The following is a 72,089-nucleotide window of genomic DNA, read 5'->3' as shown; positions in this document are numbered from 1 at the left end:
CTATTTTATCTACGCTTCGCACTACAAAAAAATGTCGAGACTATGTGTTTTGCTATGTTGCTCGATTCACTTTGTAGAGTTATCGACCCAAAAAAATGTCAGACTTCAATGGTTTATCGAAGCTCAGCTTCTCAATTAGGAGTTATCTCAAGAGAATCGTAGATGTATGAACATGGTTGGTTATATATAGTGGAATTCGTTAATTACATGTACATAATGATTTCATTAATTATAGAGTGTTTTCCATTACTACATAGTGGATTTTCGTAATTAAATTTGTTAACTATACAGTGGTTTTCGTTAATTACAGAGTAGTGTTTATTAATTACAGAGTGGTTTTCGTTAATTACAGAGTGGTTTTGGTTAATAACATAGTGATTTCGTTAATTACAGTGTGGGTTTCGTTGATCTATACGTTTTTAGTGAATTTTTGTAATAGAATTTGTTAATTACATAGTGATTTTTGTTAATTACAGAGTAATTTCATTAATTACAAAATGAATTTAATGTAGATTATGCTTATTTTATAGTGAAATTTTGTAATGAAATTTGTTAATTACATAGTGATTTTTGTTAATTACAGAGTGGTTTTCATTAATTACAGAATGAATTTAATGTAGATTATGTTTATTTTATAGTAATTTTTACTTTAATTTTGTGGTGGTTTTCGATATTTAGTGGTTTTCGATGAGTATGTAGTGGATTTTAATTTTTTTTAAATATGAACCAATTAAAAAAGTGAAATTAAAAAAAAACTAATTTTTGTTTTAAATTGATATAAAAAAATATTAAGAAAAAAGATAAAACTTAAACTGAAATGGCGTGATAGAGGAGATAATTGGGGATGGTGTGGGGGTGAAAATAGGGGGATTTGCATATTTACCAAAAAAATAATGAATTTTTCAAAATAATAAAATATGATAATTTTCAGTAATATTAAATAGAGACATTTTGGATAATTCCAATCAATTGGATTTATAATAAATATCAATTACAAAAAATGAATTTATTAAGAAGTCAAAATTCGATGAGGGGTGTTTGTCATATAGCCCCTTTAAATAAAGAGCTTACTAAACGGAATAAAAATATAATTTGTAACTGATAGAAATCCAATTAGGGCATCTCCAATGGAGTCTCTAAATTCCATTGGGCTGCATAATATAGAAGCAATAAAATCCAACACCAATAAGAAATTTTAAGGGGCTCTAAATTTTCAGATTTTTGCAAAATATGCAAACTTGGTTCTAAATTTAGGTATTGGTTTGGAGACTTTGATTTAATGAGACCCGACTTCAAACAAAACATAAATTCTTGAATTTAAATTTTGAATTTAATTTTTTTAACTAAAAATTAAAATTTGAATGATTTGCAAATATGACCGTTGGTTTTCAAAGGTAAGAAAAAATAATGAAAAAAACATAAATACCTCTAATTGTTCTTCATCTTCTTCATCACTTTTAAATCTTCAGATTGTGAGTATAGGAAGAATAGAATAGGAGAAAGAGAGAAATAATATTACGTAATAGAATAGAAACCCCCATTGTGTTATGGGTTGATTACATGAAATATATATTGAGAAATATTGCAAGGTAATAGAGTTTGACTAGGTAACTAAATCCTAACTAATCTAGGTAACTCAATCATACTAGAATCCTAATATTAGGAGAGTTCTATAATATAATATTCTCTAACACGCCCCCGCAGTCGAAACGTGACGAACGTGAAGACTGGACAATCACTTGCTAGCACGCTCCTGCAGTCGGAACGAATAAACTTCAAAACGAATAAACTTCAAACGTGAAGACTGGAAACTTCAAACGTGAAGACTGGATAGAAACCGCGAAACACATCGCTAGAGAATTCCTCTATTGAAATATCTGCCAAATTTAAAAAAAAATAATAATAATAATAACGGGTGAGAGAAAAATAAGAAAACTTTTTTTTTTTTTGTGTGTATGAATCGAGAGAGAGAGAGGGAGAAGATATGAGAGGGGTCGCCGGCCATGGAGAAGAAGAGAGGCAGCGGCTAGGTTTTAGACCATGGAGAAGAAGAAGAAGAAAAAGATAGAGAAGATACACCAACCACAGAGTGAGGGAGAAAATTCGGTTTGGTGGTCGTCGGCCATGTAGAAGAAGAGAAGCGGCGGCTAGGTTTTAGGCCATGAAGAAGAAGAAGAAGAAGAAGAAGAAGAAGAAGAAGAAGAAGAAGAAGAAGAAGAAGAAGAAGAAGAAGAAGAAGAAGAAGAAGAAGAAGAAGAAGAAGAAGAAGAAGAAGAAGAAGAAGAAGAAGAAGAAGAAGAAGAAGAAGAAGAAGAAGAAGAAGAAGAAGAAGAAGAAGAAGAAGAAGAAGAAGAAGAAGAAGAAGAAGAAGAAGAAGAAGAAGAAGAAGAAGAAGAAAGAGATAGAGAAGATGCACCACCGGGGGAGGGAGAAAATTGGGTGGTGTTCATAAAAAAAAATAGAAAAAGAAAAAAAAAATATTAGAGTACCACCACCGGGGGAGGGAGAAAATCGGGTGGTCACCGCCATGGAGAAGAAAGGCGGCTAGGTTAAAAAACCTGGTGCTCTGATACCATATAGGAAGAATAGAATAGGAGAAAGAGAGAAATAATATTACGTAATAGAATAGAAACCCCCATTGTGTTATGGGTTGATTACATGGAATATATATTGAGAAATATTGCAAGGTAATAGAGTTTGACTAGGTAACTAAATCCTAACTAATCTAGGTAACTCAATCATACTAGAATCCTAATATTAGGAGAGTTCTATAATATAATATTCTCTAACAGTGAGTTTTTTTTTTTTTTTTTCTTCAATATTTGTAGAAATTGGAAACTTGATTGGGTTTATGGCTCACAGAATGAATAAATTAGAAGTAGAGGGTTGGGTTTTACTTCAATTCTTGAAGAAATTAGGAGCACAAATTTTTTTCTTTCTCTTTGTTACGCTGCGTAAGAACATAGTGAAAAAATTGGGGGAAGAAGAGGCGAGGCGTTAGGTTTAGAAGAGAGAAAAGAAAAAAAAATAAAAAAAAAATAAACGCGTGGAGGTCAAAGGCGATGCATAATTAGTGGAGATTTACAAATCTTATAATTAATTAGTGGAGATTTACAAATCTCAAAAAAATATTTAATTAATCTTTTTTTTTTTGTTTTTTAGTAATTAGTTTATTTTGTTTTTAGGTTTAATAAATTTAATTCTTTTATATTTAGTTTAATGACTTACTATTAAATTATTTTTTAATAGTAATGGAAGATCATGAAGGAAGTTCAAGGGGCCGTAATTTTTCTTCTGAAGAGGATGCATCTTTGTGCCGAGCTTGTATAGCGATTAGTGAAGATCCACTTATTGGAAAAAAATCAATCAATAACTACAATGTGGAAGCGAGTACAAGAAAAATTTCACGAGTTGATTCCTGATGTAGGTGAAAAGAGAATAACAAAAAGTCTGAAATCCCACTGGACGAAAATCAATCAAAGTTGTACAAGATTTGCTGAATGATTTGCTCAAATAACTTTGAGGTCAAGAAGTGGAATAAGTGCCATTGACAATGTGAGTGTTAATTATGTTGTGTTTTTTTTATTTCTTATTTAATATTTAATATACTAAATGTTTGTTATTTTTGTTATTCACAGTTGGATGACGTAAGACTACTATACCTTAGTAGTGAGCGCAAAAAATTTAACTTGGATCATTGCTGGACAATTTTACAAGATGGCAAAAAATGGAGGGCTATCATCGGAGTTTAATTCTCCCAAAGTGCAAATATCACTTCAAGTCCGAACCTATATTCTAGTCCGAGTGATGGAGGGGATTCGGTGCCGGAGACCCAAAATTTACCTGAATCATTGTTGGGTGCTAAATACCAACACGCAAGTGTACGTATCGCAAACAAGTAGTAAAGTAGACTCGTGAGAGTCGGATGTCGATCCCACAGGGAATACGCAAATTATTTAATCCTAAGTACCAAATTCTAACAATTGTGATTTTTATCCAGCCTACGCAGGCTTGTCAATTTAATTAACTAAATAAATTAAACTAATTAAGAAAGCAAGTAATCACGAGAAAATATCAATATAAAACGGATCTAGGATTTTATCTTCCCCCTATGCGATAATTCTTCACCCAATTAATCTCCTATCATGCAAGTTACGATTCCCGATTATTAACCCAAGACACGAAATTACTCATAACCAGCTGTCGCTGTATTATAAGTCTATTATTCATAAAAGATTCACTATATGTCTATGCAAACCTAGTATAAATAAAGCATTAAATAACAAGTCTCGTAAACAGCTACCTAAGGTATTATCTATATGTCTACGATAATACATGCAATTAACACACTCATCCGGTGAAAACTACTCGAAGGCTCTTCTATCCCTGTTCTAATTATTAAAACAATCTGTCAATCAATTCTAACAATAACAAATAACAACATAAATTAGCTACGTTCATGCGCTAAATAAGATCAAGATAGAAGAAATAATCGAAGAATTAAACTTGCATAAAAGTAGAAAAATAGGTTCAAATTACCACACAGGGTTCCAATAAAATCCTAGAATAAAAACTTAGCTACTCATGTTCGTTACGAAAAGCATAATAAAAATACGAAAAATCATAAAAGCTAATAAAAGAGGAGAACTATGATGAAGAGTCGTCAAGTCTTCGTCTTCGTTCTTGTGCTCCTTGATTGCGTGTAGAAAGATGAAAAATAAAAACTAAAGATAAAAGATAATAAAAGATCTAATTGTGTGCTTTTGGCCTTTAAATAGGGTGCAAAAATATAATAGGGCGGGTTTCCTTGTGTAATTAAAATTCCTTCACTGCGCCACCTCGACCATCCGGACGGCCGTGTGAGATTTATGCCTGAAATCCGCACGGCCGCGCGGTCTTCAATTCTTCAGAAATCTGATTTTTTCACTTTTGCCCACTTTTTCTCCGAATTTGCAGTTTTCACCCCATAAGTTTCCAATTCTTCAATTTGCACCTAAAATACAATTAACAACCATTTTAAGCACCAATTATCATTAAAACACACCAAAAGCTCCAATTAAAAGGTACAATTAAGTGTATAAATATACACTTAACAATCATCAAACACCAACGTAAGGCTGGTGGGGCACAAAAAAACTAAAAAAACAAAATGATAAGGGCACTGTAAATGATAGCACGAGAGAAGCTGATTCAATGGCAAAAGTAATGAGGGATTACCAAGAAAAATTTGAGATTAAAACATATTTCAAAATTATGATGACGAGCAGGTACTCAGTTGAAACTCCGGAGAAGAAAGCATGGTTGATTGAACAATAAAATGCCATTATTGCAAAAAGGTCATCTCGTTCACTGAATTTTGACGATGATGTCTATCACCCTGAAATGCCTCCATCTGATTAAGTATGTTGATGTTCTTTTAATGGTTTAATTTTCTGATTATCGTTGATTATCTTAAATGTAGTTATTTTAATTGTTAATTTGAATTTTTAGTAATGTCTAATAAGTTATTAATATTAATGTTAATGTTGTAAATCGCCCTAATGGTATTGCTCTTTGGTTTGATGATGGTGGAAAATAAAGTATGACAACAATATAAAAGATAGAGAGAGAATGCAAAGACAAAAATCCGTAGAGAGATTAATAAGGGTGTAAATATAGGGGAGGGAGAATTCCATTATATAGGTGATCAAAAACCCTGTGGGAAAATAAATCCCGCAAAAAAGGAAAAAGAGTACAACAGGGCATCTAGGTATCTTCTGGATACTGAGTATCTACAGAGTACTCCCCCTCAAGTTAACTCCCCCTGATGTCTATAAGGGAGCGAGCTCAGATAATCTACGCAGGCCAATAGCCTTAACATGCTTTTCAAAAGTGACTTTAGGTAATGACTTAGTAAATAAATCAGCGCAATTATCCTGACTTCTGATCTCTGCTGGATCATTATTTGTTTGAGCTCTTGTTGTTACTGATTGAAGAAAAACTTTGGAGCTATATGCTTGGTGTTGTCACCTTTAATGAAGCCCGTCTTCATTTGCTCAATGCACGCTGCATTATCCTCGAATATGATCGTAGGATCTTCTGTGGTAGCCAATCCACAGGAATCTCGAATATGCCCATTCATGGCTCTAAGCCATGTACATTCACGCACTGCCTCGTGAAGTGCTAAAATCTCTGCATGTTTCGATGAGGTGGCAACTAAGGTCTGTTTTGTAGACCTCCAAGACACAGCTGTGTTCCCAATGGTAAACACATATCCAGTTTGGGAACGAGCTTTGTGTGGGTCTGACAGATACCCAGCGTCAGCATAACCCACAAGCTTTGCATCCTTTAATGATGCATAGGGATAGAACAAACCCATGTCTATTGAACCCTTAAGGTAACGAAATACGTCCTTTACACCATTCCAATGGCGGCGTGTTGGTGCTGAGCTAAACCTTGCTAGCAAATTTATCGCAAATGCGATATCAGGTCGAGTACATTGAGCTAAGTACAATAATGCGCCTATTGCACTTAGGTACGGCACTTCAGGTGCTAACACTTCTTCGTCCTCCTCCACAGGACGGAACGGATCCTTCGACCTATCCAATGATCGGACTACCATAGGCGTGCTCGATGGTTTCCCTTTATCCATATTAAAGCGTCTTAACATCTTCTGGATGTAGTTCGATTGATGGACCAAAATTCCATCAGCACGGTGTACTATCTCAAGTCCGAGACAAAAATTAGTCCTACAGAGATCTTTCATCTCAAACTCATGTTTTAGGAGTTGGGCTGTTTCACGGACTTCTTCACGAGTCCCAATCAAATTCATATCATCAACATAAACTGCTACAACAGCAAACCCAGAACATGTTTTGTTAATAAACACGCAAGGACAAATATCATTGTTCACGTATCCCCTTCCGAGCAAGTATTCACTTAGGCGATTATACCACATTCTTCCAGATTGTTTCAAGCCATAAAGTGATCGTCTCAACCTAACTGAGATCGTGTTCCGTGGTCTGGAACTAATTGCTTCGGGTAATCGAAGTCCTTCAGGAACTTTCATATATATACTTGTATCTAGATCCCCATATAGATAAGTTGTGACCACATCCATGAGCTGCATAGTCAATTCCTCGGATACAACCAAACTGACTAGATATCTGAATGTAATAACATCCATAACAGGAGAATATGTCTCCTCAAAGTCAATCCCAGGTCGCTGAGAAAATCCTTGTGCTACGAGACGAGCCTTATATCTCATAATCTCGTTTTTCTCATTTCTTTTCCTTATGAATACCCATTTATATCCCACGGGTATAACTCCAGGAGGTGTAGGAGCTACCGACCCAAACACTCCCCTTTTTACTAATGAGTTAAACTCAGCCTGGATTGCTTTTTCCCAATTCGGCCAATCATCCCTCTGTTTACATTCATCAATTGTTCGAGGCTCAATATCATCACTCGATACAATTTCAGTAGCTACTGTGTAAGCAAACACGTCATTGATGATTATTTCATCCCGATGCCAAACCTCATTCATGCATGAATAACTAACCGAGATTTCTCTATTCTCGGGAATGGATACTAATGTCGAGGCGTCCCCCGATTTCGTCTCCAAGACGGATCCATAGTCCGGAACTATTTCATGAGATGGATCGGGTGGGATCCCATTATTGCTATTGCTAACCTCATTCAACTGTTGGGTATTCATCCGCTTCCGGGGATGAGAATCCTTTGATCCAATTGGTCTCCCCCTCTTCTGGGCAGGGATATATGATTGGTTAGCAGGGACTGATGGCCTTCCCACTTTTTGTCCTTCTGGGACATCTATCCTTGCAGGCACGTTTGCAGCTGGTATATGAGATCTCGTCACTTTTTCTAAGTCAGAGAATGAGTCTGGCATATTATTGGCTACTTTCTGTAGATCTATGAGTCTACGTACTTCGAACTCTCTGAGTGAAGTGGGGGGATCATGATGAGACACAGTGGGGTCATTCCATACAACTTCACGCCGTTCTTTAGGAACGTTAGTGTGAACGTTCTTTCCTCCCCCTAACGGCGGGAAGACGGTCTCATCAAAGTGACAGTCCGCGAATCGAGCGGTAAAGAGATCGCCTGTCAAGGGTTCTAAATATCGTATTATAGATGGTGATATGTAACCAACATAAATGCCCAATCTACGTTGAGGTCCCATCTTGGTCCGTTGTGGCGGAACAATCGGCACATAAACTGCACACCCAAATGTGCGTAAATGAGAAACGTTTGGTGTACTTCCGGACACCAACTGTAACGCAGAATATGGTTGGGTTGCAGTGGGCCTCAATCGTAATAACATAGCTGCGTGCAATATTGCATAGCCCCAAGCAGAGATTGGAAGTTTGGTGCGCATTACCAAAGTTCGTGCAATCCTCTGTAAATTCTTAATAAATGCCTCTGCAAGGCCATTTTGGGTATGAGCATGCGCTACAGGATGTTCTATGTCAATACCTGAAGACATGCAATATTCGTCGAAAGACCGCGACGTAAACTCTGCAGCATTATCCAGTCGAATAGACTTAATGGGTTAATCTGGATAGTGTGCTCTCAATCTTATTATTTGAGAGAGGAGTTTAGCATAAGCAGCATTCCTCGTAGACAACAAATCGACCTGTGAGCACTTAGTTGAAGCATCAACCATCACCAAAAAATATTTAAAAGGTCCACATGGTGGTGAGATGGGGCCACATATATCTCCTTGGATTCGTTCCAAGAAACCAAGAGAATCTTAACTAGTTTGTGCATAAGCTAGCATAGGATCAAGTTTTCCAATAGAACAAGGTACACATATCTTATCATTGTGTACAAGATCCTTATTCGTTAACGGATGCCCAATAGATGTGTTAATAATTTGGCGCATCACACTTTGACCCGGATGTCCCAGTCGGTCATGCCATAGAAAATATTTGCTCGGATCACTAGACTTCGAGCAATCGACAAGGTGTGCTTCTGGCACTCGAATTTTGGTCTTATATAACCCTATCGAAAGTCCCTCTAATTTTTCCAAGGTACGCTTCTGGCCGTACACGTTAGAGGTGATGCACATATACTCGATCCCCTTTTCATCAGTTGTTTCAACATGATAACCATTGGCTCGAATATCTTTAAAACTCAGCAGCGTTCTACTGGAACGTGGAGAATAAAGAGCTTCTCTAATGGTCAGAATTGTGCCATGAGGTAACATAATATGGGCATTACCATAACCATCTATTATACTAGATGTGCCTGATATAGTAGTCAAAGAAGTCTTACTAGACATGAAACTAACAAAATATGACTTATCCCTAAGGATAGTGTGCGTTGTCGTACTATCTGCCAGACATTCATCCCCACATGCCATGTCTAGAAAGATAAATAAATCTAATCATATATTCTGCAATTGAAAATACTTTAATAAAATCCAAACAAGATAACTTTATCGAGTACCATATAAACTAATTAAAACATAGCCATATAAAATATAGTTCAGAAAATAAAGCACAAAAATAATCCAAATACGAAATTGTTTCATAAGCATGACCAAATAAACAACATAACCTAAAACTGATAAACTAGAAACATAAAAGAACATAATGTCTAAACTCATAAAATAACATTCTAATCATATTCCAAACTGGGTCATTGGGTCAGATGTGCCCAGATTTGGGAGTCGAGCAATGGGCTCCTCATTGAGAACGTCTATCTCAACCAGGTTGGTCTCCGGTGGTGCATTGTTATTTACACCACCAACCATAACGTTCCTCGCACGACAGGTGCGTGACCAATGCCCAGTTCCACCACACCTATGACATGTATCTCTATTCTGATTTTGATTCTGATTCGGGGCTCTATTCTGCTGCGCACCTCTAGGTCGAGCATTGTTACCTCCTCTTGGCATATTCCCCCTTTGCCCATACTGTGGGGGACCATTAGGTGGCCTATTATAAGGAACATGTCCGCCCCTATTACCCCGTCCTCTCACTCGACGATTGAACCCCCGACCTCTGCCTCCTCCACGGTTGTTTCTGTTGACCAAATTTGCTTCCGGCAAAGGTTGAGGATTTCGATTGACCAAATTTGCTTCTGGCAAAGGTCGAGTACCAACTGGTCGAGCCTGGTTGTTCTTCAAAAGAAGATCAAGGTTCTTCTCGGCAAGGAGCAGAACTGTGACCAACTCTGAAAACTGAGTATAGTTCTTGGCTCTGTACTGTTGAGACAGTATCATATGTGAGGCAGGGAATGTAGAGTACGTCTTCTCCAGAATCTCAGCATCAGTTAGTTTCTCTCCACAAAACTCCAGGGTGGATTTGATGCGACATACTTCAGAGTTATACTCGTTAACGGTTTTGAAGTCCATAAACCGTAAGTGAATCCATTTGTTTCTTGCTTCAGGCAAGAGGATTGTCTTTTGGTGATCAAATCGACTAGCCAGGGCATCCCATAGTATTTGGGGATCCTCAATCGATGAGTAGTCCAAACGGAGGACCTCATCTAGGTGCCTCCTAATCAGAATCATGGCTTCAGCCTTCTGGGGTTCGTTAAGCAGATTTTCTTTGACAATAGCCATCTTCAGTTTCTTACTAGTGAGATGGATCTTAACATCCATTGTCCAACTCACGTAGTTCTCACCAGATCCATTCAAAGGGGTGAAATCAAGTTTGCTCAAATGTTCCATCCTATCGTACATAGACAAAGAATACATGCGAATCAAATTATTGTGTATTACTTTTATGTCATGAAATTTGCATATGCCGTGATACAACCACATATAGCATATATGACTCGCATAGAATTCACATATATTTCAATCAGTTCATGATTATTAGACAAACCGATTGTTTCATGCACACAGAATATTCACATGGATGATTTTATTCACTGGTCATATAACATTAAATGTCCAAACATGTACGCAGAATATTCATAGTGAAATAATTCTACAAGAATATTACATATTACTCATCTTGACAAACAGATTAATTCATAAACTTCTTATCTTCATTCACCAACAAAGTACAACTCATATAACAATCTATTCATGAATCATACAGTACTCGAAACATCAACCGAGATTTTCAAACAAATATCAAATGACATCAAATAAATATGCTACACAACTTTTCATGCTAATTCGAATTTATCTAACATGCATTCATATAATAAAGAATTTCAAGGGGTTAAGGCTTACTTGAAAATTGATAAAATTCAGATACTATAGAGAAGATTATACGTTCTACGAAAGTAGATCACCGTTTTACAAACGAACCACGCTCACAATTTCTCCAAGTATTCTAGCCCCACGAACAATTGTTCTTCCACGATCACCGCGAGCAATTCGTGCTGATAACGTGTTGTAAATCGCCCTAATGGTATTGCTCTTTGGTTTGATGATGGTGGAAAATAAAGTATGACAACAATATAAAAGATAGAGAGAGAATGCAAAGACAAAAATCCGTAGAGAGATTAATAAGGGTGTAAATATGGGGGAGGGAGAATTCCATTATATAGGTGAAAAACCACCGGGAGTTACAAGAGAAGTTACAAAACAAGTTACTCTACCACTAATACATAATGGGAAGACATGGGTAGGTTAGTGATCTAGTGGGGAGTTGGGTGGTTATGTTAGGAAACCCCACAACCATATTATTTACAACAGTTAATATTTTTTATATATAATTTCAAATATTGAGTTTATAGACGATCAACTAAAACGAGGATTAATATGGTTGACCCAAATATCCTTTAAAATACAATGAACAAAACAGAAAAACAAGACAATGAATAACCATCTTACAACATGATTACAACGATAAAAATTAAACATTCAAATTTCCCTCTCGGTACTCGTTCCAGACATGCTCGACGAGATCATTTCGGAGCATAAAATAGCGAGTTGTATCTGTAAGTCCGACACGGTTGCTTAAATATTCTGCAATCGTTATCGGGTCTCGCTCAACAGGTTGCTGCTGCACGTGCTCGATATAATCGTCACCTTCTTGATTGCGGTTGTTTTCCACGATCATATTATGAAGAATTATACAATATTTCATAACTTCACCAATTTGTGCATTGTGCCATAATCGACAAGGTCCTGTAATAAATTCAAATCGACATTGGAGAATGCCAAAAGTTCTTTCAACATCCTTTCGATATGCCTCTTGCAACCTCGTAAATAATTGTTTATCGCGTCCTTGTGGATCGGGAATTGCTTGAACAATAGTTGACCAACATGGATATATACTATCTGCTAGATAATATCCTTACTTGTATACTCTACCATTTATAGTAAATTGAATATCTGTGGCTAGACCTTCAACGACATCATTGAATATATGTGAGCTATATAATACATTAAGATCATTACAGGCACCTGATGGACCAAAGTATGAATGCCGAATCCAAGTATCATATGATGCTACGGCTTCAAGTATTATTGTAGGGTTGCCATGGCGCTCAGAGTATGTACCAGCCCAAGCGGTGGGACAATTTTTCCATTCCCGATGCATACAGTCCACACTTCCTAGCATTCCAGGAAATCCCCGTTGCTCTGCTTTTCTAAATAGTCTAACCATGTCTGCATTGTTAGGTCATCGAAGATACTCCTCTCCATACACTGCATTGACAGCACGACAAAAATGCTTCAAAGTACCTGAAGATGTGCTCGCTGCTATTTTTAGATACTCGTCAATTGCATCTACAGAATATCTGTAAGCGAGTATACGAAGTGCAACTGTCATCTTAACATGGGGTGAGAAACCTTGATTTCCGGAGGCATTCGGCTTTTGCTTAAAGTAATCGTCAAAATTCACTATATCATTCATAATTCGTAAAAATAATTCACGCCTCATACAATTTCTAGTTCGAAAATATTCAGGAGGATATAAAGGACGATCTACAAAGTAATCATTCATAAGTCCCTCATGCCCAACTCTTCGATCCCTTTCTATGGAAGTCCGACGTGATGTTGTTCCTCCGTGTTGTGTTTTGCACTTTCCTTGTGAAACCAACATATGTGATTGGTATTCCACGTACATCGTCGTCATCATTGTGTGGCCTTGGTTGTCGTCGTCAGAGGAGGAATTATCACTTCCTTATTGTGCCATTTTATTTTTGAAACAGAAGCTGGATTGTATATAGAATGTGAGGTGATTGTGTATAGAATGTGTGGTGATTGTGTAAGGGGTGAGGAGTAACATTATATAAGAAAATGAATAGATAATAGAGAAGATTTGGATGACCAAGATTGAACATGAAAATTCAATCTAATGGATTATAGTTGGATAAGATAATGAAAATCTGAAGAAGATCATCAAGATGTGGACAAGATGATTAGATAAAAATTTAAAGGACGAGATCAATTGAAATCATATCCAATGGTTGTAGTTCAATATTTCAGATATTTTCAGATTTTTTCATGGAGGAGACTGTGAATAAGATAATTAGATAATAATTTAATGGACGAGATCAATTGAAAATCATATCCAATGGTTGTAGTTCAATATTTCAGATATTTTCAGATTTTTTCATGGAGGAGACTGTGAATAAGATAATTAGATAATAATTTAATGGGCGAGATCAATTGAAAATCATATCCAACGGTTGTAGTTCAATATTTCATATATTTTCAGAAATTTTCATTTTTAGGATCAAAATATGTATTAAAAATAATTAAGATTGTTCAAATAAAATTTAACTGTCTACAATCTCGTATATGAATAAAACTTGAGCCATAAACAAATTACTAAATAATCCGTAACATGATTTAGAGACTCAAACATTATAGAGCCCTCTCATTATAGAATTTTTTTTAGAGACTTTAAAATTTTACTGGGTTTCCATTTGAGTGTCCAAAACAGAATTTAGAGACCCAATTTGGAGAGGCACATTTCACTCAACTAAACTAGTCGCAAAGAGGAGAGTTATTATCTATAATTTAATATAATTGCTGAATTAGATATTAATATTCCCCAATGGCCAATCCCAATCCCCACCGTTGAGTACCCACCATCGCACTGGCCCACCAAACCAATCGTCGTCAGTCATCTTAAATGTGTGTCTCCTACCCCCATCCATCATCAACCACATTTCATTTTCAAATCAATTCTCACCAAATCGGATCTCCCTTCTTCCATCTGTTTCCCCACTCTCTCTCTCTCTCTCTCTCTCTCTCTCTCTCTCTCTCATCAGCTATCTCTCTCTCTCTCTCTCTCTCATCAGCTCTCTGTCGATCCCGAAGAATCGAGAATTGGAGGAAGAATGGCGATAACAGTGCCCAGCATATTGAAAGAGAGGAAATACCCATTCATACTTGCATTCTTCCTTCTACTAATCTTCGTCACTCTCATCCTCATCTCCACCTCACAACAGTCCCCATTAATTCCCATCACCACCACCAATCTCCCCTTTTCCACCACATATCCACCTCCCCCAACTACTGTCATTTCGTCGAACACTTCCTCTGCACCGATCACCAATAATACCAATGCCTCAAACAATACCGACGATTACGATGATAATAATCAGGTGGTGGATGTGGATTGGGAGCTGTGTACGGGTCCTGGTGTTGTTGATTACATACCATGTTTGGATAATTGGAAAGTGATCAAATCATTGCCCTCTCGAAAGCGGATGGAACACAGGGAGAGGCATTGCCCTGAACCAACTCCAAGGTGTTTGGTTCCTCTGCCTCAAGGTTATCAGCTTCCAGTTCCGTGGCCTAAGAGCCGGGATATGGTGAGACCATTCATTCTTTCTTGGTAAGCTTTATTTTCTTTTTTTTTTTTTTTTCATTATTATTCTTCCCCAAGTTTCATGGATCAAGAACCTCTTCAACTGTTGCACCTGATCTTCACACAATTTGTATCCTATTATGCTATGTGATGCCACATACATAAATGTATGTATCATTGACTATAACAATTTTGACTATCAATTTTTTTTTTTTTTTTTTTTTTTTTTTTTTTTTTATGTTTTCTGGATTCAATTATTCGATTTTGTTTATTTTCCGTCTACAATGATTGATTGTTATTTTCCTGAAAAACAACCTATAGTGGATTGATTCACGATCCAAATTCTTTGTCTTGAGCTTGATGGACTTTGCAACCGATTGATTATGTATACAATGTGTGGTTTAATGGTTTGAGAATACATTATGGTTACTTGTTGGGAGTTTGAATTTACGAGCTTGATTTTTCTTGGCAATGGTTGTGGTGTATTACATCTAGTGTTGCTTCTAAGGTATCACCATTTGCTACTTCATTAGTTGGCCGCTTTTGTTGTATAACATGTTTTGATTTCATTTATTCTCAGGTATGGTACAGTAACGTCCCTCATCCTAAGCTTGTCGAGTATAAGAAGGACCAGCGTTGGGTTGTGAAATCAGATGATTATTTTATTTTTCCTGGTGGAGGCACACAATTCAAGAATGGAGTCAATTTTTACATCGAGTCTATTGAAAAGGTTGATTTACTTTGAAAGTTTATTATCTTGTCTGTCCATGATTTTTATTCACTCCAACCGTGGAGATATTCAATCAGGTATTTAATGTTTTATTATTTACTCCAGACATTACCAGTGATTGAATGGGGGAAGAAAACGAGGGTCATTTTAGACGTTGGGTGTGGAGTTGCTAGCTTTGGTGGTGCTTTGCTGGACAGAAATGTAATTACGATGTCTTTTGCCCCAAAGGATGAACACGAAGCTCAAATTCAGTTTGCTCTTGAAAGGGGAATTCCAGCTACACTCTCAGTCATCGGTACACAAAGGCTCACTTTTCCCGATAACTCTTTTGATATGATTCACTGTGCTAGGTGCCGCGTTCACTGGGATGGAGATGGTACCTCTCTCTCTCTCTCTCTCTCTCTCTCTCTCTCTCTCTCTCTCTCTCTCTCTCTACATTAATCCTATTTTTTCCTACAAAAAAGATAATAATTTTGGGTAATAAATGAAAATTGCAGGTGGAAAGCCTTTGATGGAACTGAACAGAATTCTTAGGCCTGGAGGATATTTTATATGGTCAGCCACACCAGTTTATAAAGACGATGAAAAACATCAGAACGTCTGGAAATGTTAGTGAAAAAAACCCCCACTATATACTAGTGAAACGAATTATCAATTGATCCATATAATGTCAACACTTTTTCGATATTGCAGCTATGGTAGCTCTATCAGAATCAATTTGCTGGAGCATAGTGGCAAAGACTTACGCTAGCGATATGCATATTGGGCTAGTTGTTTTCCAAAAGCCCATCTCATCTTCCTGTTATCAGAATCGAAAAGAGAATAGTCCACCTCTTTGTGATCTGTCGAGTAGGCCCAATAATCATTCATGGTATTTACTATTTATTGTGTGAAAAAAATTCAATTTATGTTCATTATATTTAGTGTAGTTATTTGGATCGTAAACCCTTATCATTTTTCGCTCGCTCCTGCAAATAGGTATGTGCCTCTGGATAGTTGTCTTGTGCCAATTGTAGGTGACTCGAACAAATGGCCATCACTCTGGCCGGAAAGGCTAAGCGATAAACCACAAAGCCTCTCTTCCGAGCCAGATGCCGAAGAAACCTTCAAAGGGGACACCACACACTGGTCTGCACTAGTCTCTGAGGTTTATATTGGTGGTCTTGATATTAATTGGTCTAGTGTTCGGAACGTTATCGATATGAATGCAGGTTATGGAGGGTAAGTTACATAAAAAAGGCTTTTGTTTTCTTGAAAATTTCAGGAATTTATTTTGTAATATTTTTCATGGTGTTTGCAGGTTTGGTGCTGCACTGATTAATCTACCACTGTGGGTGATGAATGTCGTTCCCGTTCACGAACCAGATACTCTATCAGTCATTTTCGATAGAGGGCTGATTGGAACTTACCATGACTGGTGTGAATCTTTTAATACATATCCTCGAACATTTGATCTTCTGCATTCCAGTTTCCTCTTAGGAAACTTGACCAAGAGGTAGTAACCAACCACTCACTCATTTCATCCATATGTGCAGTTTCGTATAATCATAATAATATTTTCTTGAAATTGCACATAAATTACTTGAGCTGATTTGATTGAGCAATTATATTTTGTCAGATGCGATATAATTGAAGTAGCTGCAGAGATGGATCGGATAGCGAGACCAGGTGGATATCTGCTAGTTCAAGACAGCATGGAAATAATTGCAAAGATGAAGCCCATTTTGAAATCCCTTCACTGGTCCGTAAATGTACATCAAGATCAGTTTCTTGTTGGTAAGAAAGGATTTTGGCGGCCAGATAAGTAAACCCGAGCGTCAGAGAATCCGATGATCCCTTATATTATTTTACGATGTATAATCTTTGCCTTCTTCAATCTTCACGGAAAATGTTCGTCATCTTTCATTGTTTGCAAATAATATAGGTATTTTTGTGAACTGTTGCGTTTTGGGTTTCTCAGGTATATGTATTCTTTTACATGAACACAATTTGAATCAAACGAGAATCATTTTGATCATTTTTTAATTAAGTCAATGTGTCATGTACTTGTATGTCAATTGCCCTAAATTTAAATGTAATTTATAATGCTTCAACCCTTGCTTTGAAATTTTATTTAACAAGACATCATCTTTTGCGTTTTGGTTGGAAAAAAGTGAAGATTCTTTTACAATACATTCACATCTCTGTACACATGTACAAGTACAACTAACATAAATTATAGGGCTAAATAGCATCTTTAAAGTATAAGGTTGGTAATACTTATTTTCTTAAACTTAAAAATGTAATAGTTACCTTCCTCATTAATGAATTTAATGGTAAAACTTTGACTTTGAATGATGTAGCATTTTTTCTTCTCAAAATGTCATTCTAGCTATTATATTGATGCATCTATAATAATATCTTTTAAAAAATATTTCAAAAAATAAATTTTATAAAATACAATAATTATTAAAAAAAAATGATTTAAGTTTAACTCCACATTTTAATTACTATATTAGTCTCATATAAATAAAAATCTCAATTATTTAAAAAAAAAATATAAAATACGTTAAACATTTGCAAGAAAAAAAATTATTTTCAAGACTTAACGTCCAACTTTTTTTTATAATAATTATTGATTTTAAAATTTATTTCAGTTACTTAAATATAACTTTCAATAAAAAATATTTAAATATTTAGACGTTCAAATTATGATTTCTTTTTAACTTTTGAATACATTTTGTGTTTCTCAGAAGCAAAAAGTGAGATTATTATATTAGAGTCATATACTCATTAAAATAACTAGATAAACTATAAAATTATAATTAAAATTCGAATACTTGTTCACTTTTTTATTGAACATAAAGCAAAACAAAATTGAAACTAAAATTCAATTTTTTTCATTTGCAATACTTAAATAATAAAATTAAGTTTTTGAAAGGTTGCCGAATATTTTTTTATTACATATTCATTATTTATATAATGGCTAGAAGGACATTCTGGGAAGAAAAAAATCCATATCATTCAAAGTCAAAGTTTTACCATTAAATTCATTAATGAGGGGATAAGTGTTACATTTGTAACTTTAAGGGGTAAGTGTTACCAACCCTATACTTTAAGGGTGCAAACTGTATTTAGCCCTAAATTATATTTGAAAGATGTGTTGATGATTAAAGAAAGGGGCTTACTATTCGCAGTGTATTTTTCTCTAGTTACAGTGCGAAATAATTCATTTGTTAAGAAACCCTTTGACCTTTTTCCAAATCTTCTCAACCTCCAAATTTTAAAACTTTCCAAATCGTCAAATTTTTCCAATAGTATCAATTATAACACAAATAATTATTAATAAGGATGAAACCTATTGAAATAATTCAATGCCTCCGAATTCGTGTAATTTAAATATAACTTGTATAAAATCAAAAGTCTATAAACAAAATAGACAAAACTTGTATCGAGAAAGATTGTGCAGCAGAATATAAATAACACAAGTTTTAAGCAGAATATAAATAACTGAGTGACTGTTCTCTTTTTGGAGTTATTTTCCTTGTTCAGATCTTCAAGCATTTAAGTTTTCTTAATCCAGTCACTATATAATTCTTTGCAAAGAGACATCAGTTCCTCCTCATTGCATAATTCTTCTTCTCCCTCAAATAAATCATATGTTTTAGGAAGAGAGGTACAGTTAAAACATTTTAGATTAGTCAGGGAAGAGTCAAAAGATTCAGCATATTCAGGTGTTGTATATTTTTTCTGCAAACCATCGACGTTCAAGTGTCGATTCTTTTGATAAAAGTCAACATAATTTTTTTTTATGTAAAAATCGACACTGTGATGTCGATTTTTTGATCTTACGATTTTTTAAATAAATTCACGGTCTTTCTTGCAGACTACTGCACCTAGCACATGTAGTGGAGTTAATGGATGTACGGAATTAACTTTGGATTATGGACATGAATTTACCACCTATGACGAGTTTGCAACATGAGACAATTTAGTCACATGGATGCACGAAGTTGGTAGGCGACTAGGAATGATAACGGTAGTGAGGTCTTCAAACCTAGGGAACAATAGACATAGAAGGTCGTATGCACGTAGTACTTGAGTGCAATTGCATATAGTCGTTGCCGAAAATTAAAGGAATAAATACATATGGATGTACTGTTCACATGATTTATCTACACTTTAGGTATAATAAATAGAGCAAATTACGGCCACCCCTGAGATAAGATCAAATTACGAAAAATTCCTTTTGTTCGCATAATTACAATCACCCCTCAATTATGTATTTCACTTTTACTATATCAAATTTATCTAGGGGTGTTTATTCGGTCGGTAAATCGATAGAATCGAATCTAACGAAATTCGGTATATGCCGATTACCAAACCGTTAATTAGGTGTGATACAGTTTATTATTATTATTATTATATATATATATATATATATATATATATATATATATATATATATATATATATATATATATATATATATATATATATATATATATATGTAAAGTTATGTAGTATTTAAACTATAATTAATATAAAAAAATAAAATAAAAATCAATTGTTTTAAATATTTTTACTTTTGGTATCCACTTATTTATCGAACCGGACGCTAAATGGTATGAAATTTTAACGCACCGAAATTTCGGTACAATTTAATGAATAACCGGCCCCAAATTTACCAACTGGAGGGAATTTTTTCGTAAAAAATACATAGTTGAGGGGCTGCCTATAATTATGCAAATAAGAGGGGTTTTTTTCGTAATTTTATCTTACGTCAGGGTGGCCGTAATTTAGTCTAATAAATATGGGATAATTAGTGAAAACCCCCCAACTCATTTACTTATATTAAGATGGATATAACCTTCTTTTGATTATTAGTGAGAACCCCCCACCTTATATTAAATAATTTTTTTTTAATTAAAATTGTATTTTCACGTGACTAATATATCTAATTTGCCCTTCTATGTTATATTTAAAATAACAAAACCTATTTCACGTCCTCTCTATTTCCCCTATTCTCTTCTCTGTTTTCTCTCTACAGACGGCCACCTCCAACTTCTTCCATTTCTGCGCCACCGCCGCCACCACCTCCAACCCTCTTCGATCTTTGTGTCGCCGTCTACTCTCTTCTTCCAACGGCGTTGCTCCCTCCACCGCCGCGAAAACAAGGCGGTCTTCACGCCTGGAATTCTCTCGTCAAGGACTGCGTTAGGGTTTTCGCCTGGGAGAATGACGAGACTATGCAGCGGCGATAGTGTTCATATTGCGTCTGAGATTTCAATAGAGACCACCGCCAAAATTGTTTTATTGTTGTTGTTATTCTTCTTCTCTGATTTTTTTTTATTGGAACCCAATTCTCGAATCACATTTTTCTTACTTGGAGTTTTTGGTTGAATTCTTATATTGAAGGCTAATTTTGTGTTCAATCAGTAGTATAATGGATGTTGTTTTTTGTGAAATTGTGTTGGTGTTATTTACAGATATATAGTTGTTTTCGTACAGCAATATAGTTGTTTTTGTACAACAATATAGTTGTTTTTATTACTTTTTAGTTGATTTTGACAAATAGTTAATTTAACAAATAGTTGATTTTGATAAATGAAAGTTGTTGGAGATATATAGTTGTTTTAATCATAATTGTTTTAATAATAGTTGTTTTTAATAATAGTTGTTTTATGAAATATAGTTGTTTTAACTGAAGAAAAAAAAATATAGTAAAAAAATATTTTTAAAAGATATAACAAAAATTTAAAAAAAATATATTTTTTAAAAAATATTATTTGTTAGATAAGAAATAAATAAATAACGAAAATTAAAATTAAAATAAAAAATAAAAAGTGCATGAAAGTAGTGTATAATAGGTAGCGAATAAATGAAGGGTAAATTTGAGAAAAAAAAAGGATGGGTCTCTCACTAATAAAGAAAAAGGAGCTGGACCCATTCTCATTAAAATAATGCTAGATGGGGTTCTCACTAATAGACCCAATAAATATAATGTGTGCATATTATAATAAGGGGTTTTTGTGCATATGTTCCTAACCAAACATCTTTATTATTTTAGGTTTAGGGGTTATATATCTTTCATCAATAAACCCATCCCTTTAATATTTATTATAAATAAATGAAACATTCATGTATATGACAATATTACCCCCAACTCTTTCTACCCAATTCTTAATTGTAACCCCAATTTAATCAATTTTGTCCATAAAAATCCAATTTTGACCACAAAAATCCAATTTTGACTTTTTTTTTCAAATTTTTTTTTCAAAACTTTTCTTTTGCCACCGGATTCCAGCGTTGACTTTTCGATTTATTTATTTTTATTATTTTTTTTCCGGATTTTTTCGCCGGTTTCAAGCGTTGACTTTTTTTTTTTTTTATTCTTCCGGATTTTTTCGCCGGTTTCCGACGGTCTCTGGCGTTGATTTTTTTTAGTATTTTTTTAGTGTTTTTTTTTTTTTTTTTTTTTTTTTTTTTTTTTTTTTTACGTCCGCCGCTAAACGTTGACCGTAATTGTGCTGTCACTGACATTAAATTGACGTAATTATACTGTCAATGACAGTACATTAACGTAATTGTACTGCCGTAGACAATACATTTATGTAATTGTTCTGCCGTTGACAGTAGATTAACGTAATATTATTATTATTTTTTTATGTTATTTTTTTTTTAATTTTGTTTGATTTGTTAACAAGTCAACGTAATTATATTACTGTCGTTGATGGTAAAATAAATGTAAACACAATAATATTACTATCAACCACATCAATATTATTATTTTTTGGGTTTTTTGTTTTGTTTGAGTTATTCACGGAGTAACATAATAATATTATTGTTTATTATTGTAATATTACTTGTAAACACAATAATATTACTGTGATTGACGGTAATATTACTGTTGTTAGAGTAATATTGTTGTCTACCACATCAATATTATTATTTTGTTTGAGTTTTTTGTTTGTTTGAGTTATTCACGGAGTAACGTGATAATATTACTATCTATTATTGTAATATTACTGTGGTTGACGGTAATAATACTGTTGTTATAGTAATATTGCTGTCACTTACAGTAATATTAATTCTTTCGGCTTTTTATTATGTTTACATTTGTTGAACGATCAACATAGTAATATTACTCTATTACACAATAATAATGAGGTTTGTTGTATTAATATTACTGTGCTAGAGATTAATATAGCAATATTACTGTATTAAATTGTAGTGTAGTTAATTTTATTGTGTTTAACAGTAATATAGTTAATATTACTGTCAATCACAGCAATATTGATGTTTAAACGAATCAAAAAATGTTACAGAAAGAAAGAAAGAAAAAAAAAAGAAAATTCGAACAAGTCAACGCCAGAAACCGGTGGCGGAAAAAAAAAAAAAGTAACCGCCGGGAACCGCCGAAAAAAAAGTGAACGCCGGAGACCGGCGGTCAACGGCGGTGACAGACGAATTTGTCCATAAAAATGTATTTTGGGTAAAAATTGAATAATTTGTGAAATTTAGGGTCAAATTGAGGTTAAATTAAAGGGCAAATGGCAAATAGGCCCATGACAAGGGCACTTAATTAAAAGAGGGCATCCAACTTTTTTGTCTTTCAAATAAATCGAGTTCATTCAAACTTATTTGCAAATAAGGAAAATCCTTTTATATATACCAAAATCACCCGGCGTTGACTTTTTTTTTTTTGATTTTTTTTTTCTGGTAGGTCAACCGCCGGAGACCGCCGGTCTCCAGTGTTTTTTTTTTTTTTTTTTTTTTTAAATAATTTTTTTTTCTTAAAAAAATATTTTAATTAATATTACTGTCTTGGCTACTAAATTACTGTCTCCAAGAGTTATTTAACTGTCGGAAACAGTAATTTAACTGTTAATTGATTTTTTTTTCTTTAAAAATATTTTAATTAATATTATGTCTTGGCTGCTAAATTACTGTCTCCAGCAGTTATTTAACAGTCGGAGACAGTAATTTGACTGTTAATTGATTTTTTTTATTAAATATTTTAATTAATATTACTGTATTCGTTGCTAAATTACTGTCTCCAGCAGTTATTTAACTGTCGGAGATAGTAATTTAACTGTTAATTGACTTTTTTTTCTTTTCTTAAAAACAATATTTTTAATTAATATTACTGTCTTGGCTGCTAAATTACTGTCTCCAGCAGTTATTTAACTGTCGGAGACAGTAATTTAACTGTTAATTGACTTTTTTTTTGTGTTTTTTTTAAAATTTTTTTGTTAATTAATATTATTGTCTTTGCTGCTAAATTACTGTCTCCTATAGTAATTTAACTGTTTCATACAGTAATATTAATAATATTACTGTTCGGGAAAATAATATTCATAATATTATTGTCCCAAACAGTAATATTACTGTCTGAGACAGTAATTTAGTAGCCAAGATAGTAACATTAATTAAAATAATTTTTTCTAAGAAAAAAAAGTCAACGCCGGAGACCTGCGGTCAACGGTGGTTAACCGGCTGAAAAAAATTTCAGAAAAAAAAGTTTTCGAAAAAGAAAACAAAAAAAAAAGTCAACACCGGAATCTGGCTGGAAAAAAAAAATTCAGAAAAAAAATTATTTTCTGGAAAAAAAAATATTTTTTCAAAAAATTATTATTTTGGGGGTTAATGTGATATATTTGTTTAAATTCGGGGTCAATGTGTAATATTAAGGAAGTTAGTGCATAATGGATGGAATTGATAAGTATTATATTATGGAGGGTATTTTACTAAAGATATGGGGATTAGTTTATTTGAAAGACTGTTTTTTTGGGAACCAATGTGCATTTAAGTCCCTTGTGATGGGCCTTTTTGCCGTTCGCCCTAAATTAAATTAATGATGAAATTGAAGCACATAAGGGTATGACGGACTATTTTAGCCTTTTACAAAAATTTGGACCATTTGTGTACTTATTTGTAAATGAGTTTATTGTATGGATCTCTTTATAAATAAGTACCGATTGATGGGCTTATTTGTAAAGATTCCTTATAATAATATATTATAGTATACAATCAACATCCGGTCCTTATTCTAATAAAGTTTTTATGGAACTTAAGGAAATTCTTGGTAGAGCGAGTGTTGAAAAATCCAAGAAAAAGTCAAAATTTATAGAGAAAATTGAAGGAGCTGAGTAGTGTTGAAAAATGTCAAGGATGTATGATAGTTGGGAGAGGTTGGTTGCAGCTGTTCTCAACTTAGGCACCTTGCGCTCTGCGAAAGCTTCAGCAGCGATTTCAGTTCACGTTTCAGTTTTGAAGATGATACCTCCACTCCAACTACGTATCTCAATACTCTGATTTATATCGATCTTGGGTGTCTAATTAAGATTCTTATTATCTTAAAACTAACCATGTACCAATTATTTTTGGGTTTTCTGTATTTTGACTTCATTTTTTTTTCTTTCTATTGTTGGCACTTCCCATTTTATCTAATTCTCTTTTTATTCTGGTTTATACCTTCAATTTGAAAATTGTCTAAAGTTACCTTCAATTTTCGAGTGCAATTATGTAATTTTGTATTTTTAAACAAGTTTTATTAGCCATTCGGGGTGAATAAGATTTTAGCCAAAAATTAAATAAAATGATACATGCTGGAATCAAATTGTTGATTCCATCATAGGCAACATAAAATTTGCAATTTAGCCATTATGCTTTATGTCGTTGTCTTCTCGTGAATCAATCAATCAGTTTTTAATATGCTTTATAAATAGTTGGGATTAAATGAGTGGGTTGAGAAAGGCTTAATTAAGATTAGAAGATAATTTATTTATGATTACTTGTTTTAGTATCACATTCACATGCCAATATTACTCCTTGTAGTTGTAGGGATTCTTTGCTAAACATTTTTTATTTCAGGTGTCCTGAATTTCAAGAGATCAGAAGTCGAGTTTGCGTGTGAATATTTTACCAACGTGATAGGTTCTTCATCATTAGGCACTTTGTATAAGGGTACATTGTCAACCGGAGTTGAGATAGCAGTTGCAGCTATTGCATTTACTTCTGCTAATGATTGGTCAAATAGTCTCGAAGCCCTGTTTAGGGACGAGGTAACTTTTATAGAGACAATTAACGGTACGGTACTGCATACATACATAACTACATATTCATGAACTTCAATTAATTGAACACTTAATTGCCATTTTCAGATTGACACACTATCAAAAGTGAATCACAAGAATTTTATGAACCTAGTTGGATCGTGTGCGGAAGAGGAGCCTTTCACGAGGATGCTGGTTTTCGAATATGCTCCTTATGAAACTCTCTTTGAGCATCTACACTGTGAGTCTAATTAAACAAGTTCATCTATAGTAAAGTCCATAAATTTTGTGTCAATTTATTGTTTTGTTATTCCTGATTTATGAAAAAAAAATTAAAAATATTATTGGGTTCATATTGAATTGAAGTGTCAACATAAATACACTGGTAACATAAATACACTGGTGCATCGTCTAATTATTATGATCAGTGTTCTAAAATCGGCCGAGGCGGAGGCGGTCCCAAACCTTTACGATTTTAGTGTAAATGTTTGGAAAATCGGTTTTTTGCCTGTGAGGCGGTTTTAGGCGGTCTGAGGCGGTCAAACCTTTAAGGCAGGTCAAACTCGATGGCAAAAATCGGTCAAAAATCGTTTTTTTTTTCAATTCAAAATAAAAGTTGGAATTTTAATAAAAAAAAATGAGTTTATGTTTTATTTTATTTATGTTAACTGTTATTCTTAGAGAACTAATGATGTATGCCAGGAATATTCAAGAATAAATGTAAATTAAAAAAAATGTTTTTTTTATTTATATTTTATAAGAATATTTATATATTATGATCTTATTATTATTAAACTTTTATTATGTTATTAGGATATATACATGATGGTGATATAACTATGTTTAAATATTTTTTTATTTATGTTTTGAGTATTTATAAATAATATCTAGAAATAAATTATATTAAATTTTAAAAATCGATTTATTTCCGATTTATCACCGATTAATCACCACCGCGCCGATTAATCGTAAGTCCGTGCCTGACCGCGTCCAACCCGATTACCACTTTTTACAACCTTGATTATGATATATTAATGGATTATATTTTAGTAAGAGAAGCTGAACACTTGGACTGGGAAATGAGATTGAGAATAGCAATGGGCATAGCATACTGCCTAGAGCACATGCACCAATTGATCCCTCCATTATTCCATAGAAATCTGAATTCCTCAGCTGTGTATCTCTCCGAAGATTATGCTGCAAAGGTTTCAGACTTTGCATTCTTAGATGAGATTCATGAACCAAATATGCAATCTAATGTTTACAGCTTTGGGATCGTACTTCTCGAGATAATTACGGGTAGGCTCCCATACTCGGCGGGTAGTCTTTCGGTTGGAGATTGGGCCTCGGATTATCTTAGCAGAACACAACCGCTTAGAGAAATGGTTGACCCGACCCTTAAGACGTTTAGGGAAGATCAACTTCAACAGATTGGTGATGTGATAAGATTGTGTGCTAATTCAAAAGCGATGGAGAGGCCGAATATGGAAGGTGTTTGGGCCAAGTTGAGGGTGATAACGGGTATAGAGCCCCATGAAGCAATCCCGAGAGTGTTGCCACTTTGGTTGACAGAGCTTGAGACTCCATCTACTAGGGGCCAGGCCCAGCCCAAGGCCAAGGCGAGCAAGGCCGCTGCCGTCTTGGGCCTCCGAAAAAATCGAGTTTTTAGGGGCCTTCAATTTTGGTAAATGCAGCTATATTAAACTTGATTTTTCACATTTGACACTTCCCAATTGGAGCTTGATTTTTAGGAGCTCAAATTCATAAGTTCTTTTTGTATTTTTTATATTTTTTTCTTTAAATTTTGGGGGCGGCTCTTTGATAGAACATTTTTTCTCTAAATTTAATAGAACCAAAAGAAATAAAAGAAAATAACATTAATACCCTTAATGGAAAGGAAGATCAAACACAAAAAAAATAAAAAATAAAAAAACAAACATGCATGTATTTCATTTTCTTCAAGACCACACACAAAACCTCAAATTTCAAAACAATCAAAACTTCACAAAACTTACACAATTGATTAAAACACAACAAAATGGTAGTTCATATGGAAATAGAAACCATTGAAGTATATGACTACATATGACTATATAGTTTATTCTCTCTAATTGACCTGTTATTGCCCATCTTCTTCAACATCGACTTTTTTGGCTGCAACCGAAATTTACACCAAAAAACAGACTGAGATCAAGAGTAGATAGAAGAATAGGGAGAAATATACTTTAACCTCAGAATACGGCGGCGGTGGAGGACTCAAAACGATTGATCAAACCACAAACACACAAAAATCGAAACAAATAAAAAAGTACCCAAAAAATAAATATTCCTTTACTTTGGCCTCAGATCTCGCGGCGGCAGCAAAAACTCGACAACCACTCCTATCTATCGTCTTCCCTAACTTTGGACTCTAATCTCACGGCGACGACGACAGAGGACTCCACAAATTCCGAGGAGCGGCCGAAGGAGGAGCGGATCCAAGAACATAAATAAAAATAAAAATCATACATATCAACAAACGTTCATAAGAAAAGATCCAAACAAAAAAAAAAAAAAAAAGTTCACAAACAAGCACAAATGGATCCAATCAAAAAATGGATACATACATTTATAATCTATCTATAAAAGAAAAATATATCTCAAGGGCACTGAGGCGTTCTTTGTAGAACTATATCACAAAAAAATCAAGGAACAATAGCCATAAAACCTTGGAGCAAGATCCGATTAGATCGGCTATGGAGATTCAAGGCGGCGATTTGGCGGTCCGGCACGGTGAAGAGGCGCGACGACATAGATTGCGCAGGCGATGGGGAAGTGGCGGTGGGCGGCGAGAGAGAGAAGATAACGAGAGTTGAGAGAGAAGAGAAATCACGATCTGGTTTTAGTTCGTCGGGTTAGGGTATTAAAGACGACGACTATATGCAATCTCACAAATTACTTAGGAGAAGCCCAAATTTAATTTTCCACCAAATGAATTACTAAAAGACGATTATACCCTTTATAAAATACAAAATGCACAATAACAAAACTCCACAAATTCATTTGTGCAAGAGCACACCAACAAAACCCACTTTATCTTCTTCACAAACCCATTTCATACAAATTCTTAAAAAAAGTCTCTTCATCTTCTCAAAAAATCCTTAACACCCAAAACCCTCAGATCTTACTAAAACATGCAAAGTGTTGTAAAATGTCCTATTTATCTAGCTCTTTGGTTTATGTTTGTGGTAATACATAAGAATGTAAATAACAAGACAAAGAGAGCAATAGAGAATGCAAAGAACAATAATCCGTAGAGAGAAAATTTTGGGATACGTGGGGAGGGAGTGTTTCTCATTTATATAGGTGGTAGCCACCGGGAAGTTACAAAGGAGTTACATGTGGAAGTTACCTAGAAGTTACATCGCCACTAACACCATATATAGATATGGGAAGTTAATAAACTAGTGGGAAGTTGAAAACCATCAAGTGGTTATGTTAGGAAACCACACATTCCATACTATTTACAACACTCCCCCTTGGGTTCCTATCAAACCACTATTGTGCTTTTTGTGTTGCCTCGTTAAAACCTTCCGAGTCATAAAACCCATTGGGAAAAAAAAAACAATCTCGGTTAGGGAAAAGAGTACAACGCACAATCTTTTCAATCAACAAATGTTGCCTCATTAAAACCTTGTCGAGTAACTAAAACCCTGTGGGAAAAATAAACCTCGCACGAAGGAAAAAGAGTACAACAGGGCACTCGGGTATCTTCTGGATACTGAGTACCTACAGGGTACTCCCCCTCAAGTTAACTCTCCCTAATGTCTACAAGGGAGCGAGCTTGTATAATCTACGCAAGTCAGCATCCTTAACATACTTTTCCAAAGTGACTTTAGGCGAAAACTTAGTGAATAAGTCAGCGTAGTTATCATGTTTCATGATCTACTGAATCATTATTGTTTGAGCTCTTATTATTGTTGATTGAAGAAAACCTCATAACTATGTTCTTGGAGTTGTCACATTTAATGAAGCTCGTCTTCATTTGCTCAATGCAGTTAAATACAATCTCTTAGGATCTTTTGTGGTAGCCAATTCACAAAAATCTCGAACATGCTTAATCATGGCTTCAGGCCAAGTGCATTCACTCACTATCTTGTGAAACAAACATCATGCATGATTTGATCTAGTGACAACCGAGGTACATTTCATAGAACCCCAAGACATAGTTATTTTCCCAATACTTAACCATGGATTGGGAACGAGCCTTTTGTGGATATGACTTCTAGTCAATGCCAATATAAACCACAAGTTTCGCCTCATTCATTGATGCATATGGCGTGTCGGTAAGGTAAGATAAGTCTATCATATAAATTTACCGAAAAAGCTAAATCATATCGAGTACATGGAGTTAAGCATAATAATGCATATATTGCATTTACATATGGCACTTCTGGTGCTAACACTTCCTCGTCCTGCTCCATGAGACGGAATGAATCATTGGACATTTTCCACTTTCCAGCTCCCATAGGTGTTACTCGATAATTTCTCTGTATCCATAACATCTTCTCGATGTAATTTGATTGATGGACATAAATATAATTGACATGATAAATTTTAAGTTGGCAGAGACAACAAATTAGTCTCATTTAGATCTTTGATCTTGAACTCAAATTTTCAACAATTGAGTTTCTCTTACTTGATTTCTTCAGGAGTCCAAATCAAGTTCATGTCCTTAAACATAAATTGTAGTAATGGGAACAATCAAAATCAATTATTGTTCACATATTCTCTTCCGGAGCAATTACTCACTTAGGATATTATCATATTCTTCCGGAATATTTCAAGCCTCAATTTAAGTAAACGTCTCAACCCAACTAAGTTTATGTTCCGTGGTCTGGAACTAATTGTTTTGGGGAAACATAGTCCTTTAGGGACTTTCATATAAATATTTGTATCTAGATCCCCGTAAGATACTTTGTGACCACGAATTTAATAAGATTCACCATGAAAGAGTATACCTCTTTAAAATCAATCTCGGGTTGCTGAGGAAATCCTTGAACTATGAGATGAGTCTTCGAGCTCCCAATCTCATTTGCTCTTAGATCATTGTACAATGAGATGAGTCTTCTGGCTCCCAATCTCGTTCGAGCTATGAGATGAGTCTTCTGGCTCCCAATCTCGTTTAAGCTATGAGATGAATCTTCAGGTTCCCAATCTCATTTGAGCTATGAGATGAATCTTCTGGTTCCCAATCTCATTTCATTGATTGAGCTATGAGATGAGTCTCCCGGCTCCCAATCTCGTTTAAGCTATCAGAGAATACACATTTTTTTTTTCTCTTTAGTTATTCTTTGTTTTAATTATATTTATCTGAATAGATGAAGAAAAATATACATAAATGTTGATAAAGAAGATATGGATACATTCGATTTACATGATTATAGTCTTTTGTTAGTAATGATGTATTAGTTGAGTTGACGATGAACACGACACTTAGTCATGGTCATAAAATTAGATGTCACACGACACTTAGTCATGGTCATAAGATTAGATGTCAGTCTTTTTACGAAGATAGACAATATTGGACGTGTCTTCTAGTTCCCAATCTCATTTGAGCTATGAGATGAATCTTCTGGTTCACAATCTCATTTCATTCCTTGAGCTATGAGATGAGTCTCCTGGCTCCCAATCTCGTTTAAGCTATGAGATGAATCTTCTGGTTCCCAATCTCATTTGAGCCATGAGATGAATCTTCTGGCTCCCAATCTCGTTTGAGGTATGAGATGAGCTTTTTTGGCTCCCAATCTCTTTTCTTTTCTTTGTGAGTACTCACTTATATCCCATGGAACTACTGGTCTCTACACTCTTCATTTTATCAAGGAATCAAATTCAGCTTGGATTGATTTTTGTTTTCATTTCGGCCATCATCCATTTGTTTACGCTTATCAATTGATCGAGGTTTTATATCATCACTCGATAAAAAGTTCAGTAGCTACTGTGTAGAGAAGTTTATCATCGATGATCATATCATCCCAATACCACATCTCATTCATGCATGAATAACTAACCGAGTTTTGTCTATTCACGGGAATGGATATTAATGTCGAGGCGTCCCCCAACTTCGTCTACAGGACGAATCCATAGTCAGGAATTAGTTTATGAGATGGATCAGGTGGGATCCCATTTGTACTAGTGTTAACCGGATTCGATTGTTGGACATTCATCCACTTCCGGGGGTGAGAATCCTTTGGTCCCATTGCGCTCCCCCTTTCCTAGTAAGGGATGCAAGACTTGTTAGCATGGATTGATGGCCTACCCGTCATTGTCCTTCTAGGACATCTATCCCTGCAGGCTTATTTAAGATCTCGTCACTTTTTCAAACCATAGAATGAGTCTGGCATTATTCGCCATACACGACTTCACGCTGTTCTTCAGGAACATTAGTGTTGACATTCTTTGCAGATTTAGTAGTCGTCCCACACGACTTCACACCGTTCTTCAGGAACGTTAGTGTGGATCATCTATTAATCTATATATCAATTCTCTGAAGTAGGGGATCTTGATGAGACATAGTGGGGTCGTCTCACACGACTTCACGCCGTTCTTCAGGAACGTTGGTGTGGACGTTATTTCCTCCCCCTAACGGCGGGAAGACAATCTCATCAAAGTGACAGTCCGCAATTTGAGCGGGTAAGTGATCGCCTGTCTAAGGTTCTTAATTTAAGTTATAGATGGTGATACTTATTTCACATATATCTTCTTGGATTACCTCCAAGAAAGGAATTGAATCATCATAGAAAAAAAATGAGCTACTACAATGGGCATAATTGTGCCATGAGATACATAATGTGGACATTACCATAACCATCTATCAAAACTACATGTCCCTCATTTAGTTATCAAAGAGGTCTTGCTACAAATAGACATGAAATTAATAAAGTACGACTTAACTCTCAAGATAGTATGTGTTGTCGCACTATCTGCCATACATTTATCCCCACATGTCATGTCTAGAGAGTTATATAAATCTAATCACATATATTAAGTACTTCAGGTACTAAGTAAATTCATCAAGCAAACACCACGGAATAACATAACAATTAACTTAGAACACATAGTGACATAAATATATGATCCAGAGCATGAACTAAACATAATCAAAATACGAATATGGTTCATAACATGAGCATATGAAGTAAGATGGTTGAAATTCAATAAAATAATAAACCCGAGTAATAAAATAAACATAATGCATGAAATCAACAATTCAATCATATCCCAACAAGGGTTATTTGGTCAGATGTGCCCAAGTATGGAGGCTGAGTGACGGGCTATACATAGAAAATATTTGCCTCTACCAACTCAGTCTATGCTGGTGCATTATTATTTGCATCTCCAGCCCCAACGTTCCTCGCACTTCAGATGCGCGACTGTTGGGTGCTAAATACCCACACGCAAGTGCACGTATCGCAAACAAGTAGTAAAGTAGACTCGTGAGAGTCGGATGTCAATCCCACAGGGAATACGCAAATTATTTAATCCTAAGTACCAAATCCTAACAATTGTGATTTTTATCCAGCCTACGCAAGTTTGTCAAATTAATTAACTAAATAAATTAAACTAATTAAGAAAGCAATTAAACACGAGAAAATATCAATATAAAACGGATCTAGGATTTTATCTTCCCCCTATGCGATAATTCTTCACCCAATTAATCTCCTATCATGCAAGTTACGATTCTCGATTATTAACCCAAGACACGAAATTACTCATAACCAGTTGTCGCTGCGTTATAAGCCTATTATTCATAAAAGATTCACTATATGTCTATGCAAACCTAGTATAAATAAAGCATTAAATAACAAGTCTCGTAAACGGCTACCTAAGGTATTATCTATATGTCTACGATAATACATGCAATTAACACACTCATCCGGTGAAAACTACTCGAAGGCTCTTCTATCCCTGTTCTAATTATTAAAACGATCTGTCAATCAATTCTAACAATAACAAATAGCAACATAAATTAGCTACGTTCATGCGCTAAATAAGATCAAGATAGAAGAAATAATCGAAGAATTAAACTTGCATAAAAGTAGAAAAATAGGTTCAAATTACCACATAGGGTTCCAATAAAATCCTAGATTAAAAGCTTAGCTACTCGTAATTCTTATGATAAAAATAAAAGAAATAAGAAAAACTATGCTTGAGTCTTCGTTGATCTTCGTTCTTCGTATTTTGTGGTGTAAAATTTCGTGCTTATGGTGTAGAGACATGTTGCTTTTATAGGCTTTTCTTGATAAGGAAGTAGTAGAAATCTAATAGGAATCAATTTCCGCCACTTTCCCCCATCAGGACTTGTTCTTCGATTTTCGCCATGTTGGAGTCCGAATTTTGGAATATTGTGTAAATAGGAATTGTAGCCCTTGAAATTAGCTTTCCAATGCCGCCAAAATCACCTAATTCGGAGTTCGTATGAGAGAGATATGCTCGAAATCGTGGACACTGTCAAAGCTGTGGCGAGATTCCTTCTTCCAATTTGATTTGTTTCCTTATTTGCAACTTTTTCCTTTATTTTTGATCTTTTTTCCTTCATGGACACCTAATTCTCGTTTTTCACCTATAAAACACAAAATCAATCAATTAAAGCACAAATATAATTAAATCTAAACAAAAGATCCACGTAAAGTAAACGTATTGAGTGTAAAATCTACACTCAACAGCGACCAATTCTTAGATCCACTATATATATAAAACATATATTTATGTTCTGATTTTGAGCTCTATTCGGATTTTAAAGTTCATATACAAATCGTTTATAAACATTTGCTCCTTGCTTCAGGCAAGCGTATTGTCTTTTGGTAATCAAGACGACTAGTGAGGTTATCCCATTCTTTATGGGGACCCTTGTTTGATGAATAGTCCAAACGAAGGACTTCATCTAATTATCTCGTAATCAGAAACATAGTCTCAGCCTTCTGGGCTTTACCTAATACATTATCATCGAAAACAATCATTCTCAACTGGCCACTAAGCGTATGGATCTTAACATCCATTCTCCAACTAATATAACTTTCACCAGATACATTAAGTTGGGTGAACTTGAATTTGCTCATGTGTTTTATCTCAAATCAAATACAATAAAGAGTATTATTATTTCATGGGAATGTAACATCCATAAAACAGTTTCATTAACATTTCCACTTATTAGAACTTCTGGTCTAACAAATCATATAATGCATGTTTGTACATATTTATGTTTTCATTATTCACGACTTGCATTAGACAAAGAATATAAAATAACCAAATATTGCTTACCATACTTATGTCATAAAATTACATATGACAAATAAACTATGCGTCAATCGAGAATTCTCAATTAGAGATTGACCAAAGTCTTCATGCAATCAAGACAGTGTAAATTTGCCAAACATTAAAGACATATAGCATGCTGTAATATTGGTATAAAAGATAACCAAAACCGTGTAACTTGTCATGATATAAATCATAATTATCATGTATATATATCTCATACAAATTCCACGAACTAATTTGAAATGACTGAGATAGTTAATTACTAATTACCTAATTATATCCATAGTGCGGAATTCATACAATCACATTAGGCATAAGTAATAATATGTTAAGAGCATGAGACAAAAGAATATATACCAGATTTCATCACTTTGAATCTCAAACATTAAATCGATCATCACATATAGAAAAATACATAGAATCATATAGCATGATTGAGACGACAAAATTCATGACAATATTTCATACTTGAACATCCAATACTTTTGCCCGATAACAAGAAATCATTTCACATGCTCATAACAATTATTATATGAAATATGAAGGCATTTTAATCATACTATTCACAGAATAAGGACTACCAACCGGGTCATATTTTCAAATCATCCACGGCATAAATGAAGTAATGACTTGAACATAAAGTTTATTCATATATTTCATGCCATTAAATAGATCTATCATGCATCTCTTACGAAATCAAAATTTCAAGGAGATTAAAGTTTATTTAAAACACTTAAAATCCAAATATTACAAAGAATATAATATATTTTTTCGAGATTACCGTTTCACATATAAACCTGGGTCATAAGTTCTGCAAGTAACCTTGTCCCACGAACAATTACCTTTCCACGAGCACCTCGAATTCTTCAAGTATCCTCGCCCCATAAACAATTGTCTTTCCACAATAACAACGAGCACTTCGTGCTGATAACGTGTTGTAAAATGTCCTATTTATCTAGCTCTTTGGTTTATGTTTGTGGTAATACATAAGAATGTAAATAACAAGACAAAGAGAGAAATAGAGAATGCAAAGAACAAGAATCCGTAGAGAGAAAATTGTGGGATACGTGGGGAGGGAGTGTTTCTCATTTATATAGGTGGTAGCCACCGGGAAGTTACAAAGGAGTTACATGTGGAAGTTACCTAGAAGTTACATCTCCACTAACACCATATATAGATATGGGAAGTTAATAAACTAGTGGGAAGTTGAAAACCATCAAGTGGTTATGTTAGGAAACCACACATTCCATACTATTTACAACACAAAGGATGATATTATGGAGTCACAAGACATCAGTATGAAGGATTCTATAGAAAAAGTAGAAAACAAACTATGGATTAATGCATTTTTATAGCTAAGTGATGGATCTTTTAAGTTTCCAAAAAAGAAATTCGTGCTGTCAAAATTCGACACATGCATGTCGATTTATGTACAAAAATCGACATCAACATCTAGATGTCAAATTTTGTCACAAAAATTAACATCTAGAATTTTTTGCCAAAAAGTCGAAACACCAAAAAATCAACATGTACATGTCGAATTTTCTTCTTTTTCTTCATCTTCCTCCTCTTCGTCTTCTTCTTCTTCGTCATCGTCTTCTCTTCTTCTTTTGTTCTTCTTCCTCCATCTTCTTTTTTTCTTCCTCTTCAAGCATTGGCGTTCGCACGAAGGTTGAGTGACAATGGTATGGCGACGACGGTCAAGCGGTTGTGGTGTGCAATGGGTTTCATCGGCGGCGGTGATCCTTCGGCGACGGATGGACGATGGCAGTTCTTCTCTTCCTCGCTAGAGCGTTCCTTCTCGTTTTTTAATTTTCTTATTTTTATTTTTTGGTCTTGCGATAGTAATTAGGTCTAACTTGAACGAATAATATCAAAATCAATATATGGGTTATATTCGTAATTTTCAGTCTTGCTCTTAATAAGTTTATTTATACTATGGTCTTCCACCAAGTAAGGTGTTGCCCTTAGAAGATTTGTGATTGCAAATATTCGCTGCTGGTATTAAATTGTAACTAAAAGGGCAAAACATTTAGTTCAAGTTGTGTCAAATTAAGATTAAAATTTGGAGTTTTCACTAGGAAAAAAAATTCATTGGATTTCCTCTTGTATATTTCCAAAATTAGGAATATCTCACATTCTCCCTTTTTGCTTAATTTATGTAGTATTCGAAAGTTTTGGCACTAATCAAATCATACATACTATCACTAACAAGAAAAAAACGGACATTAGCTTCTAGTTCACACAGGAAACGAGAAAACCAAAGAAAAATGGAAACTACAGTCAGCCAATCAAATCGATGACTGTTTTAGAGACCGTTAATTCCCAGCAAAATACAGTACCTTAAATCAATGCATCTCAAGCTTGTACAGTGGGGCCCAAAATAACAGCGAAATCTACCCAATTGGTCCGAAAGGTACAAGTCGTTTCAGCACAGCGTACGAAAAGCATTGTACAAGTATCCTTTCCTTTGTTGGAATAGTATATCTCTCTCAACCTCGGTATATGCTTCCCGCATCTTCGTCTTATCCTTGCGCCATTTCCAAAACAAAAGGCGCACAGTCACACACACACACCACACGGTACACACCTTCCACCCCTCTTTCTCTCTCTCTCTCTCTCTCTCTCTCTCTAATGGCGCGAACTAATAGTTCGCCGCTTCTAAACAACAATAAAAATCTTCTCTTCACCTTCAATCCCAACCCCCCACAGTCGTTATTCTTCTTCAATAACTCGTTTCACAGCTCCAATTCTCTCAACTCTCCGTCGCCCAAACAGTTGCATTTGCTATTGCAGTCCCGAAAATCATGCACTCCGATCACCAGGGTCTCCACCGCGCCGGTGGAGTACGCGCCTTCGGCACCGGACTTTGGTTTTCAAGAGGAAATTGCCAGGCTCAATGGCCTCAGAGAAGCTCTATCCCGCTGCGGGACGCTGGCGGAGAAGCTGAAGACGATCAACTTGGATTCTAGGGTTAAGTCCTTTTCCAATTCGTGGAGGAATGGTTTGACTGATTACGAAATGTATTTGCTTAAATGCGTAGTGGCCGCTGGGCAAGAGCATGTGCTGGGTCAATTTGGGAGAGAGTTGGAGAATGGTGAACTGGAAATGGGGAGGAGTGCTATCAAAACTGCGCTGTATACATTAGCTGAGATGATTGAGAATTGGGATTTGAATGGCCGAGGCACAAGTCACGATTTCAAAGATGAAGATAGAGTGGCATTAAGATCTCTGTTGAAGATGCTTGGTGAAGTTGAGCAGTTCTATGACTGCATTGGTGGAATAATTGGGTTAGTATTTATGTTTATTTTTTGCCTTGTTATTTTGGAAATGTCATTTTTATATTTGGTTTTCGGTTAAAGTTTAATTTTCTGATATATGGCTTTGTTGTATACTCTGTTTCTAAATCGAGATTGGCAGCGCGATTAGGTTCTTTTCACACTAATGCCATTGATCTGCCACCCCTTAGGTTGTACTATGAATATGAATTAACTATATAGGATAGTTTGTTGCTATACTGCTTATCAAAATTAGTCTTCTTAAAGTAGAATTTGCAGGGAAACATCAATAAACACAGCATCAGATTTTACATAATTTTATTCAAGTGAATACATAATAACTCTTTACTTCTTGTAGTTGATCGTATTCTTTTCTTTCGTTTGACTTTTTCTTTTCGACGCGGGTGCTCATCTCGAATATTTGCTCATTTGGACGCTCTGGCCGTTTTACAACAAAAACAAACTTTTCCTGTCACGTCACATATCATAGTATTATTTTTCAGTTGAATGGAATAGCATTGTAATATCTTTCATAATTCATCTAGTTTTTCCTCTGGTTTTCTCATCTATACTTGTTAGCACTTAATAAAGCTTGATATCACAATGGGAAGGCCATTTCCCTAAATACTGAATGCTGTTCCTCACTGCTTAAGACTTCATCTCAACATTTTTAGTTGCTCCATTGCTATATCAATGACATATCGTTTTCATTCTTCACCGAGGAATGGAAAAATTCTGCATAGCTGTAGATTTTATAGACACTGAGGCCAGTATGTTACTTGATTATGAACTTCTTGACGTTTGGCATTAGGGAATTATCTCTTTTGCATTATCAACTTTTAAACATATTCCTGTTACAGTTACCAGGTGAGTGTGCTAGAGCTGCTTGCTCAATCAAGTCATGAAGAGCAAACCATTAATTGGTCCCAGCAAATAAATAAGTTATTGAAATGTCAGATTGTGGAAATTCATCCTCCCTCTGTTCTTCATCTTTCCGAAGCTTCTGAGTATGCATCTCAAGCCGCTCTTTGGGGGATTGAGGTAAGTTCATAATTGTGTTTCTTCCTCAGTTAAGAAATCTGGATTTAGTTATCTGGTATTACACATAACACATTTTCAGGGTTTGCCTGACTTAGGAGAAATTTATCCTCTAGGAGGGTCGGCGGATAGACTTGGCCTCGTTGATCCTGAAACAGGCGAATGCCTTCCCGCTGCAATGCTTCCTTATTGTGGGAGAACTTTATTGGAGGGCCTTGTAAGAGATCTTCAGGTATTTTATCTTTATCTTTGAAGCAGGGATTTGATCTGTGCCTATGGTGATTAAAGATAAACTGTTATTATGAATGAAAAATTTCTTTTGAGGGATCAAATCATATCCTATTGTAATATAATTGATAGCTTTTATATATACTCTGCCAGGCTAGAGAGTTCTTGTACTTCAAATTGTATGGGAAACAATGCATCACTCCCGTTGCAATTATGACAAGCTCTGCAAAAAACAACCACAGCCATATTACATGTCTTTGTGAAAAGCTCAAATGGTTTGGAAGAGGAAGATCGAGCTTCATGCTTTTTGAACAGGTTTAAATATGTGTATTCTGATGTCAATACTCGTAAAAAATGATTTTTTTATTGGGCCCGTTGTTTTATGATTTAGTCTGTCAATTCATTGGCAGCCTCTTGTTCCAGCTGTTACAGCAGAAGATGGGGATTGGATTGTAACAAGACCATTTGAACCGGTATGTAAGCCTGGGGGTCATGGTGTCATATGGAAATTGGCCCATGATAAAGGGGTTTTCAAATGGTTTCGCAGTCATGCAAGAAAAGGAGCAACTGTCAGACAAATCAGGTTTGGCTATTTCTTGTATTATACTATTTTGAATCCGGATAATACACTGACACTGAGACTTTACAGTAATGTTGTAGCTGCCACGGATTTAACTCTACTAGCTTTGGCTGGAATTGGTCTACGCCACCAAAAGGCAAGAATTCAATCTCTTATTCTTCTTAACTGCACATGGCAGAAATGCAACTCTGTAACATGTCATGGTGTATTGGGTGCAGCAAGATTTGCAGCCAACTGATATTACCGACTGGTATCTATCATATGTTATTACCTTTACTAAGACTGACAAATAAATCGTAGAGACTGCATCCGATGTTATTCATTATATTTTGGCTCAATCGCTCCAAACAACTGTTCTATGCTGTATCTATTTATCTTTTATGTTATACAAATCCCTTACGCCTTATTGGTCATCTTGTTCCTTACAGACGTCGTCTTATGGTTTTCACCATAATATGAGGGGTATTTTTCCTTCAAGGGTTGTATTAACCCTGAGGGGAGATGGATGGACATTATCTGATTCATTGTTACTGCAAAACTACATGTATTACAATATACTTATGAAAGTCGTTGGTCTAAAGTTACATACATAAACCATATTTGCGCATACTTAAGGGAGAAAAAATAAATTGGACTTTAATATAGGGCACCGTTAAGAGGCTTTGGTTTCTCTTTTGTCAGAAATTAGGATTTGCCTCATGTGAACGAAATGCTGGAGCAACAGAAGGCATCAATGTTCTACTTGAGAAGAAGAATATTGATGGGAAATGGGCATATGGTTTGTCTTGTATTGAATACACTGAGTTTGACAAGTTTGGAATCACTGCCGGGCCCCATTCTCCTAGCAGGTATTCTTCTCTTCCTAGTACCTTTGTTGTGACAATGCTATTCTTTCCATATATATATATCTGATAATGATGTGTTTTATCATATTTTCTGGAACAAATTGCTTTGAATACTTCTAACTTGTAATGTCTTCCTTCTCTTAAGTTTGCAGGGAGATTTTCCTGCTAACACAAATATCCTTTACGTGGATTTACCGTCTGCTGAGCTTATTGGATCAAGCAAAAACAAGAGCAGTTTGCCAGGAATGGTGCTTAATGTAAAAAAGCCAATTACATATATGGATCAGTTTGGAATGAAACACTGGTACAAACTTATGACTTGGGACTCTCTGTTAGCAGTACTCATATTTAACTAAAGAACTTCTTACTCGTATTTAAAGAAATTTTGGTAAAATATGTTTTATATCTATCTGTAAGTAGAAGTTCAGTATGACATCCTTCAGTATTTTTCGTGTTTTGATTTGGTACTTTACATTGATTAGAGCCAACAAAGGAACATTGAGTTTTGCATCAATCTGGAAAACATAAAACAAAGATAATGTAAAAGTCACTGTATGTCAGGTAAAGTAAAATGATACTGCAATTGAATATTTAAGATTGGTCACTTTGATTTTGATTGCAATATTTCATTGGGAACCGGGAAATTGAGGAAAGTATGTATGATTGGCTACTAAATAGTTGTATATTTCCAGATATTATCTTTATAATGAGCAGATAATGATAAATGTGCCTGTGGTTTGGTATAGACATTTCACTTGTCTTACTTGCATTTATTTTACATTTATATGTGGTCAATCGTCACAGTTTCATATATTATAAATCTCACATTTTCACCATATCCTCTGTATTTATATTTATTGTTCTGTAACTATTTTAATTTATTACTCGTGCTAGTGTTTCTGGAGGCCGTCTCGAATGCACGATGCAAAATATTGCTGATAATTTTTCCAACACATATTCGTCTCGATGCTATGAGGGTGTAGAAGGTCAGGACATGCTTTGAAGAATTCTATTATTTAATCTCATTTTCGGTGCTACATGGGATTTATTCTGATTAAAACATTTTCAGATGGGCTGGATACCTTTATTGTGTATAATGAAAGAAGAAAGGTTACTTCTTCTGCTAAGAAGAGGAGGCGACCTGCTGACAGTTCACTTCACCAGGTGCTAATCGACAAACAATTTCATACTTATTTTTTGAATTTCTGGATACTTATGTTAGCTTCTGATTGCAGACTCCAGATGGTTCTTTGTTGGACATCATGCGTAACGCTTATGATTTACTCTCTCATTGTGGAATTACAATGCCAAAGGTACACTCGAGATCTCTTTTGGCTTTATTTCTTAGTTATTTGTTGAATTACCTGAAAACACTGTTCCATCCAACGTTATGTTATAGTAGAAGAGTGGTTTATGCGAAACTTTAGTATATATATAAACTCTCTTCCTTGTTTTGCAGGTTGAAGGTAATGAAGAGTATGCTAATTCTGGACCGCCATATCTCATCCTCCTTCATCCTGCTCTTGGCCCTCTTTGGGAAGTCACCAGACAAAAGGTAAGTCAAATTTCTTCATTCAGTTCTCGTGCGTTATTATAATGTGAAGGTAATGTATACGTAACTGTATAAGTTCATTTACATTTGTGTTAAATTTTTTTTATTCTGCTTGAGTTTCATTTGGAACAATGTAATGACAGTCATCTACTTGGAGAATTTATTCCCTATTCTTGGTACATTTGTTGACTGTTTTCTATCTATCTTCTTGTTTGCCAGTTTCTGGGTGGTTCCATTTCTAAAGGCTCCGAGTTACAAATAGAGGTCGCCGAGTTTCTGTGGAGGAACGTTCAGGTAGTGTAATTGTGAATAATGAAAGTGCAGTTTCCTTTCATTTACTATTTCCTGATGTATCTCGCTTAATGCAGCTTGACGGAAGTTTGATCATCTTAGCTGAAAATGTTGTGGGCTCAACTAAGACTAATGAAATTGGTGAACCTATATTGCAGTATGGAAGAAGGTACTGCTATAGCCAGTTGTAATGAAATATGGAGACGAATAGCCAATAAATAATGTTTCATTTATACAGGTGTGCAAGGTGCAAATTAGAGAATGTAAGAGTAGTGAATGGCGGAATTGATTGGAATTCAGAAGATAACTTGTACTGGAAGCATGAAGTGCAGCGGTTTGGGACCTTAAAGGTTATCCTACATGGAAATGCTGAATTCGAAGCTACGGATGTTGTAATACAGGTCCGTCTGTAGTTTCTCTTGCTAGCATTATAGATATTATATACATATAATATGTATTGGGAGTAATTTTACATATACTACACTCTTGCATTTGTCATTTTAGACCTACACCAATATACTTATTGGCCAAGAATTAATACAGATTTCTGAATTGTTTGAAATTTGAATAGTTCAAAGATTGAAAAGCTAAGAAACGAAGTAATCTGTAACAAATATTATTCGGAGGACTAATGCCGGAGATTTCTGGGTTTTTGTGTAACTTCAAATTATATAATGCATCAATTATTTGGGACACCTCTGCGACTTGCAACTTCAAATTTTATAATGCATCAATTATTTGGGAATAACATCTTAATAATTTTTGGGTGGAGATTAGTACGTTGCAAGGCATTTCTTGGAAGAAAAAATCGATAGACTAAGGTTAATGAGCATGTTCATAAGTTGCTTAAAGTTCTGTACATTGAAGATTGATGTGGTGAAAACCATATTCAACTAGTTCAAGCTTGTTAACAAATGTGATAATCCTTAGTGGACACAAATTTCATTTGTTCTTTTCTCTTATAACAGGGAAATCATGTTTTTGATGTCCCAGATGGGCACAAATTGAAGATCACATCAGGCATTTCAGGTGTGTACACGGTTTCCATTTTTGTATACTTTACTTATTCAATGTTTTAGTGTTCCACCGCATTGTGGCCTGATTGCGCATGAATCAAATTGCACTTGAAAATTTCTTCGGTTAAGTTAAAACATTTTGTGCCAATATTGCTCGGTACTCCGCTAACAAATCTGTGTCAGGCATATCAGTTGTCTATTCTTTTCAACAGAGGTTAGCTTAAGAAGTAATTTATATTGGGAAAAGGACATGCCATTAAACATAATATTAGTTATTTCTCAGATGCTTTAAAGAAAACTAGGAAAAAATTAGGCAGAAGGCACATAGTATTTAGTTTGGCTAGTAAACTATTGTTTTTTCAATTAACGGTCTTGAAATATGGATTCATGACTTGTTTCGTTTATAAAATGGTGTATGGGTTAGGTATTATGATGTATGTGGGTTGTAGGAGAACTAAATTGTAACACGATCAACTCAAAATTTTGAACATACGTTATAGTAGTCCCTGGTCAGCTTTCCGTGGTGTATCGGGTGTTTGAAAAAAAATGTTATATCATGTATTATGGTGAGAGAACATATGTTCAAGTTCAATCATATCTCTTTGATTTAAAAAATTGTATACCTCTCTATAACTCTTATAATTTGATTGAATTATGACTTCAGGTTTAGAGATGAAGCTGAAGCCTATAGAAGATGAACTGATGGATAGTGGAACCTGGTTTTGGAAGTACAAACTAAACGGCACACACGTCGAATTGGAATCTGTAGATTTTTAAGTCCAAATTCCACATCATGTGAATTATTGTTCACAGATAAACGCAGTGGTCTCGCATTGGTTGAACACAAGTTTAACCCTTTCCAGAATCATGTTCATTTGTAATAATTTGTAATTTATATGTATATTTTGTAAAAGATGAACAAGGTCAATCTAATATAGTTTTTATAGTCTTTCAGTTTCTTCTTCTGTTATATTGCAAAAATGTTAATATTAAATCCTTGTTTATCTATTTTACATAATAATAATTTTGGTTTTAAACCATTCACCTTTACTAATTGGACAAGGCACATGCAAATTGACGACCATTTCGCATTTGTTAGTGCGGTGAAAATTTGAGTAACATTGTTCGTATATCATCTTAAGCAGAAAAGGATTCATCAAACTGTCTTCGTGCAGGTTAGTCATATATTGTATATTTATGTCGAACAATATTTTTCATAGCTTAATCTCATACAACTTTTCTTAATTCGTGAATACGAGTATAAGCAAGAGGGATGTATCATAGTATTTGCTTTTGTACTTAGTTTCGGTTGTTGAAAAACTGCAGTATAATGAAGAGAAACTTTTGCCAACATTATTTATTCATGATTCGGCTGCTCTGCTCTGTCTTTTTTGATCTTGATGGTTTCAACACTTATGCAACCATTTTCTCATCATTAATATAATTAGTTAATTGTTAGCTTGGAAGTTGGAACTTTTTCCGTGGGTATTATGCTTAATTTATTTGGTTCATTGTACCATAATAATGAGCGTTTTGCATCTCATCGCCAGTATTCTTTCTTAGCATTTCATTATGTTTTTCTTTTTTTTTTTTTGAATTTTGTGAGTTGTGATTTTTCTTCAAACGACTACGTTGGCATTATCGCTTTAATTATGCAAAAAATCTAAATAATTTAATATAAGAAAATAATATAATATAACTAATTTACATAATTTCAAAATGATTTTTTCAATGGCATTTGCTCTTAATTATGCCATTTTTTACACTTTACCCCTTCAACTGTAGTAAAGAATGGCCGGCAAATAACATGTAGGAATTTAATGTCATGGAATTGTGTCAACATATTTGAATTCAGAAAATAATTGAACTTTTGTTGTAAAATGGTCTATTTTTATTGCTCTTTGGTTTGAAAATTATAAAATAGGGTAAATTACAACTACCCTTAAGGTATGGTCAAATTACAAAACCCCCCTCTTGTTTGGATAATTACAACCACCCCTCAACTCCTCAAATTTAATGGAATCTTCGAGATTATATAGAATATTATCGCTTTTGTACCCGTTTTATCCCATTCAAACTCTACATTTTGAATCAAGGTGATCATAATATGTGTTTTTTGGCTTGTATGTATCAGATTGTGGTGCATCAGAAACTGTACTTTTACACAAAATGAGTACAAACTAGAGCACATTCCACAAAATCTAGATGATTATGTTGAATTTGACACTATAAGGATGGAAGTGTAAGAAAAAATCATAGTTGGGGGTAGATGTAATTATTCAAACAAGGGCATTTTTTTTTTTTTTAAATTGACTATACCTCAGGTGGTTTTGTAATTTACCCTATAGAATACATATAAGATAATATAATGTAAACAACAATTTAAAGAGACTCAGATAAATGTAAATGAACAAGATCCGGCGAGAGATAATTCATATTTGTTGGGTGTGCACTTGAATTGGGTGATGGAGAGATTTTATTATATGTGTAAAAGTATTAGGAGTTACAAGAAGTTACACAAGGAGTTATATAAAAATACGGCGACTATATGCAATCACAAAATTTACTTAGGGCAAGATTAAATTAAATTTTATGTCCAATTAAGTGTAAAAAAACTATAATGACCTTAGTAAAATATAAACAAAATAAAACTTAATTCTATTAATTAACCTTGCACCGAATTTAATAATAATAAAAAAAAGTTATGAAAACACAATTGAAAAACGGGAGGGAAGAAAGAAGAGGACTACTTTCAAATTCGCTGCGCCGTCGTCGTCGCCGATGGAGTCGACCACCGCCTTGTAAAATTTCGACACACTGGTGTCGAATTTTTCACTAAATTTCGACAATAAGTTGTTGCCGATTATTTGCACTTTTTTCGACATTTGTGTGTCGATATTTTGTTCAAAATTCGACGTCAATGTGTCGATTTTTAGCAATTAAAACGACATGTTGGCGTCGATTTTTTTAGAAACTGAAAAATTCAACTCTATAATGTTGTTTTTATAGCTAAATATCGACCTGTAAACGTTGAATATTTGTGTACGGGAAATTATTTTCGAGAAACGAGAAAAACAATCACAAAGCTTAAAAAAGTACAATATTTCTTATCCCATTGTGTTCTTCGACCTTAGAATCATCCATATTGATGTCTTGTGTGTCCATAATGTCCTCATTTGCAAGTTTTAATAAGATTTGAGGGTTTTGTTTGATGAGGGTTTTTGGAGAATATGAAAGAGTTTTTTTTTTGGAAAAAATGTGTAGAATGAGTGTGAAGAAAAAGAGGTTGAGTTTTGTTGGTGAAGAAGAATGGTCATTTTTCATATGTATATATATATATTTTTTGGTCTTGCAATAGCAATTAGGCCTTTTTTGAATTAATAATATCAAAATTAATATTGGGTTGTATTTATAATTTTTAGTCTTGCTCTTAATAAATTTAGGGGTTTACTATTCATAGTGTGGTTTTTTCCAGCTACAGTGCGAAATAATTCATTTGTCAAAAAACACTTTAACCTTTTACAAAATCCTCTCAACGTCCAAATATTTCGACTTTCGTAGATCGTGTTTGTTTTCGTAGAAATCAGTTAAAACCCAACGATTATCAAGATGGCCAACATCGATCACGTAAATGAGGTAAAAAATTACGTTTTAGTGTGATTTTTTTTTATTTTCAGTCGTTTCGTTTCGTGTAATATTACTGTGGTTGGAGGTAATATTACCGTTGTTATAGTAATATTACTGTCACTCACAGTAATATTAATTCTTTTGGCTTTTTATTATGTTTACATTTGTTGAACGTCAACATAGTAATATTCCTCTATTACACAATAATAATGAGTTTTTGTTGTGTTAATATTATTGTGCTAGAGATTAATATAGCAATATTACTGTGTTAAACTGTAGTATAGTTAATTTTATTGTGTTTAACAGTAATACAGTTAATATTACTGTCAATCACAGCAATATTGTTGTTTAAACGAAAAAAAAAGATGTTACAGAAAGAAAGAAAGAAAGAAAGAAAGAAAAAGAAAATCGAAAAAGTTAACGCCGGAAACTGGTGGTGGACAAATTGAGTCAAAATTGAATAATTTGTAAAATTTGGGGTCAAATTGAGGTTAGATTAAATTAAATGATGAAATTGGAGCATATTAAAGTATGAGGGGATATTTTAATCTTTTACAAAAATTGGACCATGTATAGACTTTTTGTAAAAGAATTTATTGTCTGGATCTCTTTATAAGTACCCATTGATGAGCTTATTTGTGAAGAGCCTAATTAGATATGTGCTCTAATAAAATGACTATATTTAGGGACCAAAAGTGATCTAAAGAGATATGGGGACTAAAATTAATATAGTGAAATAGTACCGGGCGAAAAGTGTAATAACCTTAATAGGTCACGAGAAGAATCCACGAAACCGACCCCACAGGTGAGGCTATAAAAAGGAAACAAATATGAAAGAGAAACCAATAGGGCTTCGGTTTTCAGTACGATCGACTTTGTGTGGGCGAAAAGAGAGATGGCTACGGAGATCATCGGAGAGAGAGAGAGAGAGATTGCTACTGCTGAGATGGGAAAGAGAGAGATTGCTACGGAGATCGGAGAGAGAGAGATGGGTTCGCAATATTCTGAGAAGGAATTTGAGGGAGATGAATATGAATACGACTCAGACAATGATTGTGTACATTACCCAACACTTTTCTTAATTTCCTTAATTTTCATCTGTTTTTGTTATTTTTTTTTTCTAACAAATAATTCATCTGCCCTATCTATAATTAATAATTTAGGGATGTGGCATACTCTTTTATGATCGAGATAACCCTGGATCTGGTGAGCCCAATGGTCTGCAATATTTCCAATCTATGGTCAAGTTAGCAATTGATTTCTATAACAAAGATAAGGTATGGCCTTTATTTTTTTTTTTTAAATTCCTTTAGACTTATTTATTTTGTCTTACATCCTGGGTTGAAATTCAGTTATTAATTTTGTTAGTACTTTTTTTTTTTTTTTTGTTTTTCATGTTTCAGTCGGAAAAATACCGGGTGGTGGAGCTGATAAAATTATTTGGAATTGCTAATGCGGGTGCGTATTTGTATTTGAACTTTACGGCGAAGCTTGATGATTCCGACCCCGTACCTTTCAAAGCATCTATCTTCGACGGAATCATAGGAACTAATATACAATTTGTTGATATCGATGATGAAGCTGCAGTTTGACATGCCGATGTATTATTACATGTCTTGTGGACATAGGTAATTAATTACCTTCTTTAATTAGTATAGCCAATAGTGGTTTGCTCTCTTTTTCATATACATTTATATATAATAGTTGCTTAGAGCATCCACAATGGAGCTCTCCAAACTATGGGGTCCACATGCCACATACCAACATTCATCCTACTTAAACTCCTCTCTATCCCTCTTACACACTCTCCAAATTAATTTTTGCTCCAATGGGTACATTTTGGCCCTCTCTAAAATAGCTCTCCAAATATTAAATTATAATAAAATATTCATTATTAATATAAATATTATATAATTCTGATATAATTAAAAATAAGTATATATTTTGATATAATCAAATCTAATTCTTGATTATTAAAATTCTTGATTTTTGGTAATAATTCTGATATAACTAAAATTTAAAAAATAAATTTTCAAAATTTATATATTTAGTTGATAAATTTGATATAATTCTTGATTAATTTAATTTTTCCTTTACGCCATCTTATCTAATATTTTATAATTTTAAATTATGTTGTGAGTTATTTACAAATAACATAAATTAACATAAATAATAAAAACACAAAATATTATAAATAATTAGCATAAAAATGTTGGAACATCCCTCCAACTATAGGCATAAACAAAAAAAAAATACGAGAATACTAGGAAATTAATTATTAAGATCTGTGAATGTTGACTTACTTTTTCGTGCACGACTTATGTTTTCTCTTTGTTGTTCAAGGATCCAAGTTTGTTGATCAATAATCCATTTTTTACCCTCAAGTGTAGGTGATGACTCGGGATCCATCATCATTATGTCTTTCTCAAATCGTTTCTTTTCTTGTTCTTGCATTGCTGCAATTCTCATCTGCTCGGTTTCTTTTTGAGCTTGTAGCCTCATTTGTTTTGCTTCCATTTTGGCTTGTAACTTTTGTTGTTCTCTTGCAGTTCTTCTAATGGCTTCTTCTTCGAACTGACTTGATGTTTCTTTCCTCATATTAGCGAACTCCTTTGCAAATAAGTCCATGGAAGGAAGACTTTTCTTCTTTTTTGTAGGACCTTTTACAATTTTGCGACCATCAGGACGTACTAGTCCAGTTGAGTCGTGATTAGATAATCCATCTTCATCATCAAGGCTAACTGAGGTTGGAGTCCCAGTAGGGGTGGATACAGTAGGGGTGGATTGCTCAGTTGATGGAGTTTGTGCATTGGAGGACTCTCCAACGTCATCATCATCATCCAAATTAATTTATGTCCTTTTTCTTTGAGAAGTTCTTTTCTGTTTTTCTCGTTGGTCGTTGACATGACGGTACCATTTTGAAGTGTCCTTCAGAATTAGCCAACAAGTCTCCCACTTAAAATGATGATTTTCTTTCTCAAAATATAATTTTGTTGCTGCTCCCATCTACAGATAAAACTTGAAATATAAATACTTGACTTAAAAAAATTTGTAAATACATATATATATATATATATATATATATATATATATATATATATATATATATATATATATATATATATATATATATATATATATATATATAAGTGAATGAAACGTAATTTTTTTTCCATTTACTTATATTATCTTCGGCATTGTATCCACTTATACGAGCTCGTTCAATCACACTGAGGTATCCCGAAAACTTGCTAACGCTTTGTTGAATGGTCGACCACCGATTCATTAGCCCATTTGAATCTCTGCCAACATCTTGTTTTAAGTTGTTTATGAATTCCATTCTAATTCGGTCCCATAACCTCCCTCTCTGTTGATCTGTACCGACTACTGCATCTTCAGAAATATGTAACCAAGATTTACACAATGCTTCATCCTCTTGTATAGTCCAGTTTGGCTGTCGCTCTCTTTGTCCTTGTCCTCTAGAACTCTTCTTGCTTGATGTATGTGGGGTTTGCATTTGCTCTTGAGTTGGAATTTGAGTTGAACTTGCAAAAACAAAAGGATTAAATGGAAATTGTGAAAATTGTGAATTGGTAGAATAAGGATTAAATGTTTGAGACTCATTTAGTGTTAGTGGCTGACTATACAGTGGATGCATATTAGGATTGAAATATTTGTATGGATCCATGATTTAGATGTAAAATGAAGGTGAATTTGTGAGTTTTCATCATCAATATAAGACTACTATTTATAGTGGAGAAAAATAATCCACCAATTATCATAACACTTAGCCCGAAAAATAATATACACACTATCTTATCCCTGCAAAAACCATGGCACTTTTCTCGAAAAACAATTCACTCAATATCTTATCTCTGGAAAAATCAATCCAATCAATATCTTATCCCTGCAAAAAATTAAATTGCTATCTACCATTAACTCTGCAACAAAATAATTCATCCAAGATAACACTTTCCCGATAAACCAATTTAATAAATATCTTATTCCTGCAAAAATCATGGCACTTTTCTCGAAAAATAATTCAGCCATTATCTCTGCAACAAAATAATATCTCTGCAACAAAATAATTCAGCCACTATGATAACACTTTTCCCGAAAAATGAATTTAATCAATATCTTATCCCTGCAAAAAATCAATCTAATCACTATCAACCATATCTCTGCAACTAAATAATTCATCCACTATGATAACACTTTTCCCGAAAAACCAATTTAATAAATATCTTATCCTTGCAAAAATCATGGCACTTTTCTCGAAAAATCAATTCAATCAATATCTTATCCCTGCAAAAAATTAAATTACTATCTACCATTATCTCTGCAACAAAATAATTCAGCCAATATGATAACACTTTTCCCGAAAAATGAATTTAATCAATATCTTATCGCTGCAAAAAATCAATTTAATCACTATCAACCATATCTCTGCAACAAAATAATTCACCCACTATGATAGCACTTCATCTTATCCCTGCCAAAAAAAAACATGGCTTGTTCCCAAGAAATTAATTCACTCAATGATTTTCCACATGGCCTTGTTCCCCATCCAAACCAGTTTAAACTCATTATAAATAGTTTCTTCATGTGTAAAGTTCTATTAAATAAAAAATAGAATGGCTTCTTCATCTGGATGGTTTCCAGAAGATGAGTCCACATTGTTTCAATCATCAAGTTCTTCATCCACATCCTCGGAGGATGAAGAGCTTTTTTCCATTCGTATGAGGAGAGAGACTCAAAATATGCTTAATTGTATTCCAATAATACATCAAGCATATACAGACCAATCATCCCGTCGACGGTATATTAATCGTGATCGTGAAAAAAGTCATCAACAATTATGGGATGACTATTTTTCTGATAATTGCACTTATCCACCTGATTTTTTTCGCAGGCGTTTTAGGATGCGTAGAGAGTTATTTCTTCGTATCTCGAATGATCTTGAAAATCATAACTCATACTTCATCCGAAAGAGAGATGCTATTGGCCGCCTTGGTCTATCACTACAAGAAAATGTAAAATAGGCAACAATTTCTTTGTGGACGAAATTAATTTCGTTGCCAATAATTATATTTTAACAACGAAATATAGTATTTGTGGCTAAAAAATAACCTTTTTGTAACAAGAAATTTTTGTTGCCTTTGAATCTCATAGGCAACGAAAACTATTGTTGTAAATAGTATCATATATATTTCGCAACGAATTTAATGTAAGACAACAACTTCATTTGTTGCAAAAGAGTGTTTCTTTTTGCTACGATATAAAATTGTAGTAAATACATATACAACGACAACAAATTTATTTTGTTGTCAATAAGTGATAAAAGACAACGAAATATTTTGTTGTAAATGCTCCAAGTGATTTGGCAACAAAATATAATCGTTTGTAAATGTTCCAAGTGATTTGGCAACAAAATATAATCGTTTCCAGTTTACAAACCAACTATTTTTTTTTTTAATTATTGAATATATTATTATTATTATTATTATTATTATTATTATTATTATTATTATTATTATTATTATTATTATTATTATTATTATTATTATTATTATTATTATTATATATAAAATAAAATATGATAAAAAATTTTATTTATTTATATAACTATATTAAACATTTTTCCTTGTCTATTTAGTTTTTATAAATTTATTTTCAGCCAATTTGCAGAATATAATGTTGCCCCAGCGGTTTGAAGGGGCTCTAACTTCAAATCAACCAGGGTTCAATTCTTACCATTGTCATATTTTCATATATTTAACATTTATCAGCCCGTTGGGCCGGTCGTGAGTTCGGCCCAACTATTCATATTCCGAAGTAGCTCGGTGGTCCTATGGATGTGGGTCCGGCTTGGCTCGGTGGTCCAATGGATGTGGGTCGGGTTGGCGGACGTGGGTCCGGCTTCGATAAAAATCCGGACCATAATTTTGCAATGAAATAAATTCGTTGGCAACGAAAATAAATTCGTTGTGTATACTATTGGCGATGGTCCAATGGATGTGGGTCGGGTTGGCGGACGTGGGTCCGGCTTCGATAAAAATCCGGACCATAATTTTGCAATGAAATAAATTCGTTGGCAACGAAAATAAATTCGTTACTATTGGCGACGAAAATAAATTCGTTGTGTATACATAATACATTGGCAACGATATATAATTGCCAACAAAATATATTCATTGTGCATTCTAAATGTATAGGCAACGAAAAATATTTGCCAACGACATGAATTCGTTGTGCAAACTAAATGTATTGGCAACAACTTTTAATTCGTTGCCCCGAACTTTCCGTAACAAATAAAAGACAACAAAGCTAGCAACGACTTATTTTCGTTGCGAATGGAATTAGCAACGAAATTATATAGTTTCCTCAACAAAATTCGTTGTAGCCAAATGCGAACTTTCTTGTAGTGTATCCTCTATTCAAAAAATAACTGTTGCACTTCGTATACTTGCTTATGAATTTTCTGCAGATCATTGTGATGAATATTTCAAGATTAGGGAGACGACTGCATCAACGACATTAAAGATATTTTGTTCCTCGATAATTGAATTGTACGAGGAACAATACATGCGCTCACCAAACGAATATGATATTGCTCGTTTACTTCAAGAAGGTGAATCGCGAGGATTTCCAAGTATGCTTGGTTCTTTAGATTGTATGCATTGGGAATGGAAAAATTGTCCAACTGCTTGGCATGACACACATCCGACTTTAATTCTAGAAGCAGTTGCATCCCAAGACCTTTGGATTTGGCATTCATTTTTTGGCATGGCAGGTGGTAATAATGATATTAATGTCTTAGATCATTCTCCACTATTCGACCAACTCATACATGGTAGAACGCCTCCAATTAATTATACAGTGAATGACCATTCATATACAATGGGATATTACTTAACCGTTGGTATTTACCCCAAGTATGCAACTCTCATTCAAACGATTCCTCATCCTACCACTTCAAAAGAAAAATTATTTGCTCGAAAACAAGAGGCTGTCCGAAAAGATGTAGAACGTGCATTTGGTGTGTTACAAATTAGATGGGGCATAACACAATGGCCTGTACGCTATTGGTAAAAAACAGATCTATGTGACATAATGAAAACTTGTATTATCCTTCATAATATGATTATAGAAGATGAACGAGAAACTGAATACGACGTATGGAAACCTTTGCCAGAAGAAAATATTTTTCCTCCCGAATATGGTCGAGATCCATCAATTCTTGTGTCTCACATCTCGGCGCGTCTTGGTCGAATTCGCAATCGCCGAACCAATGAAGTCTTGAGATCTGATCTTACAAACCATTTGTGGAATATCTTTGGAGATGAGGAGGCTTAAATAATGTACTTTTCAATGTTGTCTTATTTTCATACGTGAGTTGTAATTTCTTTACTTTTGTCTGTTTGTATCCGTAATTTATTTTGTAATCCTCGAATTGGTATAATTGCAATATATAATTAGCTTAATTTATGACATTTTATCTATTCATTGTAATATAAAATTAGCTTAATTTATGTAGTATAATAAAATATTCTTATAAATTGATATATTCTTAATTAATTCTTAAAACCAAATTATTACAAATAAGTAAGTAATAAAATCAAAAATATTAAATATTAAAAACAAACAATGTTAAAAGTTATGAACTATTTACAAATAACAATCATTTATTAACATAAAAATTAAAACAAAAATCAAAATTTATATATTTAATTAGTAAATCTGATATGATTCTTTATTAATTTAATTTTTAAATTATGTCATCTTATCTTATCTAATCTTTTATAATGTTTAAATTAATTACATTATAACATTGCAAAGTTTTTTTAAAATTTAATTATATTTTAAAACATGTACATAAATAATAAACAAAATAATAAAACCTTTTTTTTCTTTTCAAATAATAATAATCAAAATAAAATATTCTGAATTAATTATAAACAACATGAATTAGCATAAATAGTACTAACCACATAACATATTTTAAAATTAGTTTTTAATTAAATGTACAATGCAGTTTTACGGAATTAATTAACTTTATGTCATTTTATTATCATATTAAAAATATTATTGAAATTATCATAAATGTAATACATTGATTGACAAAGCTTGTTTTTTTTATTATTATTATTTGAAAGAATGGAAATGTAAAGAAATAAGAAAACAATAAAAAAAAATGGGAAGAGAACACATGGTCCCACCATTTGCTTGTTAAGTTGTGTGTTAACTGTGGCGAGCACAGTAGAGAGTCTTCCAATTTGGAGAGCCACGTGGATCCACAATTCCTCCCACTGTAGCACTCATGCTCTCCAAATTTTGGAGATTACTAATGTTCTGACACAAAAATGTGTTTGGAGAGCCGCACTGGGGATGCTCTTAATTAGTGAAAATCTAGATGCTTAGTTTTTAGGGATAATTAGCAATACCCCCTCATCTAGATAAATAAGTTAAGAAACCCCCCTTCCAAAAATAATTAGAGAAAACCCCTTACCTAATATTCTACCCAAATATTCTTTAATAATTCCCAAACCACCCTTATTACCCCTAAATTATAGCCATTGACTAAGTTGCCCCATTGTGGCCTCTTCCCCCAACAAACCCACGTCACATTCTCACTCTTATCTCTTCTCTCTCTCTATCTCTCTCCTCTTTCTCTCACACACACAAACACACACACACACAAATTACACACACAAATCCAACCGTTACAGACCCAGCCCCGACCTCCAGCCCCTGCCGCCGCTGATGAAGCAGCCTCCCCCACCACCGCCGATCATAAACTCGCCGCCGCCGATGTCGTCCTCTGACGACGAGAGCCACGATACAAATTTCTACACTCCACAAGGCTCATCTCTGAGCAACAGATCTGCTACTGTCGGCGATTTTGGGTGGAGGATTGCGATGGGTCTGCTACCGGCGGCGTATGTGTGCGTGGATGGTGATGGTAATGATGGTTGTGGCGGCGGTTTTGAGTGGAGGATTGCGATGGGTCTGTTGGTGGCGGCGGTTTTGGGTGGAGGATTGCGATGGGTCTTCTGGCGGCGGCGGTTTTGGGTGGAAGATTGCGATGGATCTGCTGGCGGTGGCGTATGTGTGTGTGGTAGTGATGGTTATTGCGGCGTTTTTTGGATGTTGGGTTGGTGGGAGCGTGGCAGAAGAGCATTAAGGCTTAATCGACTATGTTCAGCAGTCGATTAAGGCTTAATCGACTATGTTCAATAGTCGATTAAGGCTTAATCGACTATGTTCAGTAGTCGATTAAGGTTAACCGACTCTAGTTGTTATTTATTTATTTATTTTTTTTTTTAATTGATTCCAATGTATAAATCAATTACAATGTTTGTATTTTTTTCTTAAATATAATTGATTTTGTATTTTTTTTAATTGTGATTTGTTATTTTTAGTAGTTAAATTTTTAATCGACTATCCATTAATGAACCTGATAGAGAAAAAAATTAAAACAATAAAAAAAATTTTAAAAACAAAATTAGAAACAAAAAAAAAGTTAAAAAAATAAAGAATTTCCTTAATTGACTTATGAAGCATAGTCGTTTTAAGACTAATCGACTATGCTTCATAGTCGATTAAAAAAAGGAAAAAAAAAAAAAAGCTGGAGCGCGTGCCCAGCTGTGATGAGGTGGCGGGCGAGGGTAAAGCTGGGAAACACAATGGCTGAATTGGATCATGGGCTTTTCTCAAATGGTCTAAAATATTTTGGGCCTATCCCCATTAAAAAAAGTAATGGGGGTTATGTCAAAGAGCCCCTAGTTTTTATTACAACTTGAGAAATTAAACAAAATAGAGCTTCCCTTCCGATTTGATTGATGATAAAAAAAAAAAAAAAAAAAATTAATGGTACTCGTAAGTTTCTCAGAGACAAAAACGAGGCTGCATGGTCATACATACATAATTGCATCCTGAATAAATTTGTAATATCTTAAAATAAAGGGAATTTTGTCTTTTAACGAGCATCCTATTCTGAGTTCATTGAGTTAGTCCGTGTCATTGCATTAATCGAGTTGCAAACAAATATGACTACCACGTAAATCGTAATGGTCTCGTTTGGGTTGCTGGTGGACATGTTAAATTAGGACTGTGTCGGGACTCCATCCCATCCTACTTAGCCTTGACCATGTGTTAAATAAATAGTTGTTTGCTCTAATGTGTAATATTTTAAGAATAAGGACTTGTTATTTATGCTCTTTATCTTCTTCAATGATTAGAATTCATAACCATCAGAAATAGAAGAAACACAGTTGGTATGAAACAGATAAATCTTTTGCTTACTTGAACCAGCATCGATGGATTGTCATTATGTGTTTAAGTTGGATCAAAAGGTGTTTAGCTATAAAACACCCCTGCCATTACCAAAGCCCGGGGAGCAACGGCCAACTTTTTTTCTACAATAATACAGCCAATTTTTTCGAAAAATGGGGTGGTTTTTGGGATTATTTCAGAACTACAATAAAGCGTTATTTTGAACAACAGCCGTCAGATTGGACTTTGATCAACGGCCCGCCGTCCCCTTTTGTCTTCTAAATGGAACAGCCAGATTTAAACTGTACAATCCGACGACTCTTAAAAGGCAAAATGACAGACCTGCCACACAAGATCTACACGTCACTCACAATGACGCATTTATGACGCATTTTAAGAGCAGTTGATTTCGTTTATCTCAAACGGCTGTAGTTGAGCTGTTTTTTTATCCTTAATTCTTTTTGTTGTTGTTAAATTGTAATACTTAATTGAACTTTAATTTTAGGGTAAATTACAAATACCCCCCTGAGGTATGACCAAATTACAAAAACACCCCTCTTGTTTGGATAATTACAACCACCCCCCTCAACTCATCAAATTTAGTGGAATCTTCGAGATTATATGGAATATTATCACTTTTGTACCCGTTTTATCCCATTCAAACTCTACATTATGAAGCAAGATGACCATAATATGTGATTTTTAGCTTGTATATATCAGTTTGCGGTGCATCGGAAACTGTATTTTTTACACAAAGAGTACAAACTAGAGCACATTTCACGGAATCTAGATGACTATGTTGAATTTGGCACCATAAAGGTAAGAAAAAATCATAGTTGAGGGGGGTAGATGTAATTACCCAAACAAGAGGGGGTTTTTTGTAATTTGACCATACCTCAGGGGGGTGTTTGTAATTTACCCATAATTTTAATTTAGTTCTATGTTGTAATTTAAATTTTGTTCTTCATTTATTTATGTAATTTGTTTTATAATTAAATATAAAATAATACCAAATTAATTAATTAACCTAAGAAATTAGTATTTTCTTGCATAAGTTATAAATAAAGGACTATTTTGTCAATTATATTACTTTTTTAAAATCTATATTTTATTAAATAAAAATTATAAAATGTCTAATTATTAGGAAATATTTTTTCTCTTCGAATCCTTTAATATTTAATTTGTTTTCTCTCCACATCCATAAAATTATGATCTTCCAAATGTTCATAGTGACATAAAACCTAATGTGGCACCGGATGTCACCCTCATTGGTGATATTATTATTGTATTTTATGTTGGTTAATTATTAAAACTTTTTACTAGTTATTCAATCAAAACAAATTAAATAAACTAATGGATTTGGAGAGAGAAAGTATTTCCTACTAAAGGAAGAATAGAATAGGAGAAAGAGAGAAATAATAATACCTAATAGAAACCCCCGTTATGTTATGGGTTGATTACATGGAATATATATAGAGAAATATTGTAAGGTAATAGAGTTTGACTAGGTAACTAAATCCTAACTAATCTAGGTAACCGAATCATACTAGAATCCTAATATTAGGAGAGTTCTATAATATAATATCTCTAACACGCCCCCGCAGTCGAAACGTGACGAACGTGAAGACTGGACAATCACTTGCTAGCACGCTCCCGCAGTCAGAACGAATAAACTCAAAAGTGAAGACTGGACAGAAACCGCGAAACACAACGCTAGAGAATTCCTCTGTGAAAATATCTGTCCAATTGATAAAACAAAAATAATAATAATAATAACGGGTGAGAGAAAAATAAGCAACTTTTTTTTTTGTTTTGTTTTATCGAGATAGAGAGAAGAGATGAGAGAGGGGGGAAGAAGATTGTGTGGTGTTCGCCGGCCATGGAGAAAAGAAGAGGCGGCGGCTAGGTTTTAGACCATGGAGAAGAAAAGAGGAAGAAGAAGAAAAGATAAAGAAGATGCACCACCGGGGGAGGGAGAAAATTCGGGTGATGTGCGTGAAAAAGATAGAAAAAGAAAAAATATTAGAGTACCACCACCGGGGAGGGAGAAAATTGGGTGGTCACCGCCATGAAGAAGAAAGGCGGCTAGGTTTTCACCGCCATGGAGAAGAAAGGCGGCTAGGTTAAAAAAACCTAAACCTGGTGCTCTGATACCATAAAGGAAGAATAGAATAGGAGAAAGAGAGAAATAATAATACGTAATAGAAACCCCCGTTATGTTATGGGTTGATTACATGGAATATATATAGAGAAATATTGTAAGGTAATAGAGTTTGACTAGGTAACTAAATCCTAACTAATCTAGGTAACCGAATCATACTAGAATCCTAATATTAGGAGAGTTCTATAATATAATATCTCTAACACCTACTAATTAGGCATTGTATTATTTTATTTAATAAAATTTACATTTTAAAAAAGTAATATAATTGACAAAATAGCGAACATTTTAAAAGAATGTTCGCTAACGAAGAGGATCGTGCAAAGGCCAATGATGAATTTGCCTATTTTTCTATCAAGAGTGGGGCATTTGGAGATCCAGATTCTATTGGCAGTAGATTTTATATTGAGCCTAGAAAGTGGTGGCCATGCTATGGTTCAACTTTTCCTTTGCTTCAACAATTAGCGTTTGGGGTTCTTGGACAACCTCCTCTTGTTGTGAAAGGTTTTGGAGTACTTATTCCTTTATTCATTCATTTAGAATGACTAGTAAGTACCACGTGCTAAGCACGTGATTTACGATTTTACTAAATAGACGAAGTAGAATATGAGATGAGATAAGTTAAACCACTACAAAACAAAAATCATCTTGTGACAAATTTGTCACAGTAATAACACGCTATTGTGAAAAATAAAAAGTTGTACATAACCAGAAACTTTACGGGATACAACTACATATGTCACATAAAATGTGATTATATGACAATTATAATAATTTGTCACAAGAAACAACGCGGTGATTTCTGGGATTCTTGTGTACTGTTGTTACGACAAATTTTACTTCTATTGGGTCGATATCCAATATTTCATAATTCATTTTGTCTTGTGACGAAGACTAATTCGTCATTAAAAATAATTCATCTAATTTCGTTCCCTTCTATTTATTCAGAAAAAAAATCATTTCCCCAGAGTTTCCCTCTCAATTTTCTATTTATGTGACAAAATGATGTTGTCTCCTAAATATGAGACTACGTTGTTTGGATTTTAGGTTGATTTATGAAAAAACTGATATTGTCACTGTAAAGCAAAATCATCTAAACATAATTATTTTTTGATAATGATTGTATCTCATCCATCAAAATTGAAATTAAGGATGGAAATTTAAACCGCCCCGCCCTGCCCCGTTTGCTAATGGGCGGGTACGGTTTTTTTTTTAAATTTCACCTGTAGCGGGTACGGATTTTGAACATATGCACTCTTAAACACATTGTATCCAACCCGTTTATATATTTTATTAATTTTATATATTTTGTATAGGGTAAAATTCTTTTTGTACCCCTTTAATATGCGAAATGTATCATTTACCCCCTGATGTATTGAAAACATCAAACACCCCCCTACCGTTAGTTTTTTTCCTAATTCCGTTAGTCAAACCTTTTGACCGGGTATTGCTAAGAGTTGTTAGTTTTTTTTTTTTTTTTTTTTTTTTTTTTTTTTTTTTTTTTGACGAATATACCCCAAAAAATCTCTATATATAAGTTGCTTAATTTTGGCCATTATTCACCAGATTTTTCTCTCTTTTCAACCCTTTTATTTCACTTCATTCAGTCATTTTTTTTTCACACTTTTCAACTTTTTCTGTTTTCTTTATGCATAAAAAATTGAAAAGTCGGACCAATTAGAATGAAGCTTTGCAGATCATGAATGCAATACCCATAAAAAAAATTGAAAAGCCCTGAAATCTAAAAGAAACCCTAAAATTGAAATAAAACCTTATGAGAGATCAATTGCAAATAAAAAAAAAGTTTCATATTACAATGGCAAAATACCCCAAAAAATAAAATTGAAAACCCCTAAAATCAAACACTAAAATCGGCAAAAAATCTCAATTTAAATGAACGCTAAAAATCATTAAAAATCCACAAATATAAACTCCAAAACAATTAGGGACTATATCCTACATAAAACAGGGTAAAAGAGTCATTTCTCGCTCAAATTTAACACCGTTAAAAGTTTGACCACTGACCATAAAAAATAGGGGTGTTTGATGTTCTTTTATACTTCAGGGAGGTAAATGATACATTTCGCATAGTACAGGGGTGCAAAATGAATTTTACCCTTTTTATATTATAAAATAATAAAGATATTTTAATTTCATAAATTCTTAAAAAAAAAAATTAATTTTCGAAGGGAAAAGTATGAAATATAAGCAAAATAACTTACCAACTTTATTAACATAGGTTGATTTCAGTTTTGATTAGAAGGATCTGTTCCTTCAATTATCTGTTAAGCATATCTATTTACCCAAACTCTAGGGTTTAGGAACTGGGAGAGAAATGAAAGGAATGAAACATGGCTCCCGAGTTGGCATCTTTTTAATTAAAGGGGCTCTTTAAGGAAAAAAAAAAGATCTGAAAAAATGATAAATAATTATGGTTAAAATATATAATCAAATAAGGGTAGTTTTGAAATTATGAAAATATTACTTGGCTGGAAGCTAAAGGGGTTCTCTCTAATTATTTTTTAGGGGGTATTTCCTTAACTACATTTTCTAGATCGGGGGTTCTTGCTAATTTTGACTTAATTAAATTATATTAGAAATTTTAGATTTTTTGTCTTAAAGTTGCAATTTTTTAATTAAATCATAAAGGACTTTGGGTTTCTTGTATTGAAGTGGCAGTTTATAAAAATATATGAATTTCTTCTCACGAATTGAATTAATATTGCGTGATGGTTTATATTTTGTATTATAAATGCATGATATTTTCGGTGTCCCATTTTTAATTTTAATACAATGAATGATAAAACGTTAATTATTAGCATTACTGTAAATTATATTATTGCCCTTGAAAGATGATTTTGAAGTATATTTTGTGGGGGTATTTTTGTACGTACAAAAAAGGGAAGAAACACCAACTACATTCACACTTTTATAATATGTATAGATAGATAGATATAGATATAGAATAGATTAACTCCTAAAAGAGCAGAGGATTTAGTATTCGTTCATACCAACCTTCGTCTTTTGTCTAGAGGTACTTCCCAATACCATGATGAAAAGACAAAGATGTGGGACGTTGGTGGGGATGAATTTAGAAATATGGAAGATACAGGAATTCTTGAAATTGCCAACCTTTCTTAGATGAGCCAAAGTTAGAGGCCGTACTTTTTACTGAAGATGAGGCGACTGAAAAGTAGGAAGAGATGAAAAATGCTCCTTCAATTTTATTATTATTTTTAATTTAAAAGCAATATTTTATTACGTATTGGATAATTTATTTTGATTAGCTGAACATCGTTTTGTTTATTATATTTATTTTGATTGTTTTCTTAATTTTTAGTATGATGTGAAAATGGCTACACCATATGCTAGCTCCTAATCTATAATTTTTTGCTAATTTAAGGTTGAAAATGGAAATAGTATTTGAATAAATATATTTATGTAAATTTTAATATTGTAAAAATAAATATTTTAATAATTTAGAAATAGACCCCTATATTTTCAATATTTACACGTATCTTCCACGTTCCTGTGTCCTACTTTTTTTTGTTAAAGGTTTCCCGGTGTCCGTGTCCGCATGTCGCCGTGTCCCCGTTCCCTTGTCTATGTAACCTAGCTCGTCAATCCTCCGGATATCATATGAATGTATCCTTTTCTAGGAGGTGGTGGTGGGGGCGGTCTCCATGGTTTCCGAAATGGGCACCTCGCTTCTACCCATGTGGTGGGTCCAATTTCACGAAATCAGCTATCTTGTTATCGCGTATGAGCCTTTCCACCTCATCTTTCAAGTGAGAGCATGCATCCGTCTCGTGCCTGTATTCGTTATGGAAACGACAAAACATCATCAAAACAGCGCTTCGCCGAGGTTCAATTCGCGCAAAATGCGGACATCGTAAATCCGCTCGCCTCTCGATTTAATAGAGTATGTTGGAAAACAGAGTTGTCAATGGTTGATAAGAGTGATATCGAGGTCCTCGTGTATCCTCTGATCGTTTGGTGGCGGACGTGGTGCGTGGCAAACCGATCTCCCATCCCTTGCGACTCTTGATTGGCTGAGGTACTGCAATCAAGCTGAACTCTTCCATCTCCAGCGGTTGAGCATCCTCCAAGTTAATGAATCTGGAGAAGCGATTTAACAAATCATCAAAATCAGGCAAAGGTTCCAGTGCCAGTGCTCGAAAAAAATTCCCTCTCAAAGTCCTTGATACAGAGCGGCCATCACCACTTCGTCCGTGGTGAGGGGGACCTCGAGTATTGCCGGATTGAAGCGTTTGACGTAACTTCGCAGACTTTTCTGCTCCTTCTGCTTGATACTAAACATGGATAACAAAGTCTTTTTGCACTTCTTTGAACTGGAAAATTGGTTTACGAAAACTTTTGCGAACTGGCTAAAGAACCGGATGCTGCCCGCAGGCAATAGGCCAAACCATACTTGCTCGGGGACCAGTGAGTGTGGTAACGAAAGCTAGGCATTCTACTCATTCGGTTAATTGGTAAAGGGACACAGTATTGTTGAACCAGCTCAAGTGCTTACCAGGATCAGTTGGCTGATGAATGCCTTGTTCTCTCATCCAAATGAGACAGTTGGCTGAGTGAGTGCAGGCCTATGCCATAACACCTTGAATTTATTTGTATTCTACAAATATTTTTCAATTTATATCTTCTCTACATTTGATATATGTACTTATTTTTTTTAATGTGGCTTTAAAAAGTTACAACACCCAAACTTTTTTGATATAAGTTCATCAAAAAGACAATAACTACCAAAGCTTAACTGTATACATTTTATAAACAGATCAAAACTTATGGAAAACTCAAGTTCAAATTTTTTTTTTGGAAATACTAAATACCTTGAAATTTATCTACTACAACTTTTTCTTCTTCTTCACCTTATATCAAAGAAATACATCAAATTAGTTTTCAGTATCTCTTAAAAGGAAACTTGGCGATAAATCCTTCAATCCATCATCAATTTGTAAACCCCTTTTCTCCATCTCCACTACCACAGACTCAGCCTCTGCAATTCTTTTCACATTCTTAAATCGCCTCGCAAGATACCCAAAATTCTCGGCATCCAATCTTTCATCTCCACCGGCGTACATCCTCACGTAATCCACGGCGGCCGCATAATATCCACACCCCACCATCTCCTTTATAATGTGTCCATGGGTGGAAAACAGAGCCACCACACCATCATCCACCATCCTCCTCATCACCGCCACTGCTCCTTCCACCTTCCCTGCCCTGCACGCGCCAAGCACCAGAGCGTCGTACGTAATTGCATCGGCCTTCATCCCTTCCTCTTCCATTTTCACCAGCGTGTCGGCGGCCGACGCCACGTCACCGGTGAAGCAGTACGCCGTCAGAATGTAGTTGAACGACGTTGTATTGGGGTTGACATTGCACGCGCGCATCGCATCAACCACGCGCCAAGCGGCTAACATGTCCTTTTTTTTAGCCAGGGCGTTGAGTACTGGGTTGAATGTCGCCGCCGTGGCGCCGTAGTTCTTCCTGCCCATGATCTCCGCCACGCGCAGGGCCTCTGCCGTGCGGTGCAGATTGGCGAGTTGAGCCACCAAGGAGTCGTGCGCGTGTTTTTTGGCGAACCAATCGTCGATGGCGGCGAGATTTAGCAAGAGATCGTCGAGTACGGATACATCTGTGGCGATGAACTTGAAAGTTTTGCTGGTGTTGAGGCATCCTTGGCTCAATCGCTTGGAGAGGAGGTGGCGCACAGACGCGAAGTCTCCTTGTTTGCCGGCGGCGTTGATCAAGTCGTCGTAATGGGCGGAGGATGGTGGAATTTGGGTGCTAAAAAAGGCATTGTAAATGGGAGCTGCTGCTGCCGCGACTATGGAATTTTTATCGAGCCTGCGAAAAGGTATCATTTTGAATAGGGTTAAATTGAGTGAGTGAGTGAGTGAGTTTTCTTTGGAAGAATTACTTATAATTTAACTGAAATGGGCTGCACCGATTCTTTCTATAACCAAGTTCGGTTGTAAGCCCATTTATCAAGTGTGGAATGCTAAAAGCTAGAAACTAACTTAAGAAAAAAAATTATTATTATTATTTACTTTTTTTTTAGCATAACTTATATAAAAGAATTAGAATTCTGATTGCGCTGATTCAAGTTGCATTAGAAAGCTTGAACGCATTTTACGATGTTCATAATTTTTTTTTGTATTTTTTGGAATTTTAATTTGATTGGTGTAAACAACTGCATTAGATACCATTGTACGAACTCTACTATCGATGGCAGTATTTTTTGCCATAAATTTCACATTTTTGCTTTGATTGGATTGATTCAAATTTTGTTGTAAAATTTATAAATATGCGTAAAATATTAATTAGTGAGATTTAAATAAAAAAAAAACACAACTAGTAAGTTTTTATATAAACTCTCTGATCTCTGATTCTACTAATTCAAATTGTTTTAGAAAAGCAACATAAAAGTCTGGAACTCTTGTGTCTCGCAATTTCCGAGATTCATTTAGTGTCATGTTCAATAATCAATGCGAAGTACTTTAAATAAAATGAGTTGAAGGACATACAAGTAAAATATTTTTTTGTCACATTCGCAGGAATATTAGTTTTAGTGACTTATATATAATATAACTAGTAATCGTGCCCGGTGTGGCATCCAAAAAAAGAAGAAAATAATTGTTTAACTAAATGATATTACAAAGGCTGCGGCTACTGGCAATGTTAGTTCAATTATGTGCAAGATCAAAAATTAAACAAATCAATGTACAAATACTATAATACCCTACTTGTTAAAAAAACCAAATTAATGCAATACCATAAACTAAAAAAATTATGAAACCGCAAGACCAAATTTCATCTTCTCCGTCTTCCAAAACCCATAAAAACTTTTCTCCTCCTCTTCCATAAACCCACAAAACCTCAACATTCAAAACCATCAAAACTCAACAAATCTACAAAGAGAGCAAGTATGGAGTCAAAAGACATCTAAAACGGAAAATTATACAGTGGAAGAACCCACAAAGGTATGCATTTATGTGTTTTTTAGCTAAGCACATGCGCTTAGATGCCAAAATAAGCTTGTTTCCCAAAAAACTCTTATTTCGAAATCTGAGCGTTGAATTTTAGGGCAAAATTCGACATCTTAATGTCAATTTTTTGGGGCGAAATTCGACAATGTAAATGTTGAAATAAGCTTGTTTCCCAAATCTCTTATTTAGACATATAAGAGTGTAGTTATGGGGGCAAAATTCGACGTCCTAATGTCGATTTTTTAGGTAAAATTTGACATGTAAATATCGAATCGCGTCTGCGCGAAGTTTGTTTCCAAGAACGATAACCTAGCTTAAAAAACACATAGCATACCTCCGTGGGTTCTTTGTAAGGTTTGTTGAGTTTTGAGGGTATTAAACGTTGATGTTTTGTGGGATAATGGAAGAGGAAGGAGAACGATTTTTGTGGATTTTGGAAGATGGAGAATATGAGAATTTGGTCTTGTGATTTTTTGGATAATTTTGTGATTTTTTAGTTTATGGTATGCATCAATTTTTATTTTATTTTTTAATAAGTAAGGGTATTATAGTATTTGTACATTGAAAAATATAATTTGGTCTTGCACTTAATAGAATTAGTATTGCAAATACACGCGCTATTACAAATTGTAATTAAAAAAATCTATCAAATAACATAAAAATATATATTTGTGAAATTCAAATTACATTGCTATTACCTTATTTTATTGCATCATATATTTTTCGATTCTATAATATATATATATATATATATATATATATATATATATATATATATATATATATATATATATATATATATATATATATATATATATATATATATATATATATATATATGCTAAACAATAACAAATTTGACAAATGGGCGGCTATGTCAAATACCAATTGTTTCTGATCACTTCAATATCATCTAAATAAAAAATAGATATAAATAGATAATGACATTAATGCCCTAAATGAAAATCAATAACACACAAATATAAAAAATCTCATTTTTCTTTCTTTAAAACCATACACAAAACCCCCACACCCATCTCCTTATTCTTCATAAAACCCCCTCCTCGTCCTCCTCCTTCTTCTTCTTCTTCTTCTTCTTCTTCTTCTTCTTCTTCTTCTTCTTCTTCTTCTTCTTCTCCTTCATCCTTTTTTCTCTATTTATTTCTTCTTCTTCTTCTTAATTTTCTTCTTACTCTTCATCTTCTCTTTCTTCCTCTTCCCCTTCTTCTCATTCTTCCTAGTCTACTATTTCTTCTTCTTCTTCTTCTTCTTCTTCTTCTTCTTCTTCTTCTTCTTCTTCTTCTTCTTCTTCTTCTTCTTCTTCTTCTTCTTCTTCTTCTTCTTCTTCTTCTTCTTCTTTCTTCTTCTTCTTATTTATCTTTTTTTCTCTATTTATTTCTTCTTCTTCTTCTTAATTTTTTTCTTACTCTTCATCTTCTCTTTATTCCTTTTCATCTTCTTCTCCTTCTTCCTAGTCTACTCTTTCTTCTTCTTCTTCTTCTCCTTCTTCTCATTTTCCTTCTCTCTTTTTCTTCTTCTTCTTCTTCTTCTCTCTCCTCCTCGTCCTCGTCCTCCTCCTCTTTCGAGGTGTCTTCAAATGTTAAAAGAAACGTATTCCTGTGAGAGTAGGTGACCGAAGAGCCAACTAATTGTTGTGTTTTCTCACGCTACTCGTAAATAATCTATTTTGTATTAATGATAAATACATTTTGGCATTCTATATCTTTGTCTCTTACATAAGAATAGATATAGTTCTTACATTTACTTAAGTACTATAAATAGATCTAGTAGAATCATGAGATTATTTAAGTATTGTAACTGTTAAACGTAGTTTCTAGTCAACGGGTTACGCCACTAATGAAGATATCAACCTTTTCCATTTGAGACTAGCATTTAGTGTATGTGTACTGCGTCTCATCAGTTAAAGGTGTTGTGACATCGGCATACATAAGTGGGTTGACGAGTTCACTAAACTCCCTCAATCTAGAGATCTCTAAGTGGTTCCCAATAATTGAGTAGAGGTTTTTATGATATAGTTGTACACCATTAATCATTAAGACCTAGACATCACCGTGACTTCTGATAAGTGTTCGTTTTGCATTATTTTTACTTATCGAATCTTCGAGTTTTTGTCTTCGTTCGTCCGAGTTTTCGACTTTATTTGAACATATTATACATTTCTTTTTTTATTCATATTTTAGATAAAGATAAGCTATTTTTGTCGAGTCGAAGCCATTTGAAAGCGAAACCGATTTTCAAGCCCAAAAAGAGTGAACAAGAGGTCCCAGATCGCGATACAAAGTTTGTGTAACGCAATCTGGGGGTTGTCACAGTGTGCTTTATGCTCCTGGCCCAGATCGTGATCCAGCATTCCCGTATCGTGATCTGGGGGGGTGTCACAGTGCAGTTGCTTCAGACCCAGATCGCGATTACACCATTTCTATACCGTGATCTAGCAAGGCGGTGGGTAGTTCCCCGAGGCCGCCAGATCGTGATCCAACACCTCCGTATCGCGATCTGGGCACTGTTTTCGAGTTCAGATATTTGTTTTGCAAAGCTTCTTGAGAAAGCTTTGCATTAATTATAAATATGAAGGGCCATTCATTCTCATTTCTTCTTCGACTTTTCTTCGGTTTTTCGACAGTTCTTCGACAGTTCTTCGACAAGGGTTTTGACTCGGGTTTTTCTTAAGAATTTTCTTTATGTTTTATTCTTCATTTCTCGTGTACATTCTTTTGATACTCTGTTTGTGATGAACTAAGTACATTTTTCTTCTAGGGTAATGAAACATTGTATATATTGATTTCGATTTTAATTTTTGTTATCTAGTCGTGTTTTGATTTCGTTTATGTTTTCTTGTATTAAATACTTCGGATTGATTGATCACCTCTCAGATTTATGTTAAATAGGAATGAACTTGAGAGATGATTTCTTTTTTGAAATTAGAAAAATATAGTTTGGGTTGTGGAAACGGAGACGTGATACATCTCGGGTAGCCCTTAAGGACTTGACCTTAATCCTCTCTTAATATCAGGTTCTGAACGGAGACGTCGGACTTGTGGGTAGACTCTAACTTTACTGGAGACGGGGGTTAGAATATTTCAGTGTATGGGTTAACGAGCAAAAAATTAGCAATAGATAACGGGTTTGTAGATCGTTTTCTTTATTATGTATTGGTGGATTTTACCCTAGAAGTCCTTTTTAAATCAAAACCCTCCCGTTAAGAGTTGTCGCTATTCCATTTACGTCTATTCTATATTTGCATGTTCACAACTTTGTTTGTTGTCAATTATTAGGGGTAATCACTATTTCAACCATTTACGATCGGCTAGATAATATAACGATAATATAATTACATTACTCAGCATGTGAATCTATAGGTCCTTGTGGATCGATATCTGGAATCACTGTTCTACAAAATGCGATACTGTACACTTGTAATTTATAATCCATGAAGTTTTTTACCACAACTGAAAGTGTCTTGGTTAGAGAAATGGGTTTCTCTAAGTAAAACACGAACGGATTATATAATCAAGAACGTCCACACAGTTATTGAACTCATAAAGAGGTCTCTGTGAACCAATGCCTCCAATTCAATCGGGATATATGAATCGAAGGGATCGTACTATATGTGAACTATATCACACGGTTCTTGCAGGCACTTCAGTATGTAGGGAATCATGATGCGCAGTTGCTAGGCGCCAATCTGGATTCGTTGGGCAATTAAGGTGAAACTAGTTTCATCTTAACTTTAACTATAGGGACGATGTTAAACCACAATGTGCTGTGGGTCCACGGCTAGCTTACACCTGGGCCATCGATGGTCACATTGCTCGTGTACTTGAGATCCTTAAATGCAACTAGCTAAAATTAATTAGTTAATTTTAGTGTAATTGGAAGTCAATGTGATTGAGTCCAACACTCGTTATTGTTAATTATTGATGAAAATAAGTGGAGGAAAGAATTCGACGGAAATTTAGTGAACTTTCTAAATTGGAAAGTTTCCCGATTTGGAAGGTCCTAAATTAGGGTTCCGATTTTGAAAATAGGAAAATTGCAAAGTGGTACTCGTATGGACAAGAATTTTGTGCTCGTCATCAAAATATAATTGTTATATTTTTGTGAGCATTCGTTTGTTAGAAACGAGCCGAGAAAGAGAGTGGGCTTAAGCTGTTCGGTCTCGGCCAACTTAAGCCTATTAGGGTTTTCACAAGGACCATATAAATAGGATTTATATGTCTTGTGAAAGATACAATAACCCTAGCCTCTCTCCCTCCATCAGTCGCCGCTGCATCGGCATCTTCTTTTTCCCCTTGTTCTTTTTCGTTGTACTTAGCCTATCACGTATCTAGTGTTGCGTGGATAGTGAATTGAATATACGAGGTGAAACCTAAGAGGAGGAAGAGTCTCATACCGCCATCGCCACCACGAGGGTCATCTCCACGCGCCGGCACAAGCTGGTGATGTGAGAAGGCAATTCTAAAAAAACTACTCTTGAATTTTCTGCGTAGTCCAGCGAGAAAATTCTCCATATATCAACCAATGATCGGATAGACGTAAAATTTGAACAGAAGATTCGTGACTCATGCATCTATAATAATTCCAAAGGAATTGTCCATACATTTAATAATCATGGATTTATTGAATTCGGTGCATGCCTGAAATTTCATATGAGAAAACAATTTCGATCCGCTTCACCACCCCCACCAGTCGGATCAGTAGGAGTGGAAAGAGCATCTAGCCATCTTCTCAAGTCTTTGTTCGATTAACGCTTCAAGGGTAAAAGGTTTTCCCTAATTAATTTATATTAATTGACATTAATGTATGTTAATTTATGATCGAATCACGTGAATCTATATGATTGATTGTGTTTATGTAAATCGTTCGTTGAGCATGTTTATTATTTGATTTCATTTTGCGAGCATGCTATGATGATTTAACTTATGTTATTTAAATTAATTATATATGCGAGCATGTCTGTCGATGATTGGAAGCGAAAAGGTATTCAATTTTGACCCAAAACACAATTTTATGTACAATTTCCTCTGTCGCTGCCAGTCTCCGGCGTTGATTTTTTTTTTAATTTTTTTTCTTCCTGATTTTTCCGCCACGGATTTCTGGTGTACACCGGCGATAAACGCCGGTCTCCAGCGTTGACTTTTTCGATTTATTTATTTATTTTTGATTTTTTTTCTTTAAGATTTTTTTGCCCTACGTTTAAACAACAATATTGTTGTGGTTGACAGTAATATTAACTATATTACTGATAAACACAATAAAATTAATTATACTGCAGTTTAACACAACAATATAGCTATATTAATCTCTAGCACAGTAACATTAAGACAAAAAAAGTCATTCTTATTGTGAAATAAAATAATATTAATATGTT

At 34.4% G+C, this 72,089-nt stretch overlaps 6 protein-coding genes and 1 pseudogene across 7 annotated transcripts; 5 read left to right on the top strand and 2 right to left on the bottom strand.

Annotated features, from left to right (window-relative positions):
- Positions 1-9,622: 9,622 nt before the first annotated feature.
- Positions 9,623-10,675, bottom strand: LOC105959684 (uncharacterized). The gene has a single exon (XM_012983824.2). The coding sequence runs from the start codon at positions 10,673-10,675 to the stop codon at positions 9,623-9,625; it is 1,053 nt and encodes a 350-aa protein (XP_012839278.2).
- Positions 10,676-14,082: 3,407 nt separating this feature from the next.
- Positions 14,083-17,488, top strand: LOC105951158 (putative methyltransferase PMT23). 2 transcript variants are annotated; one of them, XM_012974546.2, is made up of 8 exons: positions 14,083-14,733; positions 15,310-15,459; positions 15,565-15,835; positions 15,957-16,067; positions 16,153-16,330; positions 16,438-16,680; positions 16,760-16,954; positions 17,078-17,488. In XM_012974546.2, the coding sequence occupies exons 1-8, from the start codon at positions 14,257-14,259 to the stop codon at positions 17,265-17,267; spliced, it is 1,815 nt and encodes a 604-aa protein (XP_012830000.1). In that variant the 5' UTR covers positions 14,083-14,256; the 3' UTR covers positions 17,268-17,488. The 2 variants fall into 2 exon arrangements, with proteins under 2 accessions (XP_012830000.1, XP_088675983.1); XM_088819857.1 differs by lacking the exon at positions 17,078-17,488 and having other exon boundaries at positions 14,174-14,733; positions 16,760-16,958.
- A 7,813-nt stretch (positions 17,489-25,301) lies between these two features.
- Positions 25,302-27,320, top strand: LOC105951214 (putative inactive receptor-like protein kinase At3g56050; the record flags this gene model as incomplete). The annotated part of the gene is made up of 3 exons (XM_012974601.2): positions 25,302-25,505; positions 25,605-25,737; positions 26,547-27,320. Coding segments are annotated over 3 exons (975 nt in total), but the record flags the coding sequence as incomplete, so codon positions are not given.
- Positions 27,321-37,159: 9,839 nt separating this feature from the next.
- Positions 37,160-44,575, top strand: UGP3 (UDP-glucose pyrophosphorylase 3). Its single transcript, XM_012974545.2, has 17 exons — positions 37,160-38,083; positions 38,932-39,112; positions 39,192-39,341; positions 39,491-39,652; positions 39,748-39,920; positions 39,987-40,053; positions 40,599-40,765; positions 40,908-41,066; positions 41,657-41,748; positions 41,832-41,926; positions 41,998-42,075; positions 42,222-42,317; positions 42,534-42,608; positions 42,683-42,774; positions 42,844-43,006; positions 43,574-43,634; positions 44,286-44,575. Exons 1-17 carry the CDS (start codon positions 37,299-37,301, stop codon positions 44,396-44,398), a joined length of 2,709 nt encoding a protein of 902 aa, XP_012829999.2. The 5' UTR covers positions 37,160-37,298; the 3' UTR covers positions 44,399-44,575.
- Positions 44,576-48,082: 3,507 nt separating this feature from the next.
- On the top strand, positions 48,083-48,985 carry LOC105951156 (uncharacterized). The gene is made up of 3 exons (XM_088819856.1): positions 48,083-48,305; positions 48,412-48,525; positions 48,652-48,985. Exons 1-3 carry the CDS (start codon positions 48,144-48,146, stop codon positions 48,838-48,840), a joined length of 465 nt encoding a protein of 154 aa, XP_088675982.1. The 5' UTR covers positions 48,083-48,143; the 3' UTR covers positions 48,841-48,985.
- Positions 48,986-51,418: 2,433 nt separating this feature from the next.
- Positions 51,419-54,741, top strand: LOC148770162 (uncharacterized; annotated as a pseudogene).
- A 9,613-nt stretch (positions 54,742-64,354) lies between these two features.
- On the bottom strand, positions 64,355-65,604 carry LOC105951154 (pentatricopeptide repeat-containing protein At2g40240, mitochondrial). Its single transcript, XM_012974542.2, has 2 exons — positions 64,528-65,604; positions 64,355-64,458 (listed from the first exon to the last, which is right to left on the bottom strand). The coding sequence occupies exon 1, from the start codon at positions 65,570-65,572 to the stop codon at positions 64,598-64,600; it is 975 nt and encodes a 324-aa protein (XP_012829996.2). The 5' UTR covers positions 65,573-65,604; the 3' UTR covers positions 64,355-64,458; positions 64,528-64,597.
- Positions 65,605-72,089: the final 6,485 nt, after the last annotated feature.

The sequence above is a fragment of the Erythranthe guttata genome, chromosome 6 (genome assembly GCF_056151865.1).
Source record: "Erythranthe guttata isolate IM_541 chromosome 6, IM_541, whole genome shotgun sequence".
NCBI classification, from domain to species: Eukaryota; Viridiplantae; Streptophyta; class Magnoliopsida; order Lamiales; family Phrymaceae; genus Erythranthe; species Erythranthe guttata.
Note: the sequence above shows the minus strand (reverse complement) of the source record. Positions and strands in the feature narration are given on the sequence as shown.

Excerpts from the sequence above, each read along its gene's own strand:
- LOC105959684 (XM_012983824.2), bottom strand. The coding sequence starts at position 10,675 with ATGGAACATTTGAGCAAACTTGATTTCACCCCTTTGAATGGATCTGGT.
- LOC105951158 (XM_012974546.2), top strand. The coding sequence starts at position 14,257 with ATGGCGATAACAGTGCCCAGCATATTGAAAGAGAGGAAATACCCATTC. Across the intron at positions 16,068-16,152 it reads ACATCAGAACGTCTGGAAAT|CTATGGTAGCTCTATCAGAA; the intron begins GTTAGTGAAAAA and ends TCGATATTGCAG. Across the intron at positions 16,331-16,437 it reads AGGCCCAATAATCATTCATG|GTATGTGCCTCTGGATAGTT; the intron begins GTATTTACTATT and ends TCCTGCAAATAG.
- UGP3 (XM_012974545.2), top strand. The coding sequence starts at position 37,299 with ATGCTTCCCGCATCTTCGTCTTATCCTTGCGCCATTTCCAAAACAAAA. Across the intron at positions 38,084-38,931 it reads TGCATTGGTGGAATAATTGG|TTACCAGGTGAGTGTGCTAG; the intron begins GTTAGTATTTAT and ends TTCCTGTTACAG. Across the intron at positions 42,775-42,843 it reads ATATTGCAGTATGGAAGAAG|GTGTGCAAGGTGCAAATTAG; the intron begins GTACTGCTATAG and ends TCATTTATACAG.
- LOC105951156 (XM_088819856.1), top strand. The coding sequence starts at position 48,144 with ATGGCTACGGAGATCATCGGAGAGAGAGAGAGAGAGATTGCTACTGCT. Across the intron at positions 48,306-48,411 it reads ACGACTCAGACAATGATTGT|GGATGTGGCATACTCTTTTA; the intron begins GTACATTACCCA and ends TTAATAATTTAG. Across the intron at positions 48,526-48,651 it reads ATTTCTATAACAAAGATAAG|TCGGAAAAATACCGGGTGGT; the intron begins GTATGGCCTTTA and ends TTCATGTTTCAG.
- LOC105951154 (XM_012974542.2), bottom strand. The coding sequence starts at position 65,572 with ATGATACCTTTTCGCAGGCTCGATAAAAATTCCATAGTCGCGGCAGCA.